Source organism: Pieris brassicae, chromosome 7 (genome assembly GCF_905147105.1).
Source record: "Pieris brassicae chromosome 7, ilPieBrab1.1, whole genome shotgun sequence".
Classification (NCBI taxonomy): Eukaryota; Metazoa; Arthropoda; class Insecta; order Lepidoptera; family Pieridae; genus Pieris; species Pieris brassicae.
This window is the reverse complement of record NC_059671.1, coordinates 26629-95589: the sequence shown is the minus strand read 5'-3', so window position 1 is coordinate 95589 and position 68961 is coordinate 26629. Positions and strand designations below refer to the sequence as shown.

Sequence of the window (68961 nt, the reverse complement as noted above, 5' to 3'; positions counted from 1 at the left end):
GCCGATGGATACACTTCGAGAGCATCGCTCTCGATGGGCACGCGTCGGAAGGATCCGGCCGCTTAGCAGCCGAGCAGAGTGTCGTCGGGCGAGCGGTGGGCGAGGGCGCGACGCACGTAGCGCAGGGCGGCGGCGTGGGCCTCCTTCGGGCCCTGCGCGGCCACCGCCACCTCCGGCGCGGACGGCGACACTCGCACCACGCTCAGGCCGCCGACCGTCTCGCTGGCCACGCCCAGCCCCAGCTTGGCGCACAGCGTCTGCAGCGCACTGTCGCACAAGTTTAAGACCGATTTCAGTTCGGGTCTAGTTAAATGTGACCGAACGACGCGAACGTGGAGCGAAAGCGATACCTGACAGGGTCCTCGTCCTCGGTGATGGCCGCCATCGCCTCTCGCCCCGAAGCCGCTTTGTCCGCGTCTGAAGTGAGAATACGATGAGACTTGGGATAAAAAGGATGCAAACTTTCCCGGCAGAGTGGTGGATCTCAAATTCGTGTATGAATTTTTCGTTTTAATATGAATTATGAATTGATTATACTCGATTCGCCTCGGCTCACTCCACACGAGCATCTCGAAACCGAAATAGTACCGTAAAACGTGTTTACCCATTTCTGAAAGTGCTATTCATAAATCTTGATTTCACATATTTGACGAGAGTTTCCGTTAATGGCAGTGTCAAATAAGCGTCCCTGTGGAGCCGATCTGGAAGAGCTACGCGATGAGGTCGAAGAATTAACAAAGAAACGAGTCGGAGTCACGCCCCGCTCTCTTCGGCTTTAAGTCACCAGGCGAGCGTACCTAAGCCGAGAGCAGCAATATCTCCAAAAGTTCTCTGGCAACTCGTCGACCTCGATCACCGAAGTCGAAACGTCGAGTTGCGTAAGTAGTGTAATAAATTCCGTTTACCTGCGCCTAATGCGTGTTGAGTGTGACACCATCGGAAATTGACTGACTTAAAGTTTATTAAAATTTGAATTAGATCCTCCGAAATAATCCTCTAGTCGATAGCTCCTACTACTACTTCCCTAAGAAAGAGAAAGAGCAATAGAAGCTGGCAATTCGCTCCGAGCCTTGACCCGATCTCTCACGTGAGAGATTGTCCTTAACAGTTACAACTAATTCGATAGCACGTCAAAACAATACCCACACCGATTAACCTACAGAAAAACCATTAAAAACATATATTTATATACTTACCTTAATCTTATAACTAACAACATAGCGAGCAACTCTCGTGAAGTCGGCCAGTGTACGAACGAATAGGTCTATCCTAGTAATTCTGTTGTGTTGTATTGGCATCCACGTTGTGGATTGTGCGCAATTTTGTCCAAAATTGTCCAAAAGTTTAGGCGGAAGCCTCAGGTTTCTACTCGGTGGATAATATCCAGATTATGGATCCACATCGTGCAGAGGCCTAACTACAATATCGACTAAGTGAAGAAACCCCGGTACCCGGCACCCGTGCGACCGGCCGGTACCCACCTAAGTGCCTCAACAGACCTAAGTGGTATTCGCTGATCTTCTGGTCGAGAGGCGGGCGAAACGTCGACGCCGTCTCCTCCACGTAGCGCTCCATGGCTCTCTCGTGCGCCCGATTGAGCGCGTCCTCCTGCGAACCGAGAATCACGTTCATTTGATCGGCAGATTTAGCGCACCGGACGCGCCCTCGGCTCCGCCGGTGGCGTGTACCTCCACGAAGTCCTCGGTGAGGCGGGCCAGATGCAGCCGCAGGTACTTGTAGAGGTGCTCGGCGGCGAGCTGCTTGGCCGCCTTCTTCGTGGAGGCGGCGGCGCGACGCTCGTGGCCTCCGAGCTTCACGGCCACCGTGAAGAGCCGACAGTGCGGAGGGCCCGCGTCGCCGACCACTTCGTAGGCGGGACATCCCGCGTGATACTGCTCGCACAGCTCCTTCAGCAGCGCGACGTAGCTGCGCGTGTCCACCGAGACTCCGCTCGCCGCCGCGCCGTCGCTCGAGGTGGAAGGCAGCGCTCGCGTGTGCGCGGGCTCGACGGGGTCGTCGGCGAGGCCGGGCGGATCGGGCGGGCGGGCGTAGGGCGGCGGCACGGCATCTCCGCGCGCGTACATCTCGGCCAGCATCCGCTTCGCCGCTTCCTGTTTCGCTTCTTTCTTGGAGCGAGCGCGAGCTGTCACCGTCAAGCCGCTGCTCTTGCACCTATATTCGAAAGTCGCTTGGTGTTGAGGTCCACACTGAAAAGTGGTTATTTCCAGTTTAAAACAAACTATATTGTTTTAGAACATTTTACAATCTCTTTATTAGTTTTGGAAAAAAACTGGAATCGTGATCTACCGTTCATAGTAGAGGAAAAACATCAGACGAGACAAACTTGATTTTCAAAATCAAATGAAAAGAAACTAAATTTGACGAGGTGAACAATGCTCTCTCTTCGAATGTCCATTGGTTTAGTATGAATAACCTTCCGCTTGATGCAAAAAAACCAATTAAAAATGATGAGGAATTGAACCTGGGATGATACCACTGTATTTCTTGGAATTACCACCATGTTTCAAAACTTCAGTGGTCCCCTCATATCAAAGGATTGGCGAAGACTTAGCTGTGCAGCTTATGCGGTTGTTCGGAATACATAATTTCAATTTAATAATTTTTGATGATGGAACACGCTTTCAAGCAAGACGTAATATTGCCAGACAGCGGACGCGGTGTTATGGTTGTTTAAGTGATCACCTGGCAGGCAGAACAGTGCCAAGTGTCACGACCATGCAAACAATGTAATGGCAATCATCACATTATACTTTGCGGCAATGTAAATGGTTCACCTCATCAGCTGCACCGACACGGGAGTTTGTTGAAGCCATTCACAATACAGGATCAGGGTGATCCCAAATATTTTTTCTCGGCTGATCGTCACATTTATTAGTTGAGTCAATGTTGAAATTTACTCGGGTTACGATAGACACATTTTTAATTTGATGTATACTTTTTGTTAATTATAATTGATAATAGCTACGTCCACTATTTAGAATTGTATAGTGAGTGTTTAGTGCGATTTTGAGAACTATCGTGTGGCAAGGTATTTGCATCAGTCTAACCTCTCGTTGATCCCAAACTAATAGAATTTCGCCAAATCCTTACGGCTGATAACATTGTGTGCCTTTCTTCCTGGTAAGAAGATATTGTAACGAGGTATGTACTCTGGACTTATTATTCTAGTATAAGATTGTGTATTGACGGCCACCGAACCGTTCTTTGTGGTACAGCGGTCAAAAAGATTCGCTTACTAACTGATGTTAATACAGCAACAGCAGCAACTATTTTCATTCTGCAGAAGAGAGCTATTCATGTAATCAATAATTTAAAAAGTTTCCTATGTCTCTGAGAGATAAGCTTCTTGAGAAAACAGATACTTTTCTTTCTTTCTGCCTTTAAATAAATTTAAGAAATGCATTAATTATTATTGTATCGTTGATAAAAAGGCCCAGGACTAGTGCTAGACTAGAATAAATTTGCGATATTTGTTTTAAAATAAGTGTTGTTTGCCATTTTGTATGATGATTTGCCATTTAATATGTATATATTTTTAAAGTGTAATGAGAGATTTTACCCTGGCTTTTTCTCTCAGCGTACACCCTGTGTCTCCTTTGGCGCTGAGAAGGGTGGTAGTATGTCTGCCATACAAATTTAATGACATGGAGTAATACCTATATCTTATATTCCATAATAAACATATTTTATTTTATTTATTTTAGACTTGTATGATTATCATAGGATATAAAAGTAAAAAAAATAAGTGCATTATAGCCTACTGAATTAACTTTCATTTATTTATACTAAAATTAATTTTGAGCTATTTTGTTTTGCTTTAAAAGTCAACTACAAAGTCACTGTGTAAATTAGAGGTGCTCTATACTGACTAGTGTGGAATGAACACACACATTTATTTACCTATAACACAGAGTATCTACTCACCTAAAACCAAAGAAAATTTCATTATTTCTGAACTCAAGTTAAGTTTAGGATTTAGTCTATTTCATAATAAAATATTGGTAATTGTTACCAACATGTGTACAATTAAATCAGTATCTTACTATACTATGGAGTCAAATCTGATTTCATATTTTGTAGATAAGATTGCATTTATAATTTGTAATTTCAATACATTTTAGAAAACAAATTCAGCATTTTCAAATGCTGATCTATATTTTTTATTTTTGAAGTAGTTACCGTTACGAGTGAAGATATATTAGATGCCTACCTGCCCTATACACTCATATTCAGGAACCTCTCCAGCCTTCATCATCATCTCCTGAAGTACTGAAATGGCTGTTTTCATCATTTTCTGTAAATTAATATGAAAATAAATAATAATTTCATATAATATTACCAAAACCTTTCAATGTAAGACATAAACAAATGATAACCTTTTAAACTCAATAGTAGGATCTCTTATTAATCGTCGAAAAGAAATTTCTTTATGACTAAATACCCAAAAGGTTTATTTTTATTTTAGTATATATTTATAGATGAGTAAAAGTATAATTATTATATATGTATTATTGTGGGATTAAGTATTAGCCATCCTAATTCCTAATTAACTCTATGTCAGTGATGCCAACTTGATCAGATTGTTTTCCCTAGGACCACCACCTATACCACTGAGTCTGAAATCGTTTAAAAACCCCTAAAGTATTTGTTATACACTTGGTTTGACTAGAAATTTCAAATTTGCATTAAAAATTTCAAATTTACATTTAAATACAATTTCGATCTTGGCATATTTTCATATTTCAGCTTTTTGATATTTTAGTTATATACGCTTGGAGTTTATATTTGGTATAATTTGTTGGTGGGGTTCTATATACATTTATACATTTTATATAATATAAATGCTTTTTTTAAGGAAAAGAGTGAGACGAGAAATGTATTTTGTTTGTTAACCACCTAAAAATCCCCCAGATATCTCGATTCTCCCTAAATTTTGGGGAATATCTATTTGCCCCAAGTTGGCATCTCTGTTTCAAATAAGCATTAAATCATCGGCCATGACACTAAAATCACAGGGTATATTTTAGTGTATTAACACTTCATACATGTGTAATTTTATTAAATTAATGTTATTAAGCACCGTTTGTACCGTTGATGGCAGCAATAGGAGGTTAAAAAAATTCTAAGTTTATATAATGCACTCTGTGGTTTTAACTGTCATTACCGATGGCATCATTCAGTCATTTACTTTCCCTGCTGTCCTTAACTAATTTAAATTTTCGTGTTCTCTTACTATTTCATAAATTTCGTATAATTTTACACTGGACTCGAGATCTCTTTTACGTTATACCTTGGACAAATTGGACTTGGAAAAAGAATACCACTAATAGTATAGGATCCCGATATAAAACGACCTTCACCGAGATGTTTATTTGATGAAACGTATTTTATATTCAATTTAATATGTCAATAAATATATTGCATATGGGTTATCTAACAAATTTCAGTCCATGATATGATTAATTAATAATAATAAAAAATTGTTTTTTTTTATTTATTTCAAACATTTCGCCGGATTGATTATAAGACAAATTCTATACCAATCGAAAGTCTGAGTATACGCTAGGAGTTCTGAAGAAGCTGGAAATAAAGTTCCGATGGTGCAACATGGACATCATCCATCATCAGTAATGGTCTAAGTTGGGTGTGTCCTATTACGGGCCAACTGATGTTCATTTTCAGAGATCATTTCGTATAATTTTCTATTTCTTAATTAATGTACTATTAATTGATATATTATTCATTAAAAACTGATCAGTAATTTTGTTTTAATCGTTATTTCCATTTATGACAGAACTTTGGAACCGACTACATATAAAAAAGTGCGTGCGTCAAAGTATACTTGTCAAAAGTGAAACTTCTTTGAAAATTAATTATTGCTAAGGTAAGGTAAAAGATTACTAGATTCGTAGAAAACTATCTCTCGTGAAAAATCTTGTATAAACTATTGGTTTTGAAATATTTGTTACAATCTAACATATCATCTGTTTTTTCTTATACTCGTTCTAATCTCTAACTATATAACATAACACCCGCCATCAAATTCCAAAAGGACGCTCCAATTGTCATTAACACGTCAATATCCATAATTAAATTTGAACGTTGCGATGCTGATTTTTAATTAAAGTTTCGTATAACTATTTAATACTGTAAAAAACAGTTTCTTAAACTATGATTTTATGTAGTATGTGTCTTGCGTTCTCATGACATACATGAATACGAACCAAATGGTAATATAATATTTACAACTAGAATATAGATGTTTTAGTTCAGGGACAGAATATAAGAGGGCGTGATATTTAATTTATCTTCAAATTTTAGTCAAGGGTTGCCTAATTCCTACTGTATTAGTAGTCTGTATTCTATTTCCCACAAGTCAAAATTTCACGCGTCAAGTTTCTAAGCATAACAGATTCCCGTTTTTTTTAAATTGTATCAAAATGTAATGAATAATCATTAGAATAATATGCGGCATTAACTTACGGATATGTGTCAGCATAAAACGATAGCAACAGATATCGGCGCTGTATCAGCATGCGCTGTATATCGCGTTTTATTCATTTACACATGCATCGTGTTAGTGCACTCAATCCTTTATTGGGGAAAACGCTTCTTGCGTAGACGCTTACACATTCACGAATAATGGTAAAAAAGCGCACTGTTCCTGGAGCCGAATTAACCAAGCAGATAGTTTTAGACGCCGCATGGCTCGCTTTTATATATATGCTGCTACTGACACTGTTTGAGCTTATCGAGCTGCTGCGCCCCAAGCCTCCTCGCTGTCTTTAATAAAAGATAGCAAGATTTGATTCACATATTAAGAGGAAGGTAGGTAAATTATATTAAAAGTGTTTTATGAGAAAATCAATTCTTAAAGAACCTCCGGGCAGCGCTAGTGTAGCTGCCCATGGAGACTTATGACTCACGCTGCCAGAAGGCTATCTAGTACTTTTTTGAAATAGTAGGAATTGATCTGAAATCCATACGTCGCTGGGCACCTAGTATGACAGTGGCGACACCACTAAGCAAAAGGTACTTGAAAATCTTTATCTTTCATCTATCCGCTATACAGCTACATTACCAAGGACACATTCAGTATATATAGTCCAGAGTTTGAAGGTTCACAATTTTTTTAACGGTGTGTCTTAACGGTAGCGTAGAATGAAGCCTAGCGGGAACGGGGTTGCGGTGTTAAGTCAAGAACTGGCGGCAGCTAGCTGGAGTGGAAGTTTTAGTCGAAAAAACCCAATTACAAAAAAAAAGGCCGCCATACTTGTTTGGCCAATCAATAAATTTTTATTAATTACGTGTATTCAATTTTTGCACTTGAAAATTAGTTCCAACTTCTGGTTTTTGTTTTCCATTTCAACGGCCCATGATAGATGCCGACAGGCCACCGTGATAGACGGAATGGCTATGTTGGTTTTCAAATTAATTAGAAAATTGTTGCGCTTCTTCGGGTGGTAAATTGTTTAAGGACTCAACAATAAAATATATATACTTTTACAGATTATCTTAATATGTTAAAGATTTGTAGTCAGTTCTGTACATTCCTTCCTTGACATTACCAAAACCGAAATATAAATTATTAAACTCAAACTCGAAATAATTTTATTCATATAGGTAAACAAGTACAGTTATGAACGTCAGAAAAGAAGTTAAATTAATTGTAAATTTACATTTACTACCAGTTCGCAACTCAAGGGCGTAGAGCGGGCAAGTAGAAACTTTCCGCCACTCTTTTTAATCGCTAAGTTTTGAGTCATACAAATTGTTTGAACTGGAGCAAATCAATCCCAAGGATTAGGATAATTTAAGAATTCGTCAAATTTAGAATATATTGGCCAGATAAGCCAGCCAGAGTCATAATATTTAATTCCTTAAACTTATTCCGTACCGACTCCCTTAGGGAAACAAACAAATACCCCGAACACCCCCAGCTTCTGCAGCACAAATATGGATTGAACCTCTACAGCATCACCCCACAGTAGAATACCGTACGACATAACGCTGTGAAAGTAGCTATGATACACAATTTTAGCAGTGTCCTTGTGTAAACTGTAAATAATTGTAAAATATTAATTTTACTATGACCTGCTCATTAAATTATTATTATTATTATGAAGGCAAATGCTGGTTTGTTCGTGCCTTCCTATTCCAAATCCTAAGTGAGCTTCCGGGGTTCAGATGTCCATATGCCGCGGCTTCTACTTTAGTGATTAGTATAACCCACCTCAAAAAAAAGTAAATAAAACACGAAAAGATTCAGGTACAACGTTTATCGGTGAGCTCCATTCGAAAGCAATTTAGAAAATTAAATTCTATATCAGTCCCGCGACGCAGGACGCGGTCCCGTCATGCAAGTTATTTATTTTAACAAGGCACACTAAAGAAACACACAAAAACTTACACTCAATATATTAGTCTTGTTACACCTTACTATATTATCCTTTTTTAATACATATATTTTAGTTTTATCGTTTTTACTATATTGTATTATTATAAAGTAATAATTTGAGTATTTTACGATATAGAAAATCAGTTAGTTTAGTCGCATATACAATTAAATTGTTATACCAAGGAAAGTAACGGTGGAAACGAATTAACAAATTCTGGTGAAATAAAGGTAGCACGATAATGACAGCCATTGCAGGAAAGGCTGGATTGAATCGCGACTCGTAGGGTGAACGACCGTGGCACGCGAGCTTTTTCACGTGCTACGATTAGCTTCCATGTAGGTTAGCGGAGCACAGGACCGTCCCGCCTCCTCCACCTCCTCCTCCGCCACCACACCACCTACGTACCGTCCTTTAGAAGCTCGTTACTCGCTTCGACGGCCATTTGGCCAACTCGCTCACAATTATATACTATAGTATTTATACCTACTGAAAGTACTGATTAGTCTACATGTATACTACATTGTGTTACCCAAATACACATTTATGTTTTAGAAGATCTGGCGTAAGGCTTAAAAAGTAGAGTAAGAGAGCAAGATCGCTATATCACCTGTTACGACATTGCTGAAGAACAGTTTTGAACCATTAAAAAAAAGAGGTCGGTTTTTGAGTGTTGCATGAGGTCACTGAAAGCAAGAAATAAACCCAAAGAACTGGACAATTGTTTGAATTTTAACGAACTGTCATATATTATATACTGTAATTAAATAAAAAAATAATTAAAAAATGTTGTTCCGAGTTTTTTCTATAGAATTCGAAAAATAGTTACCCAAAATGGTGAATGAGAAACTTCTTCCTCGCCACTTGGTAATGGTGGACGTTAATACGTCTTTTAATAGTTCAATATGAACTGAATTATTGTGTACCTGTAGCTTCATTTACTAAGTCTAAGTCATTGTGCTACAGAAATTGCGCTTAGTCCATTTCTGTCATTTTACTAAGAATGATAGCTGATTTTTTGAAAGCAGTCTGCCTGTGTCAGATATGTACTCGTTTTCAAGGCCAGCAGTGCGTTGCCTACTTACTCACTTTATTGTCTTTATATATATATATTAAAAGTAAACTCACAAATACAAAACATACATATGTTATACATATGTAATTATGTAAACATAACAGTTTGGACGAACATAACGTTTTAACGATAATAACAAATTTACGTAAAGTTGGGTGATGCGCATTTTATTATTCGTCACAAATATACGACGATTTTATCACCTATTTCAGAATGAGGTACCTACAGATAAACCATTGCCGTTAACAGCTGTAGGTGTCTGTTACTGACTCTATTCCATTAGAACAAGTCGACTGAGACGAGCATTATTGAAATGAATAGCTAGACAGCTCGTGACTATTTTGCGCAAGCCAGAAATCTGCGCTCTATCTGGATGACGGCGCCTTCTAGTAAACTTGAAATCAAAGAGAGCCATTAAATAACGCTGTTCAATTGTAATGTTTTAAACAACCGTTTATCTTTGTGCTCTGTTAGCACGGGGCACCTACAAATATGAAACGTAGTATAGTAAGTATTACGGATACAGCTTTTAGTAACGAACTTGGAAAATGCATGTTTTATAGTACAAAGGCGCAATTAACAATCTTATTTTAATTACGGATATAATTGAAGGCAAGATTGTAAAAAAATCCCGTTTTCAAATCTGGGTCATAATACCTTTGCACGCCACGCGCGCGTTGCCGACTGTGCATCGTTGTTTCAAGTTCATTAAAATAAAAATTGATCCGCAAAAGTTGAGTCGAAGGTTTGCGTAAGCTACCAAGTAACTGTAACCTAGTATGAAAAAATATCTCATGGAAATGTACATACCTCTGAGAACAAGCTGTGTAATTCCAGAAGTTGCATCAGGCGAGTCTAATCGCATATCAAAGTAAAATAAAAATCGTTCCTCTTTATGTTTGATAGGTATAGATAATCTTGTCTGTTAATCGTACGATATATAAAGGCGTGGTAGGCGATTGCGTTAGGTATGTTAGTGTAGAAGTACCTACATGCCGATATAATATATACATAACATTTTTGTATAATCGATACCTCAAGTGGTCATAGAGTCCAGTTGCCACAATTATTACTTAAGCAGACTAACTCATTACATGTTATATCAAATCTAAGCTTAATAATACATTTTTATTTATGTAAACAATTCGTTAGCCTAACGATTCGTCATATTATTAACGGACGTATTTTTAGTTGTTGACTCCTGTGTTTCCGGCGACATGTGCCGGCCCCGCTCGCTTGCCACTCACCACTTGCCATCGGGAGCCAGCTGCGTATCGTCCAGTTGTTATTCCAGCAGTGCTATCGCTTTCAACGAATTACATTAAACTGAAAAACATATGATGGACCATTTTAATATGCAAACCTTGTAGTCACGCGATTTGTTTCTAAGCATTATTTGTTCTCCTATAAAAGCATAGTTTTTCAAACATCTAACGAGTCGCCAACTAGTGCATATATAACCCAATCGATCCTCGAAAACATTGACACGTCTAAGCAGGGCAGAAATAGCTTCTGCAATACGACCCCGCCTTTCAATAACCTTTATTGACGTCTCTATTAGAAACTAAACGATATAACTGCTGTTTTATCTAAACGATATAGTAATGCTGTGCTTCCTTCAGTAATTACATATAAATTATTATTTTGTTCTTAAGTCTTAAGAATCTTTGGCCATTTACCCCTGCCGAAACACTAACATCATTACAGTAGACACGATTTCCTGAATGTGAAACAAGCACAGTATTATTGCTTATGATAGAGATTTCTTGGGAACGCCATAATTCAGCGAGTAGCAATGAAATAAGTGTAGAGGCGTATGGCTCGTCAGCTGCGCCATTTTCATGAGCGGTGTATCTCGCGCGGCCGATATCTATCGATACTCACTTGTTTGTAAAACTTTTCAGTTATTTTTATACCTATATACTGAGTCTTGTGTCAAAAGTCGGTTAAAATGTTAAATGAAAAGCGTTTCGTTTCTAAATAAATTAATGTTACATGTTTATAAAAAGAGTCGAATATATAAGGCATAGTGGAAATGGATGCAGAGTACAACACTTACCAAGTAACGTTAATAAATGTTTAAACCTAATGATAAATTTAAAAATTCGAGCAGCGTGCATTACGTTATCGATATCGTCACGCCGCCCTAGCATAGGGCGGCGGCGGAGGGCGGTAGAGCGCGGCGAGGGCGGCAGTGCGCGGCGAGCGCGGCGCGTTGTAGTCGTTGTTTGTGCGCCGCGCTTCAGCCAACAACCACGTGCACCGCGTCCACTTTTCCTACCGAGTCCACATATTATTTTGTACCACGCAAGTCCCCACCGATGTAATCTGCACTCGGTGAGTTAAGACGTCTTATTCCTATTCCTTAACGTGAGACCAAAAACAAGAAAAGGTTGACTGTTCAAATCTTTATGAAAATACGATACAAAAAATTCAATATTAAATTATCACAAATACGTATATAATGTGAAAGTAATGACCCGTATCTAAATCTGGGATCTCCGTGCGACAGTTTTGAAAATGATGAAATTACATTATAGCTAAGAAGTATCTGTTGTATGCACGTTTGTTTGGACTCTTGTGAGTCATTGAGTTCAATGCGATCGTAAGTCATAAAAAGTCTTGTTCCGCGCTGGGCATCTGCTTTTTACGAATTCTAGCACTTCCGTCTATTATCTAGTATAATATGAATTAGATATATAATAATAGGTAAGTAGTACTCAATAATTTCATTTTATTTACACTTTATTGCACAATAATTAAATAATAATATTAACGATGGAATAAAAAAATAATGGTGCATCGTCCGGCCTCACCGCCACTGAGCGATCTCGTCCAGGCAAGCCTAAGATATAATTAAGAAATTTGTTTACAATAAAAATTTGATGACTTAATAATTGTAATGTTACGTATCACATGGCTCGAGAGTTTATGTATGTGACGCAGATTCTTCGGCTGAAGGCGGAGACGGAGCGCTGTCGGACCAGATTCCACACACGCTGGAGGCGCTGCGCCGGCACTCGCGGCAAATCGCCGCGCGACGCGTGCGCCGCGTACAGGTTCACCGCTAGCTTTTTTTTAAAGAACCGGAACCGATCTCGATAATCGATTTAATTTATAAAAAAATAGTGTAAACATCCGAGTGACGATAGTACGCTTGGGCCGTTTCAGTTCTCGGACCGGTCGCAGGATGGCGCGCGCGGCGACGGGGTCGGTGAGTGCGGGGAGGGGCGCGCGAGGCTTGGGCGGGCGCAGCGCAGTGAGTGAGTGACGCTTTGTCTGTGCAGAGAGCGGCTCCGAGATGTCGGCCGGTAGCGGAGAGCGGCGGCCCTCCACGTGCCGCGTGGAACTGGGCACCTTGCTGGCGCCCGGGCCGCGTCCTCTTGACACCAAGGTCAAGGTAGGGTGTGATTGCAGATCCCGCTGTTGCCTAGTCGGAATCTGGCGAATTTAGAGCGGGCCTTGCACCTTCGCCGCCTTTCGCTGGCATTCAGAACTATATCTGTGTAATAAGTATATTCATGGATCGAATTCATCAAGTATGCAAAATACTATTTCAATCATTTTATCTAGTAATTTCGTAGGAGATTTGTATTTTATTATGTCATCTAAAATGCATTTCGCGCACTCGCCCAGGTTACCCATGAGAGCTGGACCACCGTCGGCCTAGCTGCATGTTGTCGGAATGCGTCTATTTTTGTAATATAAATAACGAAAAATAACAACAGGCCGGTTCATTACCGCCTCTTGTTTATCAAATCTATCGGGCATTATAAATAGAGCTTAAACTGCCCTATTAAATGTTGATATGTATCTCGATTTTAACGAGTTTCGGGCGTTCGTCGCGACAGAGGCACAGCATCCATGGCATGACGGAGGAGGACAACGTGGTGCGGCCGCACCAGGAGATGGCCGTGCTATCGTTGGAGGAGAAGAAGTACCTGCTTGGGGTGGAGCGCGGCGACGTGGCCGGGACTCGCCGCGTGCTACAGCGCGCGCGCGACACCGGACACATCAACGTGGACTGCGTCGATCCACTGGGCCGTAGTGCGCTGCTCATGGCCATCGACAACGAAAACCTCGAGATGGTCGAACTACTGCTCGAGTTCGGTGTAGAGACGCGCGACGCGTTGCTGCACGCAATCTCAGAGGAGTTCGTCGAGGCTGTCGAGGCGCTGCTCGATCACGAGGAACGTACACGCAAGGAAGGCGAGCCGCACGTGAGTTTTGTGTGTTCATAATCGAGAATCGAAGCCATTCATTTGGGCACTTATCTAGTACATCTGGGACACCAAAGGTGTCTTTTCCATAAAAACTAAGTCAGCCTAATTGCACTGATTCTACTATACCTACTTGAGTGAGAATGTCAAATTGTGTTTACGATTTGATACGACGAAAGAATGTATACTTTTCATGAAAAATTGATGAATTGGATGAATTTCGTCACTACACACCTACAGCACAGGAATGTCCTAGTTTGAGGACTAAAATCTGCACAAAATGCAATATTACATACATTTACAATCAAAATAAACATTTGTAAACAAGAATAAAGTTACAGTAATAATGAAAATTATAACGAAGTATATTTGATGTTATACATCTATTAAGCGACGAGTCAGAGGTCGACAGTCAGTTATCATCGAGAAATTGACACGGTAGCACCACTAGTACATATTCTACTTATTAATTTCGAAGTTTGGCATATGCTATCCATGTAATCAGCTTTTTGTTTACTATTATCGTTACGCACCACAGAGTTGGGAGGCCCTCCCGCCGGAGACGGCGACGTTCACGTCGGACATAACGCCACTGACGCTGGCGGCGCATCGCGACAGTTACGAGATCATCAAGCTGCTACTGGACCGCGGCGCGCGTCTTCCGGCGCCACACGACGTGCGCTGCGGATGCGATGAGTGCGTGCGATCGCGGCGCGAAGATTCGCTGCGCCATTCTCGCTCGCGGATCAACGCTTATCGCGCACTCGCTTCGCCGTCGCTCATCGCACTCTCGTCCAAGGACCCGATCCTCACCGCGTTCGAGCTCTCGTGGGAGCTGCGGCGGCTATCGGCGCTGGAGCACGAGTTCAAGACCGAATACCAGGAACTCCGCGGTCAGTGCCAGGAGTTCGCCACGGCCTTGTTGGACCACACGCGCACCTCACACGAACTCCAAGTGCTGTTAAACCACGAGAAGGGTTGCCCGCAGCCGCCGCCACTGCTCGAGCCAGGTGCTCCAGAGCGAATGCGACTGTCGCGGCTTAAACTCGCCATCAAACTGCGTCAGAAAAAGGTGAGATGTGTAAACGAACGAGCAATGTTAGCATAGTGGCCTAACCTAGTTGTATTATGGGGACTCTCATCCCTGGGGTCGTAGGCTAATAGATAGAGATCATGAAACAAATATAAAAATCTAGGGCCCGACCTAAAAGGTTGTAGCGCCAGTGGCTTGAATAACGAACCGTGCGTCGATTCGTCTTGAAAGCGATTCCTTACGCGAAGTGGTATTTTGCAGTTTGTGGCGCACCCTAACGTGCAGCAGCTGTTGGCTTCCATCTGGTACGAATCTGTGCCAGGTTTCCGCCGCAAAAACATGGTGCTGCAGGCCGCCGAGATGGTGCGCATCGGCGCCATGTTTCCGCTGTACTCGCTGGCCTACCTGGCTGCACCGCACTCCACGGCCGGCCGCATGCTACGCAAGCCCTTCATCAAGTTCCTTTGCCACTCCGCTAGCTACTTCATGTTTCTTTGTCAGTACTTCCACCATCATTACCTTTTTTTTCGACCACGTTAGGAACGGTAAGCAAAAAGCTAACTTATCGCGGTGGTTACAGTCTTACTGATTTTGGCGTCGCAGCGCATAGAGACGACAGCGGGCATCTTCGGAGGCGGGCCGGCGGAAACGCCCGTGTCCCGACGCGGCTCGCCGCCCACTCTCGTCGAGTGGCTCATCCTGGCCTGGGTTAGCGGTGAGCTTTACTTTCGAATCTAAACTATGATAACAAAAAGATTATATAATGTTCTAATTATATCAGTCAAGTGTTAAACCTAGACGTACAAGACATTAAAGAATGCAAGTAAATCGAGTTAAAGATCCACAGAAATAACCTTAATCTCTACACGTCAAGACGTCAAATATCTACACGAAATAAACTTTTTTAAGGATAAAAGCTTGCCGCTCGGGACACTGATAAAATTAGAAAAAATCGATTTTAATATGATAGATAAGAGTCACAGTAAATGAAATCATTGAATCACACGCACACATTACATTTTTCAACTCCATTCAGAGTAACAATTACATTATGAATTCAAATTGTATCTACCAGCTTACGAGAGCCGCACTTTTAAGTTAAGGTAGAATTGGCACCGAAACTAAAACATAATGAGAACTGTTCACCGAATTGCGTAATGGGCACTGTTACGGTGACTTAAAAGGTGAAAAGTGACTGGTTTCCCAAGACACATGTCTACTCGCTTAAGAACGCTCAAATTGGAGGCTGCTATTCGCAACTGGCTGTTTTCGGGCACCGCGATGCCAGGTGACACTCGACACCGCACTTGTAGCGAAGAACAGGGATTCGCGATATGCTATGTTAGGGCACCCAGACGACGAAATTATTTGCTGCTTCTCGAGCGAACGAAAAATTCAAGAGATTTATCGCCAAGTTTGTCAGCCAGGCCTGTCGTCAGTTTCAATCGGAACTACTTTTCAATAATATTCAATCAGAACTACCCTGCGTTCCAGGAGCGCATATTTAGTGCGTTAAAGTCAAGATGGCGCCTCGACGCCATTCGCTCGGCTCTGAATGGTTACAACCAAGAAGATTCGAATATTTATACTTTTATTCATTAAATAATGATACTAAATCCTGAAACAGTTAAAATAACAAACAAAATCGAATCGAAAATTAAATTATGATCCTTAGAAGTAATAGAAGGAATCTCAATTATTCACCAAGTAACAAAAATAATCAACGGTCAATTGACTCGCTTAGAACATTTCCTGATAATCCGAGCATTCCCCGACATATTACTTTATCTATCTCTTTGTTCATTCTTATCCTCCTCTATTCCTATATCCTCAATGGCCTCGCTGATAATCAGTGGTGTGGCTGGGCCGAGTGCCCATAATTTATTTAATCAATAACAAGTTACATTGTTTTAGCATGTCTGGGGAGACCTGTACTTCAGGGAACTCCGCTCTTCCAACGGTTTAATGAAATTGTTACCACAATATTAAAGAACTATAGAAAGCTGAGACGTATTCCTAAAATCAAGTCTATAACTGCGATAATGTTAGGGAAGGGATGGATGTGGAGAGTGCTAGTGTAAAAGAGTGTAAGTGCATTGAGAAAATTAAAAATGGTTGTATAATTCTAGAACAAGTACCTAAATCAGTTTCTTCATAGTTTTGGGCACAAAGCCACTTATAATAACTCAGGGTAAATAAACAGGATCCTATTAAGTTTCTTGTATAGCTGACTTGATAGGAAATAAAATGGGCGGTGTGAGAAGTTAGTTTTACATTGAGATATAATAAACACAAGGTCCTTCCTACGCCTTTTCAGTGTTCATGTTTTCTAAGGATACATACTGAGTGCAGCACTATTTTGAGAGCAAACTTATGGCGGCGCGAGGCGCCTAATGAAGCGCTTGTGCTAGATATAATATTGTTACGAGCTAGGGGATCGGATAGAAAATGCCGTATATTTATTCAAGGGTTTATTTCTTGATAAATCAATGAGGAATTTATGGGCACAAATTAATTGCAGAGATGCACTAATAACACACAAAAACACAGTCACTAATTACTTCACTTATGCACACTTCACACAGTACTTTATCACTTGTATTCACTTTATTCGCACTTAATCTTTTCGGTGTTCCTCTCGTGTTATCGCATTCAAAACTAAAGGTGACTCGCATTTCGGCTTCGCCCCCCCCCTGGGAATAATTCTAAACAATATTCGAGAACTCTCTAGGCGGGCAAGCCCGCCCTACTGAGTAGCGATTGCACAATTCTAGAACGTCCGCACTCTTTGTCTCTTTCGCACGTTGCTCCGTCCTTGTCGTACTGCGTTCTAGAGTGCTCAGTCTAGTTTCGAGAAAGTTCTGATCTTCTCTCTCTCTCTCGTATAATTTCGTCCTTGTCTCACACCTAGAAAGTTCGGTCTAGAATATTCCTTCATCAACGGGGTATACCTAGGCCTGAAAACGCCTGAAAACGGGTCTCCTGAAAACTGCACCAATCGACTACACATGTTCTGAAACTGACAGACTGAAAGGTTTCAGCTTCCTGAAAACTAGGGTAACATTATGGAAATTAAAATTTTCTAATATGTGATTGACCCTCTCCTGAAACGGTCAGAAATCAAATTACAGCCTGCTGAAAAGTTCTCTAAGTAGTGGAAAAACCTAGAAACATTGTAGTCGACCCGTCTTCGTAACAATATTATTATAATAAGACTTAACATTGTATATTTTTTATTATTCGAATAAAAGGCTATTATTATTATTATGCTTGATACCGGTCCGACGTCCGCGCAGGACTGATCTGGAGCGAAGTGAAGCAACTTTGGGACATGGGGCTGCGCGAGTACGTGCACGACATGTGGAACGTGATCGACTTCGTCACCAACTCACTGTACGTGGCCACCGTCGCACTGCGAGTCGTCTCACATTTCCAGGTGAGCGGAACGAAACGGAACCGGCTCCGATACCTGCGCCGACCGCTGATGTCCGTCTCATTTGTAGGTCCGGCGCGAGATGCACTTGGGCCTGCAGTGGAATCAGCCGCGTGAGAAGTGGGACGCGTGGGACCCGATGCTGCTATCTGAAGGCCTGTTTTCCGCCGCTAACATCTTCAGCAGCCTCAAGCTGGTGTACATCTTCAGCGTCAATCCCCATCTCGGCCCGCTCCAAGTTTCGCTCAGCCGGATGGTGCTCGATATACTCAAGTTCTTTGTGCTTGACATTCTCGTAATATTCGCCTTCTCATGTGGTTAGTGCTGACATTATCTTATATAATACCTTTGTTATACGTCCTTACTATAAACCACCAGGTCTGGGACCATTCACCATTGGAATCTGTAAGGAAATCTTTTCAGGCCTAAACCAACTGCTGTGGTATTACGCGGACATGGAGAAGAAGCGCTGTCCGTCGGCTGGCGCTCACGCTCCCACCAACTCGACTGCGCCTCAGGACCCCGATGCCTGCGTGGTTTGGAGAAGGTTCGCGAAGTAAGTGTGCGCGGGTACTGCGATACCGCAGTGTCTGCAGTGGTCTCATAAATGAGCGTGACGACAGCTTGTTCGAGACGATGCAGACGCTGTTCTGGGCGGCTTTCGGACTCGTGGACCTGGACTCGTTTGAGCTGGACGGTATCAAGATCTTCACGCGCTTCTGGGGCATGCTCATGTTCGGCACCTACGCTGTCATCAACGTTATCGTGCTGCTCAACCTGCTCATCGCCATGATGAATCACTCGTACCAGCTTATTTCCGTACGTAATTCTCGATGTGTTTTTGTATTATATTTCACCATTCTTACTGATAATAGAGTGGTGTATGTGAATTCAAGATGTCATGTGGAGTACATCCAAGTATAGTTTCAGATACTTACAAAAATTTCGTAGGTACTATATGCTACGCCTTCTTAGTGTACATTGTGCTACCTAAATGAGTGTTAGTAAATTGTTATTTAGTCTATCAAAATGCTCCCAAAACTAAAGTCAAAATATAAATTTATATTATTAGAACTAGCCACATTTTATACATATTGCCAATAACTACAGGAGCGTGCGGACGTAGAGTGGAAATTCGCTCGTAGCAAATTGTGGATCAGCTATTTTGAGGAAGGAGGCACCGCCCCTCCGCCTTTCAACGTCCTTCCGTCGCCCAAGTCCGCGCTGTACGCTTGGCGCTGGCTGCAGCGACGTCTCTGCGGCCACGCGCGGGCCAAGCGCGAGCACATGCGCACTATACGAGTACGTCACAATAATAATTTATTTACTAATATATGGTGGTAAAAATTTCGCATATTCATACACACGCCAGACACAAAGGCGTGGAAATGTAATTAAAAAATAGAATTTTACTTTATCAATCATATCATTATTATATACGTCATCACAAATTTAAAATATATTATCACATTATCAAATTAATATTCATTGTAACATTTTAATACAACGAATCATTATAACAATATTTGTGTATAAAGTGATTTTCCTATACAATTGCGGATCAATTAAATCTGTTACGCCGTTTTGTCACAATAATGTGTTTTCGTTATTTAGTACAAACAACATTTTGTATGTATTAAAAATACAATGGATAGTGCCCATTGACAATTTTCACAAGAGACGTTGACGTTTTGTCTTATGCTTTTGTGCGAAAAGTGAGGAAAATGTTTATGTATATCTATAGTAGTCTCAGTCGATTTGTAGCTGTGACTGAAATTGGTAATGTAATTTGTCCACGCGCAAGTGCCGATTCCTAAGAAGCTGTGATTTGAAAAAACCCAATATGAATTAATAAGTGATATGATAATAGTGACAGAAGCTTAAGAACCTAGGCGTAGCAACACTACTAAACGATGGGTATAAAAAAATATGAATTAATATTTGCTAACAACAAATTGAATTTTCTTACACATCACTTAAAGGTAATCGCGAAATGAATTAAGTAAGTTTCTTACCAAAACCTTATTATTGTATTTGTTCGAAAAGTGAATTTATTCGAGAGACGATTACGTTTAATCTAATAAGAACTCGTACGTCATAAAATAAGAATTTCTATACACAAAATAATCTTGCAACATAAAGTAAATTATGAAACAAATTTTGAACAATGCACAAAATTATTTGATATCGCCGCCAGATAAGCGTGTCGCGCGCAGTGCACCGCTTCGAGCTCGCATTTCACATCTAGGAATGAAAGATCACAAAATCAAATGATGCTTAATATACGTACGGTTTTTACAATAAGTTTAATAACGTTAGAAACCCCAACTTATTCCAACGAATGAATTTGTTACAAAGATACATTTATGCTATTTATGCATAGGCTACACTGCACACATTAGGTATAGTTGAGATTTATTGAAATATTTATAGGTCACCTCTAAACATCTAAAAAGTAAGTGATTTCGATGAGACCAATTTTATATCAATTTGTTTGTATCAGAAAGTCAGTGTTATTCACTAAAATACTCCCTCGTTCACCAGGTTTAGCTTAAAGTAAATTAATCAACCAAGCTTTTTCGAAATTTGCTCCGGTTCAAACAATTTGGTTTGAACAAATTATAGTTAATTAATATTTATTTATTTCTCAATTTGAGTGGTTAACTATATGAATAAAGTTATTTTGAGTTTGAGATACAATTAACAAAAATATTTAAATAAAAATCCCAGTGAAACAAAGCCGTGACTATCAAAAAGTTGACGAACGGTCGAGTTCCAATATTTTGGATCACCCTCATCAAAATTGATTAAACTAAAATTATGTGTTTCGATCATTCGTTGTAACCAATAAATTGCTGTAGATTTATTAAAATCATTATTTGTTTTCTTTTTGAATTTTTGTGTATCAGAATGTACTCACGAAGTTAGATTTTGATTCCATTATTAAATACAGTTGTGGTACATACTTACATGTAACAAATTCATGAACGTAACTTAACTGTCGCCGTAACTAAAACACTTAATATTTCAATATTATGACTTTGTAGTCTATAATATTTCCATGTGTTAAACGACACTTTCCTTCATATTAATCACTATTTCTAAGTAATAATCGATTTATCGTACTTTGTCCCCCCGCGACACCTGGTCTCTGGTCTTGTCTGCGCTTAATCCACCCTTTCGTTCCTTTCAGAGGAAAGCCAAGCAGACGACCGAACGCGAGTTCAGATACCAGGTGAGAAACTCTTCATAAAGCCTTCCTAGACGTTTGAATTCGATTGGATGCAGGACGCCGACCGGAAAATAAAAATTGTCTCGTCTGTAGGCGATCATGCGCAACTTGGTGCGGCGCTACGTGACGGTGCAGCAGCGGCGCGCCGAATGCGGCGGCGTCACCGAGGACGACGTCAACGAGATCAAGCAGGACGTGAGCGCCTTCCGCTGCGAGCTCGTCGAAATCCTGCGCAACTCCGGAATGAACACGTCCACCGCCAACGCCGGTGCGCCAGGTGCTCTTCGCTTCTCTTCCTCTTTCCGCTCCTCGACGCCTGTCGCCACAAAACTCTCCGATCTTCGCTCTTTCTCGACATCTTTTCTCGCCGACCGACCGCCGACGCGACCCGTCGCTGAACTTTGGCATCTATCGTTCGCAGGAGGCGGAGGCGGTAAAAAGAACCGGCAGAAGGAGCGTCGGCTGATGAAAGGTTTCAACATAGCTGGGGGTTCGCTAGCTCCGGTGGACGAGTTCTTCGCTTCGCTACACCACGACCACGGCGGGGCGCACGGTGGCGGTCATCACGGCTCGCTGTCGGCTCTGCTCGGCGGGCGCCTACGCACGAGCCAGTCCAGTCTGTCCGACGGCCCGGGAGGGCCCGCTCCGCGGAAGCCACCGCACCACAAACGCCGCTGGGGGACCATCATCGAGGCGGCGCGGGCCGCGCGAGTGTCTCGTCTCATCGGTCGGTCGCGTTCCGAGGACTCCGTCTGCGACCACGCCGGACCCTCACCGAGGTAACGCGCGGGCACTCGAAATCTACTTTTTCTTTCGATATTCTTGAAAGAAATATTTTGTTTACTGAAAAAGTTTCAGTACAACTCTCACATTCTGAATCATAAGAAAAAAACAACAATCATTATTATATAATTTTATTTCATCGATTTTGCATTAATTAACAATAAATCCCTGGATTAGAACCAGTAGATCTTTTGGCCCAGCACCGGCACCGAGCTGTGCCTTAGGGCTTTATAATTTGTTGCACTCTGAACTTGCCGAGCGATCACATTAGCAATTTCGAATATTTGTGTAGTTCACTATTGACAACCTACGCGGTATACGTATTTTTCTTACATCGTCCGACGACCAATTCCAGCGGCAGCGAGAGGTCCGACTCGGGCAGCGACTCGCAGCGAAGTCCCGAACGGGCGCCCCGCGGCAGGCCGTCGCATCCGTTGAGCGCTCTGGCGGCGCTGAAGTGCAAACGCAAAAAGTTCGGCGACTCGCGGCGCCAGGCCGACGGCGGGGCGGAGGCGCTCCAGCGCGCCAGCTCGGTCCCGGCGCGAGCGCCCCCCGCCCCTCGCGCCGCGCCTCCCGTTCCTCGCGCCCCGCGACCGGCCGCGCCCGACGAGGCCGCGACGAAGGGAGGCAGCCGGGAGCCGCTGCTCGCCAGCCTCGAGGACGACGCTCTCAAGGTGACGACGAAGATCCGCCGGCGGCGGCGCCACGCGATCGTTCCTCGTGACCGAAAGTCGACTCTTGCAGGAGAAGTGCGGGCAGTGCGGGTACGAGAGCGGCGGCGGCGAGTCGGCTAGGGCGAACGGAGCGAGCGAAGCGGAAGTGGGGACGGAAGCGTGCGGACGCTGCGCGGCGTTGGCTCGCCTCGCCGGCGTCACGCCGCTGCACGGCCACGCGCCGCATCACTCCGCCGGATGGCTCTGATCGCCGCCGCGCACGAGCACCTACAGTTGTATCTGCGCGTCGCGACGTCGACTTCGGGATACAATTCAGAGATGTGAAATCAAAGATCGGATTCGGTTTATTTTAAAGTGCCGAGAGTAGAAATGTCACATTTTAGACAATAAGGTTAAGCGTTCTCGAATTACGAGAAAAGTATGTGTTCCAGAGTGATTTCCGAAATATTTTAATTATAAAAGTAAGAATTGAAATTTGGAGTTTAACGTGCGCATGTTCGAGTTCGCGTTTCGCTGACAACTTTTCTAAGGAGCCGGTCGCATTCAGCCTCGTGCCTTCCGAGCAATCGCCGCCGTCGAAGCGACCGAACGTACGAATGCAACGGGAACGACTCGGGTGCGAGACGTTCAGTCGAGTAGAGTATTTAGGCACTTAGCGTTTAGCGTTTAGCACCTCTTGCGAACCTCGCAGCTGCGGATTCGTCGCTGGAGTCGAGTTATATTTTGTAAGACGTTGTTTATAGTTCCTTATACATTGTATTTGTAATAAAGCGAGCACCGCGAATCGGCCTTTCGTTCCGCTCCCGCGCCCCGTTCCCCGAGTCCCCTTTAGCGTTCAGAGGGCGTCCAGGTCGAGGCGGCGGTAGTCGCTGGCGGCCGGCGGACGCACGGCCAGCGCCAGGCGGCCGTCGGCCTCGAGCAGCAGCACGGCGGAGCCCTGCGCGAGAGCGCCGCGTTCCGCCGCCAGTGCGATCATGTTGACGACTCGGCGCTCCACCTCGTGCGTGATGGAGCGCGCGCCGTAGTGCACGTCGTAGCCGTCGGCCAGAGCGCCCAGCGCGCCGCCCTCCCATCGCAGCTCGAGCCCGTGGCGCACTCGCGCCTTGTCGGCCCACCGCGCCAGCTCGCGCTGCACCAGCGTGAGCAGCTCCTGGCGCGAGAAAGGCAGGAAGTACACGATCTCGTTGATGCGGCCGAGAAACTCGTCGCGGCCGAAGTGCCTCTTCAGGATGGGACGCACCACCTCGTCCTTGAACTGCCGCGACACCTCCGGGGAGCGCTCGGGGCCCTCGTCGGCCCGCACGGCTGCGAGAAAGCGTGAGATGAGAACTAACAATAAATGCTTGTCTGTGGGAAATGTGTGTGTGTTATTTCGCCTTTGTTTGTCGCACATTTGTATTAAAAAACTTAAAACAATTACGGGTGGTGGGCTCGCCCTGCGCGGCGCGGGCCCTCGTCCTCTGCGCGCGGAGCGCCTCCTGCTCGCGCCGCAGCTGCAGGCCGTACTGGGCGATCTCGTCCGCGGCCAGGTTCGACGTCATCACGAAGATGGCATTTTTGCACTCGATCAGCTTGCCCTTGCCGTCCGTGAGGCGACCCTCGTCGAAGAGCTGCAGCAGCACCGTGAGCACGTCGGGGTGGGCCTTGTCGACCTCGTCGAAGAGCACGACGGCGTCGGCGCGCCGAGCGAGCGCCCTCGTCAGCTGCCCGCCCTCCTCGTGGCCCACGTAGCCGGGCGGCGCGCCGATTAGCTTGGCCACCTCGTGCTTCTCTTGGTACTCCGACATGTCCAGCCGAATGAACGCCGCGGGGTCGTCCCTGTGCATATAACGCGCCAGCTGCTTGGCCAGCTCGGTCTTTCCGATGCCGGAGCTGCCGAGGAAAAGGAACACGAGAGGGTGGTCCTCGTCCGCCCAGCCGTTCTCCTTCCGCCGGACGGCGGCGGCGACCGTCTCGATGGCCGCCTGCTGACCCACGATGAACTGCTTGAGACGCTGCTCCAGCGGAAACCGGCGCCGCTCTTCGGCCGCGGCGGCGGCGGCGGCCTCCTCCCAGCGGCGCGCGTGCTCGACGATCACGTCGCGCGTCGGCGAAGGGTCTCGCGCGTAGTGCAGGGCGCGACGGCCGGCGTGGTCGCGCGCCGTGGGGTCGGCTCCGGCTTCTAACAGAGCCTCAGCGGACGCAGTAGAGTCCGACAGCGCGGCGTAGTGCAGGGCCGTCCACCCCAAAAAGGAGGCCCTCGCATTCATCGACCCGCAGAATTCGTCTTCTCTCCTCTGTAAGACCTCCAGAGGGTGCAGGCCCGTCGAAGCGGCGGTGGCCGATGCCCCGGCGTATTGTTCGCGTGAGTCGGGTTTGGCGCCCAGTTTCAGCAGCTCTTTGACGGCGGTCGAGTGGTCGTTGGCGGCGGCCACCATGAGCGCCGTCCAACCCAGTGAGTGCCGCCGATCCGCTGGACCTTCGTTACCTGCTCCGGCATTATATCCGCTGCCTTGTGCGGCCGCAACTTGCCTGTAAAGGATATATAGAGTTTTACTACTATGTTTGGCTTCTATGCGAATACGGTCCGCTAACTAAAGTAATTCTAGAAATTATAATGTGCCAGGACCGTACGGCGAGAAGCCAATTGAGAATAAAGCAAATAAAAGCAGACAAACATATCCTCAATGATGCCAGGATGTCCCGTTTTGCTCATTCAAGTTTTCTTAGTTCAACAATGCGATTGCCTATTCGTCAGAGTTATTTTCAGAGTGGCATACTTTACGTTAAATATACATTTAAAGCATTTCCCCGCACACGATTTTACGTCTTATGGGATTCTCGGAATAAGACACAATACCCTATCGTCTTAATATATATATATATATTTATTAATCATTTTAAACGTAAAGCTACTAGTGCTGTGATAATTGACACTCATTATTGTTAAACGTCTCCGTCAGGTTTTGATAGGAGCTTTCATTATGTCAGTTTTTAAACCCTTTGCAAAACAAAAGATACTACAAATCAACTTATAACTCGAAAATAATAAGTGACTATAGTAACAATTTATTCCTTCATATTGTACAAATTTAGTTTATACGTTAACTAGTTCATATAATACAAATGATTGCATTTTCTTTTCTTTAGAGACATGTCGGCAAAGAATGAAATATATGTTTTCCAATTGGACATTGCTTTATGGCGTCATCCTAACTAAATGAATACTGTTTTACTGCCTGAATTAGAATATTTTCAAATTATTCTTACATCTTATTATTTTAATATTATACATTTGAAAAATACCATTATTTTTATTGATTAGATTTCAGAAATCTTTTTGGCAACGTTTATTGGGTCATGGTTCGTACATGGCCTCAAAAATTTAAACAATGATAAGGTATCATGGAATATATCATTAGTTATATTTTACCTCTGTGCCTCTATTACATTATTTATATTATTTAAATTAGACTGAATCAATGAAAATAGACTGAAGACTGCAATAGTCAAGCAAAACAATATTGCAGGAACAAGAAACGCATACACCAATAACTTGCACATAACATAACATCAGCTAAATATACTTTAGTTACAAATTAATTGAACAAAGAAAACGCTTACGAAAGGGCGAAACGGCTTAATGTTATTAAACAACACAATGCAAAAGACTGGCGGAACAAAAAAGGCTTTAGAAGAACTAACATGCACTAAAGAATGGATGCCAAATCTACAATACAGTCTTACGTACAGGGAATACGCACAACGAAAAGAAAGGAGATTCTCGAAATAGCGACAGAATTCTACAAAAAATTATATATTATATATACCAGCGATCAAAGCATACCAACGAGCAAAGATCTTGACACTCTCACGAAACCATCCCGCCCATCATAGTTTCAGAATCAGAAAAAGCAATTATAACTCAAAAATATGGCAAAACACCAGGATCTGATCACATAACAAATGAAATGCTCAAAGAAACAATTACAGATACAGCCCCATAATTAACAGATTTATTCAATGAAATAATATCCACTGAAATTATACCTACAGATTGGACAAAATCAACAATAACCCTACTTTACAAAAAAGGTGACAAAGGTAAAATAAGCAACTACCCCACAGAATAACTATGAAGAAAACAAGCAAAAGAACAAGCAGGTTTCAGAAGCAAGTTCTCAACTGTAGACCACATCCATGTAGTGAAGCAAATTATACAGAAGTATCACGAATATAACAAATGGCATTCATTCACTATATAGTAAGGCATTTGGTACTCTAGAGCACTTTATTTGGTCACTAAAAAACCAAGGTGTCCACAAAAACTATATTACACTAATAAAAAAAGTGTACTCCGGCAGCACAGCAGAAATAAGACTAGAAAAATCTGGACCCATATTACAAATACATAGCTAGAGGTGTAAGGCAAGGAGATCCTATATCACCAAAACTTTTTACAGCAGTTCTTGGAATGATATTCAGAAACCTAGACTGGGAAAAAAAGGGAGTTTACATAAAACTGGAAACCATTAAGTCATTTGCGCTTCGCAGACGACGTATTTTCTAAAAACCCTAGGCAACTGGAAAGCATGTAACAAGCATTAGCGAAGGAGAGTGCTAAAGCAGGGCAATGAATATCTCAAAGACTAAAGTGATGACAAATTCAATTGAAGTGCCAATAACGTGAACAAAGATGAAGTTGAATATGTAAATGAGTATGTCTACTTAGGACATTTGATAGCTAATAAAGAATGCATGGGCAAAGAACTGGACCATTCTAGAAATAATGAAAAACCGGAACTTGAAATGTTTTACAAAAGAAAAGTATTTGATGCCTGTATATTACTGTGCCTGATATACGCATGTCAAACCTGGTCACTCACTGACAAACAAGAAAATAAACTAAGAGTATGTCAGAATAGTATCGAAAGGAGTGTTCTAGGTCTGAAATTGAAAGATAGGGTAAAACTAGAAGAAATAAAGGACATAACAAAGTTTAAAAATGCTGTTACTTCTAGTAAAAGATTGAAATGGACAGGACACATTATGAGAGAAGATAAAGATAAATGGACAAAGAAAGTGACGGTTTCTAGGTATAGATATCTTTCCATCATAAACACTAACATATTCTATATTGCTATATGTTTTAGATAAATTAAAGTGAGGATGAATAGTAATTGAAAATCTGACATTTGAATACTTTGGTAAAATCTCTTTGCTGTGTAGTGCCATTTCTATTTCTAGACTAGTATTGATTATATACTCATGTAAAAATACCTTTCTATCCATGAGGTACATTAATAAATTTATTTCATTAGAACTTTTCACTCACTTTTGAAGTTCAGGAATATTTCCAACTTGAGCCGCTTTAAAAAACTTTTTTTCTGAAAAAGTGCATGACATCAATATAATCATTGATTGGTTAAATAAATGATATTATCTTGAAAAAAAAATTCTCCTTTACCATTATATATGTGCGATCCAGCCAGTAAGGCTAAGCCAATGGAAGTAGCAGCATATGCATATTTCTTATGTTTGTTACATCTCTCATGTTTGCCGTTATGTAAAACGCTAGCAGTTATACTTCGCCGCAAAGGCACTGTCATTAATTTAAGAGGCCCTGGTGCTAGTCGCGTCAATTTTGCAGCTGAACATACTGTTATATGAGCCATTCTTAGAAGGTAATGGATTTTTTAAAAATCTAATAGGAATTACAGTCTTTGAAGTCCTGTACGAAACCTGAAAATTTTGAATCTAATGTGTAATTTAAACGCCATAATAATTTTACATTTTTGTAATTTTCTCTACTTTATTAGCATTTCACAAAGATATTTGTGTGAACACCATAATTAATTAAATTATTAGTAATTTGTACATATTGACTATTGCTATTATTTTCTATTCCTTCTTCTTTGAACTTCTTTATAGTTTGTACTTTACGTATTTTCTAATCACAGATTACTAAATAATAATAGGTTAGAATCCACTTTCAAGGTAGATAAGAATAAGATAGACACATCACTAAATATGAAACGAAGGTATATATCTCTCCCTCTTATTTATTTCCTAACGTCAGTTGGCTTAAAGGTCTCGTTACCAGGCCATAAAATTGTTTAAAAAAAAAACCTAACGTCAGTTCAGTTCATCTCTGAATAAAAAATGGTCACAAATTATCCATGCTTCATATTATGTTATCTTGAAGGAAATAATAATTAATAATAAAATTAAGCTTTTATTACTCCAATAGTGCGAACACGACGAAAACAGGTCACTGTCGAAATAATTAGTAACACCGTAAAATCGAAAAAAGCGAAACCTTTTAACATTATTTATTAGTGGCTATTAAACCTATACAAATTATTGTTTTTACATAGTTGTCTATTTGGTAAAGCCAGATTTGCTGCATAGCCTCGCTCAAGTCACCGATTTCACCATTCATAACTTAGCAAGGACTAAGCCCAAAATTGATTTGAGGGTCTAAATACAAATATATATGTATTTCTTAATTTAAGCATATTTTTTTCGTTATTCTGGTTGCGTGGAAAGCAAAGAGAAAATATCGTCTAAGCGTATTTCTTGCAACGTAGTGTAAATAAAAACATTTTTAAATAATAAAAATATAATTGTATGTAATCGATTTTGACATATGAAATTTTAAGTCTCGTTTCTGTATCTCTAACAAAGTCTTGAAAATACTAATCATTATTATTATTTACTTTTATAGTACAGTTTATCTTATTAATCTAACTTATAAAGTAAAACCACATAGATTGGGGCTAACTTTGATTGTTGACTCTTAACTATAAGAGTTATAATATTATCTATGTTTGAACTATGACATAAGAACCAATGTCTCAAAATGACAGGTCACAGAAGTACAAAAAGTAACTCGAAAATAGCAACAGATGTATTTTTTAATATTTTGTAATTTTGTTAGGAGTAATAGTGAGACATTTTCCATGCATTTGATGATGACGTGAGGTTGAAAAAGGGAGAACTATAAAAGGAGCCATGGTTTATTCACAAGAATCTGGAGACTGTGTAAAACTAAAAGAGAAAGTATCGTGTGAAATCAGAGTGTTGCCTTCAATGATGTGGAAGAGGTCGATTGTGCAAGTTATGTCTGTATGGCCTGACTATCGTGGGTGCACTCCCTTGATTGTAGTCCTGCCGTTTGTCTTCCTTATATTATTAGTAAGTTTTGTAACTAATCTACAATTATACAAACATGTCTTAGGTGGATATGAGTTACATTGACTGCATAATATATTAGAGTAATGAATTCTTGAAGATTATTTCAAGGCACAGCGGTAAAATAAATCCAAATAAGTATGTTGTTCATTACAACTATGGTTTAAATAAGACTCAACCAATGAAAATATACTGCTATTGTCAAGCAAAATAATATTGCAGGAATAAGAAACACATACACCGATACCTTGCCAATAATTTAATTTTTCTTTATGAACAGAATTCCACATTTTCTAAGTACCTCAAATGTTATAAAGAATTAAAGCATACAATTATCAATTTAGTTTATAAATTAATATAATTTTTTTTACTATAAATAATACGAAATTTTGACAATCTAGCGATAACGCTACGAGTATAATCTCTATGGAGTTATTTTTTAAATTAATGACATTTTCCTGCAAACTATGTAGTGATATTGTAGATCAGTTGATTTCGTTGTTGCGGCCTTCACCATAATACTAAACAGAGAAATTTAGTCTCTTAACAAAAGATAAAAGTAATTCAAAAGTCAGGATTTGAATTAACTTTTAGTAGTAATTTTAAAATTAATAGAGTTCAACATTTACCACAAATTTTGTTAAACAAATACTAATATCTAGATATAGATATCTTTCCATCATAAATACTAATAAAATCTCAATTGCTAAATGTTTAATGAATATAAATATCTATTGTGTAGTTAAAAAAATGGACACTGAAATATGATAAAAGTTTGTTTATAAATTGTTGTCTTGTAAATGTTTGTTTACTACACTATGTACATCTAATATAGCATAAGCAAGATAAGAGGACAATAAATAAAATTGTCACATTAAATAGTGCCTCCTATGCCTACTCAGTCATAATTACTTTGATCAAAGAAACAAAATTAAATATTTTATTACTTCTGTAGTTATCAACATGTACTATTAAAATTATCTTATAATTTATGTGGCTTACAGACGGCAGTAGGTGTAAGTTCTGCTGCAGACCTGGTGATAGAAATTCCAGGATGGGGTGGGGAAGATGGAGAGGAGGCACATTACCGACTTGATTATCGGCCACCTCATGGTTCACCTGCTCCCAATTTTACAGTACCTGCCCGGGCGTCAACAATAAATTTTCAGGGTTTACCAGGCACAAAATACCACTTCATGCTTTATTATTCGAATGCTACTTTTGCAGACCTCCTCACATGGAATCAAACTATAATTACAGGTACGATGATAGTTTTCAAATCATTTTGAATATCCAATCCTTGCTTGAATAGCTTTATTGACTGATGACTTTTTAAAGAATTTCATTTTGAGTTTATAAACATGTTTCTGAAGGTCCTAATAAAAAAAAGAAGGCAAAATTCTTCATTCATCTCTAACAATACAATGCAGCAATGACATCATTCAGTATGTGAGTTTTGGTGTCGTCTAGCGCCTGAGCCACCGCGCAACTTGACGGTGACTCTGGGACGCAACAAACAGGCGGCCATCTCGTGGGCCCCTCCGCTGCACGGCGATTTCACTGCTTTTCGGCTGCGCGTGGTGGCGCTGGCGGGCGAAACCGGCGCGCGCAACCTCAGCGTGCAAGTCGACGCGCCCGACAACGGCACCTGGAGTCACGTGCTACGCGACCTATCGCCTGGGGCCACCTACCAACTGCACGCCTTCACGCTGCTGCACGACAAGGAGAGCGCCGCCTACGCCTCCTTCAACTTCACCACCAGTTAGTCCCGTCCTTTTTACTTTACGGCTGTGACTGTGTAGATGTCCAGATGACTTCTATCTTTCACGGACCATGTATCATTTGTTCCGCAATTCAATAGTTCGTTGCGATAGCTTTGTGTGATTTCGAAATAATTAAAATCTACTAAAATTGGCTGCTGTCAAACTCATTTCTATAAACATGATATTTGATATTTATTATAAGTATTTCATCTTGAAAATGGCCCATGGATTTATTTGACTGTGACGAATATCTTAAATAAATAAGTCGTCCGCCTTTATGTGTAATGCTTGACATTATAAATTATAAAGGCGGTACCCCAATTTCGCTGATCAAACAGGAGTGCATTTGCCTCACGCGAGTTTCAAAGTGTTTCAACTCCCTCGATCCAGAACCCAACACGCCGGGAAAGTTCATCGTCTGGTTCCGAAACGAGACGACGCTGCTGGTGCTCTGGCAGCCGCCGTATCCGCCCGGGGCCTACACGCACTACAAGGTGTCCATCGAACCGCGCGACGCACGCGACTCGGAGCTGTACGTGGAGAAGGAGGGCGAGCCGCCGGGGCCGGCGCAGGCCGCCTTCAAGGGGCTGGTGCCCGGGCGCGCCTACAACATTTCCGTGCAGACCGTGTCCGACGCGCAGCTCTCGCCGCCCACCACCGCGCAGTACCGCACGGTGCCGCTGCGCCCCAGAAACCTCACGCTGGCGCCGCCGCCCGCCGCACTCACCGAGACGTCGTTCACCGTGGCCTGGCTACCGCCCGCCGACAGGAGCGAGTTCCAGAAGTACCAAATCGCGGTGTCGGCGGGCGGAGGCGGCGGCGGCGCGGGCGCGCGGCGTCTTCCGGCCGTGGTCCGGGGCCGCGACGAGCCGACGCTGTGCTCCTTCGACGGACTCGAGCCGGGCAAGCACTACGCCGTGGCCGTCAAGACCATGTCCGGCAAGGTCACCTCGTGGCCGGCCGCCACCGAGCTCACCCTCAGTGCGTATCTCGTCTCCCCGGCCCGTAACGGCGCCATGCAGTCGTGATACCGATCCGCTTCCTTCGCAGAGCCGCTACCGGTCCGCGAGCTGGGCTGGCGGCGTTCGGAGGAGCCCGAATCCGACCGTGGCGGTGAAACACGAGGCGGCGGAGTGCTGCTGTGGTGGACGCCGGCGCCCGAGAGCACCCAGGACGAGTACAAGGTACGCGAGATAGTCGTGCAAGGATTTTGTCCCTCACTGCCTGACTGATCACCAAAACTACGGCATTTCTAGCCGCAGTTTTCTCTTCTGTGAAATGATTTTCTTAAATGTTCTTCAAATAAAAGAAAATCTCAGTTTCCTTAAGTTAGTTAAAGCTACTCAAAAAAGCTTTCAAAAAGTTAGAAGTTTAGTTCTTAGCTGGATTTGCCCAAACATTCGACTACAGTTTAAAAATACAAAAAGAAGTTACCATAGCTTTTCTGTAAATGGTACTTAATTGGTATTTTTTGCTGTAATCGGCCTTCAAATCATCGAAGCATTACTTTTATTATTCCTATGGTAATTTAAACTTTAAGATATGATTTAATTAATTAATTTCACCCGTAAAATAAATGTAGCTCGTGTAATTCTTACATTAATTTTGGTCTTACCACTCAAAGTTCAAAATGTTATTCGAAATGATTACTGCTAGTGTGAACTTACCTGTTTTTTAATAACAAATAAAAGGCACAATTTACTGAAAAAATACTATTTATTATAATACATTTTCTAAACTCCTTTCTCCAACTTGAATACATAACTGACAACGTTTTAAAAAGTTATTCTTTAATCGTCTGAAGCTATTCGAATAATCTTTTTTTCAATTCTGTTCCATTGTTGTATTCCTTGGCGTAAACCAGCTCTTTGAAAAATACCCAAGCAAAAGAGTCATGAAAATGGATAAAGCAAGGAACGTATGTTGTCGTGTTAACCTCTTTTCGTGTGAACACTCGAGGTCTCGTGGGCCGAGGCGGGCGAAGACAGCAACTGGTTGAGCACGAACGTGGCCAACGCGACGCTGGCGTCACTGCTTCCTGGTCGCAACTACAGCGTGAGCGTGGTCGCCGTGTCGCGCGGCGTGGCCTCCAACGAGACCTCGGTGTCGGTCGCCACGCGGCCTATGGCGCCCGTCTTGCGGGCCGTTCTGCCCTCGCGCACGTCTTTGCGGCTCGAATGGAGCTCCGACGTGGACTCGCGCCAGGACGAGTACGAGCTGCGCTACCGCCGCGTCGACTCCGCCGAGCCTCCGAGGACGCTGCGAAGCGCCGAGCCGAGCGCCACGCTCGAGGGTCTCGAGCCGGGCGCCGTCTACGAGCTCGAGCTGGCGGCCCTCAGCCGCGGCCTCCGCGGGGAGCCGCTGCTCACGGAGCGCGCCACGCGGCCGCTGCCGCCCGAATGGCTGGCGGTGGAGCGGGCCACCTCGAACTCGGTGGTGGCGCGATGGCGAGGCCCCCTCGGCGGAGAGTCGGGCGCCTTCTCGCTGCGCTACCGCGCCGGCGCCGCTCCGTGGCGTCGGCTGCCGCCGCTGCCGGCCGACGCGACGCACGCCGAGATCGCCAACATGACTCACGGCGAGCGCTACTCCATCGCGCTGGACACGCTCAGTCGCAGTCCGGCGCACGGCGACCCCGTCGAGGGCGGGGAGCCGCGCCTGGCCCAGCACACCGTGCGTGAGTAGCCCTCTTGAATTTTACGAGTAGCCTAGTTCAAAAAAAGGGAACCCGTAAGGCATCCGACGTCTCCCGCAGGTCCCAACCCCGTGTCGAACGTGGCGCAGCTGGCGGACACGCGTAACATGACACTGGAGTGGCCACGGCCCGAGGGGCGCGTCGACGCCTACCGCGTGCGCTGGTGGCCCGCCGAAGACGAGGGCGGCGCGGCGCCGGAGGGCGGCGAGGGCGGCGGCGAGCGCAACGTCAGCGCCGGCGAGGGCCGCAGCGCCCGGGTGCTTCTCGCCGGCCTGCGTCCCGGCCGCGGATACTCGGTGGCCATCGAGGCGCTCTCTTACGAGCTGGCCAGCGACGTTTTCGCGATGCACACCCGCACGCGGCCCCTCGTCCAGTCGGAGATGACGATCGTGACGCAGGGCGGCGAGGACGCCGAGACCGAGGCGGCGCCCGCTTTCCTGGTGCTGTACACTCGCACGCCCGATACGGCCGCCCGATTCGACTCGTACCGCATCCGGCTGGAGGCGGGCGGCGAGGAGCCCCGCGAGGCGGTGCGCGCGGCCGACGCGACGCCGCAGCAGGTGCGCTTCGACGGCCTCACGCCGGGCCGTCTCTACAACATCACCATGTGGACGCTGTCGCGCAACGTCTCCTCTCACCCCGTGCAGCGCCAGGCGCGTCTGTGTGAGTCCTGAGCCTCCTCCTCTCTCTCGCTTGGGGTCCCGAAAGGGTTCGGGGGACGCTTTCGGTCGATTATAATTGAGTTTTTCGTTTAACAGAGGGAAAAGCAAGAGATCTCGCGGATGGGACGCGACTAACGTGGGTTTTGTCCGCTGCACTTAATAACCTCGCATGAAGTCTGGGTTGGTATTAACTGTCGGTTATGGTCTTGCACCTTCACGCTTCGCTTAGTGAGCACTCGCTATCGCTTTCGTGTCCACGCCGCTTCCGCTTCCTTTGGCTCGCGCGCATTCCTCGATCGCTCGGCTTCGAAGACGCGCGTCCGCTTTACGTCGGAAACGAATCGGTTCGCAGTCCCGCTGCCCGTGACGCAGTTGAACGCGACGGCCGTCGGAGCGCGAGAGATCACGCTGGCGTGGGACAGACCGGCCGGAGACTGGACCTCCTTCGAGGTGCAGTACCTCGCCGCCGCCGATCGCCTCGAGAGCGCCGGCGCGACGCGTCCCGGCGTAACCCTGGGTGCGCTGGCGCCGCACACTCTCTACACTTTCACCGTGGAGGTGCTCTCGGGCACGCCGGCCACCATCCTGACGCGCTCGCGCGCCCTCTCCGCCAGCTTCCGCACGTTGGCAGCGCCGCCGGCCGCGCCCGCCGCGTTCCATCCGACCGACGCGAAGCCGACCGAACTCGCCTTCGCCTGGCACCTCCCGCCGCGCGACGCTCACGGCGACCTGCTCGCCTTCCACCTGGCTTACTGGCCTCTCGGCGCTCCGGACCTGGCCCGCGAGATAGCGTTCCCGCCGGACGCCGAGGGCGGGGCCGTGCGCGGGCTGCGCGCCGGCGGAACCTACGAGTTCGAGCTGCGCGGCGAGACGAGCGCCGGACGCGGGGCGGCGGCGCGCTGGCGCCAGCACATGGCGATCGCGGCGCCGCCGCGGCCGCGCGCCCAGGCCCTGCCGACAGCCGTGCGGCGCACCTCGTCCACGCTGGTCGTCCGCTTCCGCGCCGACTACTTCTCGCCGGCCAACGGCAACGTCACGGCCTACACGCTGGTGCTCGGCGAGGAGCCGCGCAACGATACGCCGGCGCGGCTGCCGTCCTGGCGGGACGTGCAGCGGCTGCCCGTGTGGCCGCCCTACCAGGTCACGGAGCCCTACTATCCGTTCCACTCGAGCGCCGTGGAGGAGTTCACGGTCGGCTCGGAGCGCTGCGAGGGTGGAGGCCGCGCGTACTGCAACGGGCCTCTCAAGCCTAACACCAAGTACTTCGTGAAGCTGCGGGCCTTCACGGCGCCCGACAAGTTCACCGACACCGCCTACGCGCCCGTCTACACCGGTGAGTCGCGCTCGTCGGACGACTTCCACGTCGGGAGTAGGCGGAGGTAACCTTTCGAAACGTCCGCAGAGGCCGACAACACGGCGTGGATAGCGGGCGGGGCATCGGCGGCGCTGATCGCGCTCGGGGCCGGCGTGGCCGCGCTGGCGCTGCGCCGCCGCCGCCTGCGACGAGCCGCGCCGCGGCCCCGCGCGCCGGCGCCCGCCTCGCGGCCGGTGCGCGTCGCGGACTTCGTGGAGCACTACCGTCTCATGTCCGCCGACTCCGACTTTCGCTTCAGCGAGGAGTTCGAGGAGCTGAAGAGCGTCGGTCGCGAACAGCCGTGCACGGCCGCCGACCTGCCCGTCAACCGGCCCAAGAACCGCTTCACCAACATCCTGCCGTACGACCACTCGCGCTACAAGCTGCAGCCCGTGGACGACGAGGAGGGCTCCGACTACATCAACGCCAACTACGTGCCCGGCGACAGCTCGCCCCGCGAGTTCATCGTGACGCAGGGCCCGCTGCACTGCACCCGGGACGACTTCTGGCGCATGTGCTGGGAGTCGGGCTCCCGGGCCATCGTGATGCTCACGCGCTGCGTGGAGAAGGGCCGCGAGAAGTGCGACCGCTACTGGCCCTACGACACGCGGCCCGTCTACTACGGCGACATCGCCGTCACGGCGCTCAACGAGAGCCGCTACCCCGACTGGACGGTCACCGAGCTGGGCGTGTGCCGCGGCGCCGAGCAGCGCGTGCTGGTGCACTTCCACTTCACGACGTGGCCCGACTTCGGCGTGCCGGAGCCGCCGACCACGCTGGCGCGCTTCGTGCGCGCCTTTCGGGAGCGCTGCCCGCCCGACGGCCGGCCCGTGGTCGTGCACTGCAGCGCGGGCGTGGGCCGGTCGGGCACCTTCATCACGCTAGACCGCGCGCTGCAGCAGCTGGCGCGCCACGCCGACTCGCTCGACGTCTTCGGCATGGTGCACGCCATGCGGCGCGAGCGCGTGTGGATGGTGCAGACGGAGCAGCAGTACATCTGCATCCACCAGTGCGTCGTGGCGGCGCTCGAAGGCCGCGACCTGGCCCCGCCGCCGCCCAACAATCATCACCTCAACGCCGCCTTCGAAGGTGAGCCCCTCTCCCTCCCTCTTCCGACGACTCACGAGCGCGGCCCGTACTGTAAAGCCCGATCTCTCTTTTCAGACGATGAGGGCATCGCCGAGTCGGGCATGTGAGCGCTCGCCGAGGAGCCGCGCCGGCGCAGGTATATCTCAATAATCCAACCGCCTCCGTGTCACTCGCAGACATGACACCGATTCATTCCGATCGGGCAAAAAACATTTCAGACTTACGAGTTCATCGCACAACATACTCTCGCATATCTCTGTCTGCTCTAGGGTCTTCATCTTCATTGGATTCCAAAAGAAAGTTGAAAAATTAACCATAAATTGTTTTCCTGGAGAAGTCGCGGGCTCTCACCAGCTGACGTTTGATAAGTAGAATAATCGAAGTGACTCTGAACCCGAGTTCATTTTCTAGTTCTCCAGTTTTCTCCAAAAACGATTGGCTCAATTAAAGCCCGTATTTCTATATCAATTCTTCAAAGACCGTAGCTATGACAACCATACCGTACATAAACAGCTGAGCGATTTATGTCCAGAATTCTTCTTGGAATCTTCTTTTTGTGATATATTTCTACATTCTGCATTCATAGATATTTGTGTTTGAAATTCCGACATAACGATTTTATGCCTGAATTAGAACGCAAGAGTTGAACATTCATTCTTACCATTACAGAAGGTATAGGATGAGCAATAAATTGATTTAATCAATGAGCAAAGTGTGGCAGAGGCCTCCCTCTAAGAGTGAGGGTATATAAAGGGGCACCTGCGCCTGCTCATTCATATGAGGTTACCATAAAGCCGCTACTCGCATTCCGATTGAGGCGATGCGAACCTAGGCCAATTTAACTGAATTACAACCACCTACCAAGAGCTCTTATTGCGAGCCTATTGACAACCCTTGTGACAATCAGATTTCGTTCGTTCGATCGATTTGGATTAAAATTCGTACTATGACCGCTCGGCTGAACCAAAATATGATCGTCGCGTTGCGCCTTCCAACTATGACAGAATAAGCGATTCTAAAAAAGTTACTTTTTGTTCAACTTTTTTGTGTCGAACGTGTCCTAATATTAGTTTAGAACATAGATATGTATTTATATTTAAAATAAAACATGTTAATAAAGTTAAAATCATAAGATGTATCTACTATGGTACTACTACTCTAATATTGAAAAAAATAATATTTTTTAATACAGTTGCTCAAAAAGTGGCATTTTCCGAACTCGTGCCATATCTTTCCTAACTGTCAAAATAAGTCAAAAAGTAAAAAAAAAACTCCGCTTAAATTCTTTTACGATCGGCGCCATTTTCCAAAAGTGTTTTATGCGAGTTTAGTTGTTTGTTGCACAAAATATGTAATTTCGACGATATTTTATTTGAATTGACACCACCAGAACTCAGTATGATTGCCCAGATGGCTTCGGAAAGCATTTTACCGGAAAAGCCAAAAAGTCGCTACATATCTACATACGACGAAGTTATTGTTGTTCAAAAATAGTTGTTCAGTAGGTACGTGAAGGTAGGTAGGTATTCACGTGCGGAACCGTCATTGCAACTATATATATATACCTACAAATACTTGCAAAAACTATGTTCAATAATATTCACTTAATTAATTACAGTTGTACATGAACAAAAACATTCCCCAATATAATGTTTTATTTTAAGCCAGCTCACCCCGCGTTGATTTCGTGTATTTTACTCTCTCTCGTAGGCTCTTGCGACTTCTTCAACGATTTTTCCGTGTATTTAAAGTAAAGCACAACTAATTACACACCTAAACCGTCATTTGGAGTCTCTGTTATAGGTATTAACAGCAAAAATAGCCGCCGCCTGGTTCTTTACAACAAATAAGAATGCTATCACTAGTTATTACAATTAAACTCTTTCTCGTTATGTTCATGAATTGAATTATTCTCGTCTGCTTTTTTTGTAACGACAAATAAATTTAGTTAGGATGACGCCATAAAGCAATGTCCAATTGGATACAAACATATATTCATATATTTCATTCTTTGCCGACATGTCTCTAAAGAAAAGAAAATGCAATCATTTGTATTATATGAACTAGTTAACGTATAAACTAAATTTGTACAATATGAAGGAATAAATTGTTACTATAGTCACTAATTATTTTCGAGTTTTAAGTTGATTTGTAGTATCTTTTGTTTTGCAAAGGGTTTAAAAACTGACATATTTTTTGAAAACTCCTATCAAAACCTGACGGAGACGTTTAACAATAATGAGTGTCAACTATCACAGCATTAGTACAATAAATATATGTATACATATATATTAAGACATATTAGCTTATGTTGAATTATTTAAAATAATTATTTTTTTTATTTATTATTATAGAAACCTCAAACAATTATCGTTATTTCGTTCGGCCATCGCAGGCCATACATTTCAGCTTATGGGCGGTCATGGGACGAACAAATGCTATGATCCTAAACTCATGAGCACCTCGACTGGATCGTTTTAAGAAAGCTCACGGTAGGCCCCCAGGCCTGTCTGATGAGTGGCAAAAAGAGAGCTCCAACCGATCTCGGCTTTGACGTTTCATTCACTCGTAAGGGCCCGAGTGCGATAGTTCCGACACAACGCAGCGGCTTCTTAATCTTTGTCAAGCTCTTGGGAGAGCATATTGTGAGGCAGGACTAAGCTATAGGACGACGATTCACTCGTAGAATCTCAACTCTTTATACCTTGACCATCGTCGTTCAGTTGCCTGCCTTTTAGAGTGAATTACATTATAAAAGACTTTCTATAATGTAATTCACTCGTGCGCAGCTGCCGATCGCTTAAGGGCGCGGAGTAGTTAACAAAATTACGATTTGTATATACTCATTATAATTTATTGGTGATGTGCCTATAGTGAGTGTGTTAATGTTTGCTAGCGACAATTCGATTGAATCTGATGCACTCTTGGAGCAATTAAACTAAAGTTTTGAAATATTTGATGATTTTTCAGCCAGAGCCGATTCTGCGAGGACACGAGCGACGGCCGAGTCGCCGTTCGCTAGAACGTAGGTTTATTGCGAAGGCCGAGCTACTTAAGACTATCCGTCCCTATAAATATTATGTATCTGTGAAAATTAGGCGTATTGTAACACGAACCGAGGTTTGACTGTTGTAAATAAAATGTATTTTATGAAGTTGTTTTTTTTAAATACATCTTTAGGTCGTAAGATATAATATTCATTATGATTAATAATTATTTCCGGGGCCGAAGTGGGGTCAAAGATTAAAACATTCAAAAACATCAATAAAGCTTTCAGTTTATTAGTTAAACAAATATCACTTTTATTTACAACCAAAGCAATCACGAATTTATAAACTAATCATCTCCTAGAACTACTTAACAGAGCGAAATATTTACAATAGTTAACAATGAGTCACGCCGAGGCCGAGGGCTGCGTGACGACCGGCGAACGGCGTCTCGGCGAAGCCTCGTCGGGCTCGGTCAGGCGCAGGGCCACCTCCAGGTCGCGCAGCACCTGCCGGTCGAAGGGGTTAAAGCCGGTCGCTATCGGGAGGGGGAGAGGACGGGAGCGGGAGCTCACCTCGGTCTCCTTGTGATCGAGCAGCGCGTAGCGGCGGTCGAGCGCGGTGAGGTGCGCGAAGGTCAGGTGCAAGTGCTTGTGCAGGCGCAGCAGCGCCAGGTGGCGGAAGTGCGCGGCGTAGAGGTGCGCCAGCACGTGGTACAGCAGACGCAGAACTCGTCGCAGCACCGCGTCGAAGCCGGGCGGGAACTCGTTGGCGTACTTGGTGGGGAACACGGCCTCGTCGTGGATGGTCCGCTGCACGAACGTCATCACGCAGTCGACGTACTGCGGCGCCGCCAGCCGAGTCTTCTTGCCGCGCTCGTCGTACCAGGCGTAGACGCGGCCGCCGGGCCCGGCCATGTCGCCGCAGCCGGCCGCCGTGCAGAACTCGGACACGGTGCCGTACAGCAGGTTGACGTGCTCGAACAGCGGCAGCGTGTGCGAGGCCAGCCACTCGTTGAGGTCGAGGCCGCGCGGCAGCTCCACGAGCTGCCTCAGGTCCAGCTCGGGCAGCTGACGCTCGAGCAGCGCCTCCTGCAGGTACAGCTTCGGGTCGCCTTCGCCCTCGCGCTCTTTACGCCGCCCTTTCCTGCGGTGTCGATAAACATTCGTGTGTTAGATACGTTCTGAAGTGAAGCGACTCGTTTTCACGGTTTAAAGAAGATTAATTTCTTTGCTTTAGTACTATAGTTTTTAAAACGACTTTAATACCCGTACAAAAATGAACTATATATACAATCGACGATAGTGATCATAATGATAAGTTATCACACGAGTACAGTGTGAGTAAATAGTACATTTAAAAATGTCAAAGTGAAATGTATGAACCGATCAGACTACGCACAAAATATCTTCACGAGCATTCGTATTTGCATATATAGGTTAGAAGTAAAATATGAGTCTAACACTGACGTGAGATAGAACTTATTGAGCAGTGTGGAGAGCCAAGTGAACAGTATGTTCAAGTATCCGTCCATGGCGGCACATCTCGCATCGCACTACACACTCCACTTTCACCCCGAAATAGCCCCCTGCGGAGCGAGGGACGTGGCAGCGGACGACGACTGCCCACTCGCCTCACTGTGCAATCACTGACTGACTACTTGACTAGCGAACAGCGCTCGGCGACTGCGGCCCGTCGCCCGCGGCCCGCGCGCCGACCTCTTTCGATTTGCCCGTCCCTCTCGCACCGCTGCCGCTCCACTATTTCTATCTTATTTCGCAATTATTATTACTACAGCGCAAGCCACGCACTTGATATGTCACAACAGCGATTCATATCAATATCATGCATAATGGGTAATTAACAATCTTGAAATCTAGGATTCTGATGATTCGACCATCCGAAAGCCTCTCAAGGGGACTGACGTAGACCATGTTATTGAGTAATAGAAATAGACGGCGAGACTCTAGCCAATCGCAGTTCCCTTGCATCTCAGAGTGGATTTAGTTCAGAAATCCTTGACCATCTCCGACGACGTTCCTATAGTGGGAAGCTTGTTTTTGTGAATTTAGGTAGGTTGCAATGGAAAGCAGGAAGTTAGTATTCACCGAGCAACTACAAAGCCCGACTGGCCAGAACGAGCGAGTGAATCAGAGCATTACGAGTTGATATAGGTACCTACGGTATGTATATACCGATATATGTACCGCTCGCGAGACACGAAATAGAAAATACGATACTTAGACTCCGACTAAACTAACCCGAAGAGGCTATTCCGGTTTATTATTACTATCATTTACTATTTATGTAATTCGGATTAATACAGTGACCGGCTCGTTCAAGGTCTAAGGTAAAATCTCTTGGCTGACCTTTGTACTAAATAAATTGTTACAAGCTGTGACCTGCGTTTTCAACGGGAATAAATTCAGTATTTTTAAGTAAAAAATCGTAAATGTAGAAATGCGATATAACGATAACGATATATAGAAAATTAGCCTTACGTCATTCAAAGATTTCCGTCAGTGTGTCGCAAGTGGCAACAAACAATGTGTCATCGCGTACGGCGTAAATTACGCTAACACTTTAAAGTCAGAGGGCCGGGCGGCGGGAGGGGGAGGCACCCGGACTGTGCGCTCCGTGACGTCACTCAGGTGGAGGCCGCGGAGCGGTGATAACACGCGATGCGGTGATTGTACGACGATAGCGCGCCGGAGACTTCTACGCGGTCTGTGATATGACTCGATCGAGTAGTTTTCGAATCGGATTAAGCCTCTCGAATGAGTAAACATGTCAAAAGAATAATATAATGTAAATAGGGCGAACCTGCAAAAACACGATACCGTGTCGTCGACGTCGAGCGCCGAGACTCTGCGGTAGCGCAGGCGGACACCGCGCCGCACGCCCTCCGGCCAACTCATATCGCGAGCGGCTGCCGACTGGCCCAGCGCCTCTTGCCGCCCGCTCACTTCGCGCTTATCTCACCGCCGCCCATAAAGACCCAGTATCGAACAATACAAACACATACTGCCACTGTGCCATCAATTCGCCTTAAGGCATTTAGTGTAAACTCCATCTAACGTCCCTCGATTTAACCGCGAACACCCTAAAGCGTCGAAATCAATTGGCTTTCCGACTCAAACCCAAAATATAGGGTAGGCTTTATTCATATAGGTAAACAGGTACACTTACGTACGTCAGAAAAGAAGTTAAATTAATTGTAAATTTACTTTGGTTGGTTTAGCTCGTCTTCCATACAATGATACCCTATACATACCATTACACCCACTCTCAATAACGACAACAATGGAGTTATAAAGTAGTTTTTTAGTTGCTACAATTAGTCAAAACTGCCCAGCTGTGTACATTATTTTATCGCTTTATCCTAGCCCGCAATAAACTCGACTGACGGCATCATGCATACGAACTTTCTAAGAAAATCGTTCTTTTGTTTACAAATTGAGATTGCTTGCATGTGTAGACTGTTGTTGACCATGACTAATAAGTGAGAGTAATGGATTATCTATATGTTATCATATCCTTCAATCAAGATAAAGATGTAGAAGTTGAGATCGATGAGCCCGAGCCTCCTCTGAGCATTAAATCTCTAGCAGCTTAATTCCTTTTTCACCAAGATGCCTCAATATTGCAAGATAAAATAATTAAAACAACAAAATTACAGGTGCCGCAAAGGACATCAGACAATACTGAATAATATTCTTTTTTATTTACATATCAACTAACACTAGTCTGAAAATAAACTTTCTAATTCAGATTTTTCTTCTCTCCATTTAACAACAACTCTCTATAAGGCCATAAAATGCACAGTCCCTTCAGTGTCATTATATAGAGTTTACACGGTATCAGCAATTTTATCCAGATTAAAAATGCCAAATGAGAATCTTTGCTCAAAGCATAACCTACATATAACATGCATCACAGTACAGTAGTGGTAGCAGTTGCACCCATTCCAAAATGTTCTAAGTGGAATGTACAATTGACTATACTGTCTATGTATCTACACTGTCCCTTAAGATCAATTATGTAATAAAGTCCTTTAGGTATTTGTGAACCCTACTATTTAGTGGTCCAAACCAAATGAAGTCGTTTTCTTAAAACTCAAAACACAGCATGCTTGAAGTATTCCTTGAATTCTAACATATTAAACTTTTGACAAACCTACAAATTTTACTACTTTTATTTAAAGAATAATTAACTAATATATATTAAGAGAGCATATGTAAGGATATCTACTATCAATTGTTTCTTTGAATAGGTAGTACTCCCTACAATGTAGCTAAAATCAGAGAAATTTTAATAATTACTACACCTACTCCTATTATCTAATCCCTTAGCAGTGCAGTAAACAAATATGCCCAAGCTGTACATTTAAAATGCAGACATAGCCACAATTATAATCATCATTATAGTTCACTCAGCTGAGAGATTGAAACAGCCACCAATTATTAGCCTTTAAATTACTAATGTGATGTGAAATGTTCTTTAGTTGTATGTGTGTGGAAATTGAATCCACATTTTTAAAACATTTTATGCATGAGGTATGAACTATTACTTAAGAAAGCTTACATAAAACTTCATACAATGTTAGAAACTACATACATGTAAAAGTTACTAAACACCATTGTATCTTCCTAACAAAATAAAGTGGAATTACACTGGAATACAATACATTTGTTACACCCTATGTCTCCCAATGATTGGTATTAATTGTTTAATGTGTAACTTTTATTTGACAACAGTTTAATTTAAATTTCATCACATACACACAATAACAATGCAAACCATAAGCTTGAGGTAAGTTATTTATTTATCAGAGAAATTATTCAGAAGTTGTCTACAAAGCATATCACAAAGATTTGAAGAAGTTTGAAGTCAGCTTATCTATTTCCACTATTGATCAAATAATTAAAACCATCTCTTATATTATGTGTATTGATAATAATGCTTTTTCTACATGTAATAATTTTGAAATTAATTTATTAGTTTTGTAATGTATATATTACAAACTATTTTTTAGTTTGCTTATCATTTATAGTCATAAAAATTAGATAAATATCGAATATAAGTTTTCCGAACCTATAACCAGGTACAGACTTCAAAAAACATATTAAGGACAGATTTAATCTAATATCAAGTCATGTAAGCAGCATTTGTAAGTAATTAATATAATGGTGTAGAAATAGGTAATTGTGCATTATTTAAACTTATATAAAGAATGTCACAAAAAATAAACACCAATTATTTAAAAAAAATCGTTTATAAAAGTTAAAGTTATTTTCCTCATTATTGTTGTCTAACTGTATTCTATCACAATAAAGGTACTTACCCCATAAACCAGTCAACGGTATCCCGCAAGTATTCCGGGAGTCGCTCCAGTTTGACGAACTGTGTTTTAAATGGTAAACGGAACAAAATCAATGTATATTGCCCTTAACGGCCAGACCTTCCTTCAGTACAACTAACTAATCAGAATCGTTGCGCGTTCCATTACGTTACTTTGTCTACTTCAAGAATATAATAACTGTTCTCTCTAAATGTTGCCAATTGGAGCGTGTCACAATCACTAAGTTTAGTTTTTCACGAAAGCAGCTGAGCCGAAAGCGCCATATTGCGCAACTTTACCTACGGCTACGGCCTACGGTGGTAGTAACTAGCAGGCAGTAATCGCCACGGTATGCCAAACTCAAAGTATTATTGTAAATAAAACATATTATCATGTAATTATTGCGCTGACTATTTAAAGAAATTCATTTTCGTTTTGCGACTTGACTGTCGTACATATATTTTTTAATAAACTAAATATAATTAAAAAAATAAGCAATTCGAAACATTATTGTTAACACATTAATGTGATTACTGATTAGTTTTTTTTAATGACTGCAGGCACAGATGATTTAGAGACTAGTTCACAGATTAGTAGTCTATTTAGCTAAAGTATGGAATATAGAATATACCAAAATAAGCAGGAAAACTTGATGTCGCGCAACCTTTACGGCAGCCCTCCAAAAAAAGTTTTCTATGTTTTGTTAAGACCAAAGCTTAACATCAGCTTATGGCTGATAGTTTCAAGTAAGAAGTTTACATCATTTAAAAAGTCTGGTGTTTTACGGACGCGGTCAGATCTACGAAGTGTTGGCTCGTATTATTCGTATAGTAATAGATGAACGAATCTCTTAGTTTTGGTCTTCTGTTTCCGGAAGTGGTATATGGGGTATTCATTATCTATTCGCAGATCTACCCCCTCTGAACCCAATGGTGCTAGATGTCGATCCGACACCGTTTTTTCTCGGCCATCCTCTTTTGCGGTAAGGGCCAGTGAGTCATCCTCCCTATGCAGTGGTGGAATAGAGGGCTGACAAAAATTCCCTTGACAGCTTTAGCAAGCGACCAGAAGGCTCGAGTTCTCGAAGGGAGGTGGGCCAATTTCTCACCAAACATGGCAATATGCTCTGACTTTGCCTTAGTGATTTCCCGTTTGAAGGACCTAGAGGCTGAATTGTAAGCTTTTATACGTTCGCCGATAGCAAGATGTCGCCACTTCTACCCAGCCTTTAAAGCATTCACGCTTACGGCGCAAAGCCTCTTTGCAAGAACGCCTAAACTTAGGCTGGGATTTGCCACCGACTGGCACCGCCGTGAATGGAATAAAAAGTTCCATGCCCTGCAGGACCACATCGGCAACAGAGTCAGCAACGGCATCTGGAGTAGTCGACGAAAAGCAAATGGGCCCCCAAGGGTAGGACGCAAAAAAAGACCACATCCCATCCCAATCTGCTGACTTATAGTGCCACACATGGCGACAGCACGTGAAGCTAGGCCGTAATGGACGCATGAACGGCACAATGCTCCGGACCATACAATGATCTAAAGAACTCAGTGGTGGGTCAACAGAGACTTGGTAGTTCTCCGGATGTGAAGTCAGCAGAAGGTCCAACAAAGGTTTATGACCATCCGCATTTGGTATTCGTGTAATCACAGGGACGATTTTTGTCAAGTCGTAGGCTAAAGCAAAGTCGTGAAAGGATTTACCCGCGTGATCAGTGGTTTCAGAACCGAGCCAATCGGCATGGTGGGCGTTAAAATCGCCAAGTATCACGATTTCAGCGGTAGGAATCCTTTCGAGCAGGGAATTAGTAACCATTTGGATGTTCTCAATGAGTCGGTCAGTTTCGGTATTTCCGCTATGGGACCTATACAGGCATAGAATCGCGGATGGTCATCGAGGTTAGATAGGTCTCTTCCTTCAAGCGTACCGGGGGTGACGAGAACAGATATCCTCTCTGACGTACATGCATACTCCCGTCCGTGGCAGAAATGAATGTTCCAATTTGTACCCCGGGTAGGAGAGGTAGGAAGTATCAGCCGGGGTGGAACAAAAGTTGTTGCTCATGTTTTCAATGAATAAATTTAAATCGTACGTTAAAGTAAAACACAAGTACAAATAAATATTTAAACGATCCTAGTGCTTGGATATGAATTGCTCCAGCAAAAATAGGTAACGCGACTGAATCTCTCGGCTGCATTTCCAGACTCGGGGGCGATCGTCAACATCCACGACTGTTTAATGTAAAGTGGGAACAAATCGTGATCCAAGTGATATCGAATTATTTCAGTATAATTATTATTTTCTTATATAGGTAGGTAGGTATGTAGGTTCGCATTTCAAGGATCGTCATGCTCGTCATGCATTAATTATTTAAGATGTCTTGTGGAACATGGTGTAATAGTAGCAGCTCCTTACAAATGTTGTGTAAAACCAAAACTTGTCAATTAAAAAGAGTGGCGGAGACTTTATTGCCAGTTCTTATCTTCCGTTCTGCGACCTTGATTTGAGAACTGGTAGTAAATTTAAAATTAGAAGCATTTTATAAACATTTCTGTTTATGACGTTCACAAGAGTACATTGTGTTACCTATATATAAACGATTTTGAATTGAGTTGAATAAAGTACACATAAATCGTATAATGTTCTATATATCCTATAAGTAGTGCTTAATTCTGTCTATAATTTTATTGTGACTCGTGAATTCTTCATCACATCTTTATACAGTGCCACTTTCAAGATTATAGTATAGTCTATGCATTTCATGAATTTGGAATTTTCGCCTTATTCTGTGGACTGATTCGTGAATTATAATCTCGTTTCGTGGTCATTGATAAAAATGTTATTTAACGTTAACCTTTGAATACAGCTTTCTTTTGAAATCTTGACGTGACTTTACATGAGTATTTCATTAAATTAATTTAGTCCCCTACGCTGGTTATTTAATTTTTGCATAATAAATATGTTTCGTTTACCTTTTGGAGAAAGGGTTGATCCTATGGAAGAAAAACGTCAAGCAAGAGAAAATACAGTCAATAGTGTTATAAGTTTTTGTATCCTTTGTGCAGCCATACGTATTGGTAAGAATCATCAGAATAATAATAAAAAAAAAACATTGCCATCCGACACTACGAATCACTAATATGTGTTTTTCTTAATACATATTCAGTGATGCTGTTAAAGGTTGGGGGCATAAACTTATCGAAAAAGTCATTAAATTTTTTGCCACTAATCAGTATAGTGAGTTTTTAGGTTATTATGCGAGGGAAATTTACATCATTGTCACCTTAAACATTTTTTTTTTGCAGCACCAATTATTATTGAACAGAGTGGACTATGATTAGACAGCTGAAATGCAACACAAGGAACACTGTAATAACTAGGAAATTTAATAAAAAAGTAGTAAATTACACTGAAGTTTATTCTCATCCTGAATACATATTACTATATCATATTGATTATTTATTATTACTTAACTTGGTGACACTTCACAACTTTATAATTATTCACTCCTTGGACATACATCTATATTCTATTTGCCAGAAAACAATCAGTCCCTTTATCTAATAGTAAATTTTACCAATAAACAATTAATTTGAAGCATTACCATTAACTCACTACATCCATTTAGTATTCAAAGTAAACAATGAAACCCTATATAAAAAAATTGATTTAAGTCCTTCATATTAGACATTTTTTACAATTTTAACTAAACACGCTCAACACGGGGGAGTGGGTAAGAGCAGGCAGACGGGAGTGCAATCATACGTTCAAACGAACACTATACATTGTATACATTTGTAAAAGTATCAAAATCGAGTAAAAGGCCTAGAAAAAATTATCTCGAGATACTAATGTTTGTTACATAGTATAACCTAAACAATTGACCTATTCAAGAATGGAGCGACGCGGCTCAGGCTAACGAGGTGGCTGTTTAAACTATTGGGCTTAATAATATATTTATAGATGAGATGAAGTGATCTAGTCGTCCGGCTCGTCGTCGTCCGAGTCCTGCTGCTGCAGCCAGGTGAGCCACGCGTTGACCTGGAACAGCGCTTCGCCCTTCCCCGGGTACGCGTCCGTCACGTCTTCTCGCCAGCGCAAGAAGGCTTCCTCTTCACACACCTCCATGTTGTACAAGTACATGAACCATCGCAGTAGCATGCCTGTCGGTCGGGAAAGGTCATCTGTGTTTTAAACCTGAAGGATGTCTTTGATACGATCTCCAGATAATTCTGCTTCAAACAAAAGGTGAATCGGTCCACGGCAGTCACAAGTAAACACTTAACCTTCTAATACCATGACCATAACGTTTTACCGAGTTTTAAATATTATCGACACTGTCCAGGGCTGATCTCCGAACAAGTTTTAAATTTCTACTTTTCTTCAGAGCTGGCATCGACTTTATTTTATTTTAACGATGTAAAAGGTCGACATTACGTCGTCACTGGGGGAAAAAAAAAAAAAAAATTGCGAGCCTCACCCTTGGGGTAACGGTGCGCGTGCGCGTGAACCTGTACGGCGTAGACGGCCGCCAGCTGCAGATCGGGTCGGCGGTCGAGCAGCGCGCGCAGCAGAGGCGCATAGCCCTCCAGCAGCGCCTTCTCGCGCTCCACGGCCGCCTTGTCGCCGCCGGCCGCGTCGGCCGCGCCCGTGACTTGCTGCGCCAGCAACGCCACCAGAGCCGACACGAAGGCGCCCGTGCCTCGCACGCTCGCCTCCACGTGCGTCTTGATCCACCGATACAGCGCCGCCGGTGCCGGCTCGCCGGCCAGCTGACGCGCCAGCGCCGCCTGCACCCGCAGCTGCGGAACCAGCGCGCTCAACCCGCGGGCCTCGAGCGCCTCCACGCCGCCGCCGCCCGGCCCGCCCGCGTACGCGCACAGGTCGATTTTGCTCTCGGCGTACAACCGCGCCAACTCGTCCGCGCCGGAGGCCTCGCGCAGCGCGACGAGCACGTCCGGTAGCAGTGGATGATGGTGGCCGCCCTCGCACCACGCGCCCACCTCGGCCAGCGGGACGAGCCGGGCGAGCACGGCGGCCGCCAGCAGCGCGGCCGCCCGGTCGTCTCCTCCGTGGGCCACGACGAGCGCGCGGAGGGTCTCGCCTAGCGGAGCCCGCTTGACTGCGCGCACGACGCGGCACGCGGCCAGTGCGAGACGAGGCGCGGCGGGAGCGGTGAGCGCGTGCTCCAGCGCCGCGACGATGGCGCGTCGCAGCAGCTTGTCGGGCAGAGCGAGGTCGCGCAGGCGCCTCAGGGCCTCGGGCTCCCGCTCGGGGTCCTCCTCTTCCACCTCCGCCATCTCGCCCACCGCCTCCACGGCCAAGCGACACGCCTCCTCCTTGTTGGGACCCTGTCGCGATGTTTTTTTAAACAAATCAATTAAAGCCAAATGCTATTTGTATTTATTTCTGATCCCGGTTCACTGGTCTCCCTCCGTCGTATCATCCTCATGCTTATTCTGACTCAAGAATTATATAAAATTGAACCGGAATAAAATGGCGACTTACCTTATCTTTTTTGGGTTTGTCCTTCTTGTCTGCCGCTTTAATGGTGATGGGCGGCTCCTTGAGCAGAGGCGCGGCGCTCACGAAGGACGCCGGCACAACGCCTGGGAACGGACACGAATCTATCTTTTCAATTTATTTGGGCCACATGATTACACAAATATAAAATATAAATATATACAACACGTGATATACATTGACATACATACAAAAATATAAAAAGCGAAATCAAGTAGATACACTAAACGGCGTTAATACGAACAACCATAACATTATAAAAGAATTAAACTACTTGAACCAAGAAAATAAATTATCGGTACCGTGTCCTAATTCTACTCTTAGCTGAGGCCAGAGAACCATGAAAGATGTCAAAACTCTGTGCAATTTCATTGTTTCAATGTGGGATGTGAAAACGTCTTCAGTCGAAGGACACTTACTGGGCTGCGACGGCGTCAACGGCGGCGGCTGCGGTTTGTTGAGACGCGTCGAGGCCGTGAACATGAGCGAGTTGGCCGCCGGCCTCATCTGCACGTTTTCGAGGCCGCCCGGCGGCGCGGGGACTCGCGCGCGGCCTCGCTCCTTGCCGCTGGCCGCGCCCTCCTTGGGAGCTCGGTGCTGCTGCTGCGAGCGCGGAAAGTAGCCGGGAGCCGAACGCTGGCGGAAAGCGTCGCGGCCGAAGCCGTTGCCGAAGAGCTTGTCGGGCGACGGACCGAGCGAGGCGGGCTGCAGCGACAGCCCCGCCAACACGTCGTCGAGCGGCCGCGAACGAAGGCCGCCGCGGAACAGCGAGTCGCGCTCGCGGCGCGGCGGCGGTTCGTCATCGGCGCGGAGTTGCTGGATGGGTACGGGCCCTTCGGCGGCGGCGGCGCTGCGCGGCGTCCATCCGCTGCGCCGCAGCTCGAGAACGTCTCGCAGCATGAAGCGAATACGGGGCGCCAGCTCGGGCGAAGCGGAGAGCGAAGCGATTCGCGCGAAGTACTGGTCCATCAGACCGCGTCCGCGCTCCGAGTCGAGTACGCGGCCGCACGTACGCACGAGCTGCGCGAGACACTCGAGATCCTCGTGGTGGTCGGCAGCGGCCCGCCGCGCTAGCAGCTTCTGGATGCATCGATGCAGAATTGATTCGGCGAGAATCTCGAGTTTGCCGAGCTCGCCGATGAACTTGATGTTACCGAGCATCTTGCATTTGGCGAGGTGGCGTTTCTCCTCATCGTCGGGCCCAAGCGAGCGGTCCTCGTAGGCGGCGAAGGCCTGCGCGCGGTTCTCGAACTCAGTGCGGCATTTGTTAAGCAGAAGGAGCTTAAAAGTGCAAGGCAGCCCGGGCGGCTCGAAGTTGGGAGCCTCCTCGCTCAGTCTCTTGCACAGTTGAGCGTACATCGACGAATATTTTGGCTCATCGAGCGCCTTCTCGAAGATGAGTAAGATCACGCCTTTCAACACTTTGTCGGAGTCCAGCTCCAGGCCGAGCAGGTCATCGCTTAGCTTTTGGAACTTTTCTGGAGTCAGTTTGTTCAGGATGCCGCGCACCTGCAACGCCAAAATCCATCATCAGCGCCGGTTGCGGCTATGATAAGAGTCTCCCGGCGAAGGCGAACTCAATGGGCCTACCTTGCGAAATATGGCATCGTGCTTGGCGTCGCCGTCGGACACCTCGTGGTGCCGAAGCGAGGAGGGCGGGACCCAGCGCCGCCGCGGGCCGGCCGCGGGCCGCCCCACGGCGCGCAGCACGGGCCCCGGCTGCCGCGCACTCTCCGTCTTGCGGCCGGTGCTGTCGCTCGTCTGCCGCCGCTCTGCCGTGCCGCACCCCTCCCCACGCTGTGAACATATCTCATTGTACTACACACGAAACGTCCAACTAACTCTATTTTAACAAATAAATACCAGCCCGTTTTCTGTTCTCGTACACATATATATCGTCGGGCATATTTCAAATAAATTGAATAATAAATTCAATATGTGCAAGGAAAAGGGTGTGAGTAAACATCACAAAGTATTGTGATGTTCTATTTTTGCGTGTGCGGCGTGATAGATATCGAAACAAGAGTGAGCGACTGAGCGACCGAGGTCGTCGGCCGCTCACGCCTCACCTCGCCAAGGTCAAGAACTGCGTACGTCGATCGCTAAACTGTCACACAACCACAACCTTACTTATACCCTAAAACTGCTTCTGTTGTCCAAACTATTTCCAAAATTAACAAGACAATCCCTAATTATTAAAATAATTTCAAAGGGACGAAAACTTAAAAAAAAATTAAATCAAAACAATAAATGATGCCAGACTATTATGCTTATTTTAATAAATATATATATATATATATATTTCAAACCTAAAAGTCTTAGACAAAAACATCATTTTAATAAGCATTTTAATTCCAACATCTTATAGTCATCTTCTAATATTGTTGAATGGTGTAATAAAAGTGGAATACTCTAAGTAATATGGTGTGAATATCTCTATTAGTGAATTAAATCAACCATAATAAATAATAAACATAAAATTCTAATCTGTAGTTTACTATTAATCATATAAATATATTGTGATTTTTCTGCAATCTGACAATACAGATGTATTGGGAATCTAGTTTAGTTAGGTATATTTAATAATGAGAATAACAATTAATCTCTAAGTATCATATCTCATAAGTAAGTAAATATCTTATTATTGAAATATTAGAATTAAGTTTACAGTATCTATTAAAGTGCACACAGATATAGAGATAACATATGGTTTTAAGTTAAAACATGACAAAAGTCAGGCATTTGATCTAACCGGGATCTTTTCAACGTAACTCACTGATGCCAAACAAATTTGTATCACAATTACATTTGATCACTCATTTTCACAAAAATTTGTTTGGTAGACAACTGAAAGACACAATATTGGGAGACAACTGTTTAAAAGTGATTTTGTCTCAAGCCCTAACTTAATTACTATGCTCTATAGATGACTTATAACTAGTGCCAAGGTGTTTTGATTTTTTTGTCGTATGTATAATCATTATCCTCTCACTGTTTTATAATCTCCTATTAATCACTAGGAACTAAGATAATATATGGCCAAGTAGTGTAGAATAACACTCTCAAAAAAACAGGTCTTGATTATTAAAAAATATATATATCATTAAAATAATACAGATTTTCCTTCATAGGCCATAAAGACCTAGAAAATAGTTCAATAAATTCCTTTTTTTTTTCACTAATCACTATTATTATAATAATTTTGTTTGTTTGGGTTATAGCTTCTGATAATTCTTAGCAGTTGTTCTTAATCTTAAGGTTGTTTGGTATAATCTTGGTTTTATAATAGTTTACCATTATTAATTTATTCTGTATAAGTTTATTATGAGCTAGGATTGTTTGTCTTTGTACTGTGGGTGGTATTGTAAGTGGGTATATATTATATACTAAAATTGGGAAAAAAGACACCTGTTAAAACAGATCTACTTTTTTATGACAATTATTTATTGATGTCTGCCATATTTATGAGGTCTTTACATTTACTATAAGCTTAAATAAAGAACATAAGTAAACATCAGAAAAATAATAAACCATGCATCATAGCACTGAAGTTCAATGTAGATTCAATACAACAAAACAATTTTCATAAAATAGATTGAGGATTAACATCCTTCTCAGCTTTCCCTTTCACGATAGCGTCACTTTATAGACGTTCCCACCGTGTTTCATCTTCAATCAAAAGAAGTTTTGGTTATAATTTCGTAATTTCAGGACGGGGTTACTGAGGCTCCACATTGAAATGGAATATTGATTTTAATACAATATTATTGGACATATACGTGTTGACATTTATCAACAAAAAGAAAACCTTTTTAGTTTAAGAAGAACTTTTAAAATGGCTCACAAAGGTGACGCATCGACACGAACCGATCGAATGATCTTGAGCGGTCTTCGTCCTTTATCTAAGCAATATAAAAACCATTTACCTATCACAATCGTTCAAGGGATATTTGAGCCTGCATTATTCATTAAAATATAATTTACACAAACTTACGAGGCGATGAAGCTCAATAGTCGAAAGCACACGCACTGTAACGCACTAAAACGCGACAAGCGAACACTTGGAAACAACTTTGAAGTTTGAATGGTTATTGGTTTGAAGTCTGACTCCGAAATCCGAAAGAGAACGAATCAAGTCAATGAACTGGTGACCATAAACAGTAGTCTAGTTACTGAACTGATTATGACAAATGACAACTACATAACGAAGGCAATACTTTTGGCTGCTTTAAATTTGAATTAAAACATGACAATAATCATACAAATTTATTTTTCGACTTTCTACATACACAACTATTAAGGCATGTTGACTTTAAAGGAAGAGAGCACTTTATGAAAATCTACTTCACAACCATAGATAATGTTTATCTTTGTTGCGGTGGCCGGTTTTAATTGTTTATCACGATTGAAGTGTCTTTAAGTGTCGATTAATCTTTGGATTTTTGAGTGAAAGTTAAATTATTTTGTGAGATCAATACTCGGTGAATTTGGATAAAAAGACTATAACTGCGATGATGGGTTGCAGCGTAAAAGCAGCTGTAAAATCTATAGTAAAATAATGTTTCACTCGTCAGTAGATAAATTTCTTCCGTAAATGCGGTAGAAGATGCAGAGTGACCCCACCTTTAGTAACGTGGGGCATGATCGTCTCATGCGTAGACGCAACCCCAAGGGATTAAGCCTCTCAGAGAGGGATTGGTCTTCGACGATTCGAATCGCTGTGTGGCTGAATTTGCACTTTATACAGTTGCATGCGGTAGCCCGGAGTGAAGTACCGTCTAGCCCTGCTGAGTACACAAAGCTTTTTGTTTTTTTTTTAAATTTAGCCTTTCCATCCAAATGACCGCGAAACTGAATGTTGTTCGATATGTCAACGCCAAGTATTCCGACGACGACGAAAAGTTTTGGATTCATCGGGTTTTTAAAAAAATGGTCTCATAACCTAAGACTGTAAAAGATGTTGCCATTATTTTATTTAATATCCCGAGTCTCGTAATAAATTATGTTAGCTGTAATTATAGCATAGTTCAGTATCAAATGCCGCAGCGTATGCAGACGATATATATTTGTTTATTACAGAAACACATTAATTATCCTTACAGACTATGCCGATACGATAATATATACAGCAGCAGTCTTAGTGATTATTCAAGTGATAAAACAGTCTGGGGGCTTAGACAAGATGCTTTAACAGTGGTGTATGTAGAAAGTCTAAAACTTAATTTGTATGAGAATGACAGATCATGTCGGCAGTCGGTAGCCTAGGCGCAAACTGCGTGAGTTGGAATACAAAAAGCGACGCCATGACAGTGCTACGAAAAGACATTAACGCTCTTCAGTAGTCAATGGTCATTTAATTTTTTGGCAGTGTAGAAAAAACGGCGTTCATATAAGTATGGTTAATATAAGCATGCAAATTAGTTAGTATATAACACTTAAATTAATTCAAATCTAAGACTTTAATACAATTTGTCTGAATATTTATTATGATTGTTATTACTTTGATGAAATAGAAAACATACAAACTTGTGTAAAATCGCTCCAAGATTTATTCAGATACATTTAAAATTAAAACTATTTACTTTATTACATAAAGATATACTTAATTTGTCACTTTCCAGCTCAATTATCAATTAAATTAAAAAAAAACTATAGCTTAAAGGAAAGGTAAGAAATATATACCTGGACTAATTAACTGATAAAAACGCAGACGCATATAACTATGAAAATTCTTGAATTATTATCCTCGCATTGATTAATAAAAAAACTAAAATCATTATAATTTTACGAGAACGTTTAAAAATCACAAGATAAAATGAAAAATAAAGTTAGAATAAATGTTATAATGGCTTCATTCACTTGCATGCTAAGATAATTTTACTGGGTCCGTTGTTAGAAATGAAAAATATAGTAATTAAATGTTTTTGTAGTTATGAATTGTATTTATTTTTACCTTATTATTATTGTAGTAACCCATATCATCCTAAGAACCAAGTCGTGCCTTCTTCTTACTTCCACGAATTCCTACAAAAAAACCATTAAGTTTGTTCCACTGTATCTTCGCCTTAGTTTGTCGCGATATTATTAAAATATTAGCCAACAGACGTCCATAGCTGGACATAGAGATTTCCATAAAAAGGCAAATAGTAATAATTTTGCCTAATATTTGGATTTTTTTCTAACGTAGCAACACGGTAAAACGCTTTGGATAGCTATACATGATCAATACTCTATACTCTATAGGCACTTTATCTGAGAATTGATAATGCTACATTGGTCTGTGAATTGTGATTGTGGTGTTCTGTTTTTGTGCAGTTTGTGATTTAAGTTTTAACATAATAAAATAGTAGTCATTAAAATAACAAATTGGTAGTAATAATTAATTTTCACTACCTGAATACGGTATATGTATTTTCGATTTCACAATTTAGAAGGCATGTTGTTACTGTGTGATAAAGCACTTTGAAAGTTTTGGACTAATGTCTAATAATGTATTGATTTACCGAGTAGCTTTCTAAAAATGACATAATAATGGTTAATCTTCTATTCTATTGTAAGGGTTGAGGTATAATGTATGATAGTACTTGCGGTGCGGCTGCAAGCGGTCAGTGTGGTGCGCCACAGCACGATTGCGATGGAGTTACATCGCGGGATCCTCCCCCGGCCCCTGTTGAGCAGGACTACAGTGGTTTTGACATCGTTAAAGCCACCCAATACGGCGCCTATAATCGTGTCAAAGAGCTAGTTGAGGCTGGCTGGGATGTAAACCAGCCTGATTATGAGACTGTTACTCTTCTCCATTGGGCTGCCATCAACAACAGGTGCGCAACCAATTGATTCACAATATCACACTTATTTAGTTGTTTAAATTTCTTACATACATACTTATGTATGTAAAATGTTGATCTGTTGTTTTGAGTCTGAAAAGTTTTAAGTAACAAATCTGAATGCAAGAAATTATACTAATGTTGAATTTTTGCAATGAAGTGATGAAAATTTTAGAAGTTTACAAATTAGCATATAAATATTGAGAGTATTTACCTAATATATCCATATATTCTTGCATTGTAAAGCTGTTGGGAATTACTTAAATATTAAATGTATATTATGTTAATATATAAATGTTTTGGTTTTTTTGCAGACGAGAGATAATAGAATACCTTATCTCAAAAGGTGCAAAGGTCGATGCTATCGGTGGGGAGCTTCAATCGACACCCTTGCAGTGGGCCACACGACAGGGCCATCTTGAGGCGACGGTTCTTTTGGTGCGCGCAGGTGCGGACCCCACCCTGCGCGACGCCGAAGGCTGTGGAAGCCTGCATTTGGCGGCACAGTATGGCCACACAGCGGTCGTGGCCTACCTGGTGGCGCGCGGCGTGGAGCCCGACGCCCCCGACGCGGGAGGCATGACTCCTCTCATGTGGGCCGCCTGGAAGGTCACCTCAGTGGATCCCTGCCGTCTGTTGCTTTCGCTCGGCGCGTCGCCTAATCCTCAGGACCTCTCCCACGGCAACACCGCTCTGCACTGGGCCATTCTAGCGAGAAACACGACGGCCATATGTACTTTAATTCTTTACGTACGTCTTCTGATTTGTACTTATTTTTCTAGTTTTATTCTGTCCATCTACACCGCTTCAATTTATACAGGGAAATGCGAGCCTGGACATACCAAATCACCGAGGCGCCACCTCACTGAGTATGCTCCAGAGCGATCCCAAAGCCATTTGGATCGGCAGCAAAGTTTCAGAAAGGGTTCGAGAACTGTCTACCTCAAAGAGTAACTTTTTACGTAGGATAACGTACGACAGAGTGAGTATTTACTGTGGCGTCACTCGCCCTGACGCCGCGACTCGAGGTGAAATATCGAACTTTGCAGAAATTCCGATGGTGGTGCGTGGTCATCCTGCCTTTTCTGGCGTTCTACGTGACGGGCCTGGTGGTGGAAACGGACGCCCCGCGACCGGTAAAGGCGCTCATCCTGATCTTGTTCTACGCCTCGTTGCATTTCACCACCAATTCACTCTTCGACGAAGAGCTGAAGAACATATTTCCGCTGAGCGTGTACATGGCGACGAAGCTGTGGTTCTACGTGACGTGGATGGTGGTGATCGCACCGGCCGTGAGCGGCGTGGCCACCTTCGGCTTCCTGGCCAGTTCGGCGCTCCTGTGGTATACGTTCCTGCGCTCGTGGCGCTCCGACCCCGGCGTGATCTCGGCGTCGCGGGCCGACAAGCTGCGCACCATCGTGGAACTGTCGGAGCGCGGCGGCGGCGGCGCTTTCGAGGCGGCGCGTTTCTGCTCGGCCTGCCTCGTGCGGCGGCCGCTGCGCTCCAAGCACTGCTCCGTGTGCAACCGCTGCGTGGCGCGCTTCGACCATCACTGCCCGTGGGTGGGCAACTGCATCGGCGTCGGCAATCACCGCCACTTCGTGGGCTTCCTGCTGTGTCTTCTGGCCATGTGCGGCTGGATGGTGTGGGGCGGCGTGCGGTACTACCGCGCCTCGTGCGGCCCCGCGCCGCTGGCCTGGCCGCAGTGCGACGCCTGGCTGGCGTGGGTGTTGCTCAACGCGCTGTTTCACCTGTTCTGGGTTTCGGTGCTGAGCGGCTGCCAGCTTTACTTGGTGGTGTGCCTCGGCATGACCACCAACGAGCAGCTCAATCGCGGACGATACCCACACTTCCAGGCGCTGGGCGGGCGTTCGCCGTTCAGCCGCGGCCCGCTGCTCAACCTGGCCGAGTTCCTGCAGTGCGGCTCCGCATCGGCCGCGCGCGCGTACCATCACGTGTGACCGCGAGGCGCTTCCGTCGCGTTTCTTTTTATTTTCTTTTTTCTTGTCTCTCTCGTGCTACGTGTATATAAAATATCTTCTTCTAAAGGTTTCGTCAAAAAACGGGAAAATTGTCGAAATGTTTTATTAGAATCGTGTTAATCCCGAAATTAGCTTATGTAATTATTTCTAATGTCGGTACGGTCAGTACAAAAGGTGAGTCGGTTAGTTCTATCTACCACTGCGAGCGTTATATTCCATTCTGATAAGATGATAATAGATGCATTTGATCAAATAAATGATATTATTCATTGCAAATTATTCTCTTTATTTTTTACTCTCCGCCGCTCGTTGCGAACGATCTTAATAAATAAAACGAAATCACAACTCGAGAACGTCCGGACCTACTTTCATATGTATACAACGAAGCAAAAGCCTCGAATAAATATAGAGTAAAATAAAAAAATATTAAAAACATTGGAAATTTGAGTAAAACCCAATAACCTCCCCACAAACTAAAGAACGTATTTAAATATAAGTTCCTAATCGACAAGATTTTCACTATTCATAAATATGTCAGCTAAAGATCTAGTTTGGATTTTGAATATGTCGAATAATGTCAGCTGCCAATGTTTGGATTGTGTTGTTTATTTGTTGTTATTGTGTATTCATTGTATTACTTTTTAATAACTGTTTCTGGCGCGTGAAAGTGGTTGGGGGTTATTATTCTAAAACTTTAAAGTCTTAAATCTTTTTCTGTTTAAATTTTTCAGGATACTTAGTATTATTACTATTTTCTTATGTTGCCAAGTTCACACTTCAAGGTTCGTCAAGTTCGCTTACATGTCATTGTGGCGGCGTCCATGCGTTAGGTTGTCTCTCTCCCTAAGATATGGCGAGGGGGCCGATGGCTGCGTCATACTCATACTCGTGAATGGTTGCTACTTGTGGTGATTGGTCGGACAGAGGACAAATCTTGTTTTTATTAACTATTGATTACTTAAGATGTCATGTGGAACAATATATATAATGGTTGCAGCTCCTTACATATAAAATTAGAAGCATTTAATATGTATTTCTTTTTGACGTTCATCAGTCTACAATGTGTTACTTACATGCATAAATGCTTTGACTGAATTGGATTTGAATGCTGGCTCGTCGCTTTACCAGGAATGCCCGCGGCATTGCAGTGCACCCTGCATTTTTGGAGGGAAACCACGCAGTCAGTGAAGGCGATGCCGCATGACTGCAGTAGTGCTTCGGGGTGGCCGTGTATTTGTAACGCATCGTTAGGCTAAAGTACAATTTTTCAATGACACTCGATCCAATTTTTTTTTAATTATTAAATATTTCTTATTTAGAGAATTAGAAAATTTTGCTAAAGTCATAGTAAAACAAACAAATTGACGTACCAACAAAGATATTAAAATGATGCCGTCCCTACAACATTCAGAAACAACAACAATATATAACAAACTAAAAAGACACAAAATTTCCAACTCTAAAATAATTAAACTATTTCAAATCTTTGTCTGTGCAACGTCATTATGTTAGCGACATTTCGACAATTTTCAGAGATATCGCTTGAAACAGATATTTATATTCATTATTGAAAGCAATGGATTCGCTCTTGCTTAGTGTGATGTTCGATTCACACAATTATTAGTACAACTAGGGAATTGTAAAAAAATAGTAAACAACTAATACTACATAACGTATTATATGTAGTAAAGATGACGATATTAATGTAGATGTAGATGTCTACTGTACGGTTCCTGGGTCAAGGGGATGCTTTAAATAATAGAGATTTATTGATTTACTCTATATTTACCACTCGCGTGTTACAATAGAATATGAGCGAAATAATGACGTGCTAATTGCTATTTACCGAATGAATACAATTCAACAGTCAAAGAGAGTGCCTACGTCTGGCTATGCTCTCGGGGTGTAACTCCGACGATTTAGTTAATAGATAGGAAACGAATAACTGTATGTAGAAGAGAGTGCCTACGTCTGGCTATGCTCTCGGGGTGTAACTCCGACGATTTAGTTAATAGATAGGAAACGAATAACTGTATGTAGAAGAGAGTGCCTGCGTCAGGCTATACTCTCGGGACGTAACTCCGACGATTTGGGAAATCGTCACGCTTATAAGTGATCGAAATGTACATCCATGGCACGTACGAACATAGGAATTTGTCAAGCTTGTAAATGAGCAAGAATGTACGAACCTTGGCACGTACATAGGGATCATCACGCTTATAATTCTAAGATAGCCTGAGTGAGCAAAATGTACAGCTTTGGCTCGTACATCTACACTGTCAACGCTGTACAGAAGATATCATTAAGTATATGGTATAATTTAGTTACTGAACATGTTTATTAATATAAGATAAGGACACTTTAACTTACACAATAAGAACTTAAAAAAATATTTATTCAAGGAAATCAATCCCGCGTCGTTGTATGCACAGGGTGCCGCGTGGGAGTTGCCTTCTTTCGCACCTCACTAAGATGAGGTGGTGTCGGGGTTGGGCGGGGCCCGGGTTGAGCCGGTTGCTATATGTATGTTTTTATTTTTTTTATTCAACCGGTTGGGTGTGATAGGCGCTCATTTGGATGTTGGTTGCCTGCGGTACCGCGCTAAGGATCTCCCGCGGGAAACGGCGCTTGTGGTCGGGTGTGGTGTGGTGCGCCTCCTAGACTTTGCCCTAGATAAGGGGCACATTCCCGATGAGCAGTTTGGCTTCAGGCCGGCCCACTCGTGCGTTCATCAAGTCCATCGAATCACGGAGCACATCCTCTCCGGGATGAATAGCTCCCTGAAACCGAGAGCCACGGGTGGCCTTAAGGCCCATAGCCCAATGGATGAAGTTGGCGTCCACACACCACTTTGACAAGGCTAAACACCATCCCAATCCGCTGGTGCGTAATAGCATCAACTATTACCCCTTCCCGACAAAAAGGGCTCGTAGGAGGCCCCGACACATACTAACGGATCCGGATGATCCAATTACCAAACGATAAATTAAAAGCCGCCCGCGCGGCCAAAAATAATAAAAATAGCCAATCACAGATTAGGGTAAAAAACCGCCTTCACCGGGGAAGGCGAGGACCTTTACTTCGTACTTCGCTCACTCCAGTGAGCTTCCGTCCTGCCCATCAGGCGATTGACCACTCCGCGACGGCCCAAGCCGAGGTTCGAGTCTCACAGGAGACGCCCTTGCGCAAGCCGCGGGAAAACAAGCCATTCTGGCCGAGCTACGCTCGCCAAACCAGCCCGAGCTGAGCTGTAAAGGCCCTTAAGGCCAACAGCGAGATTCCATTAAAAAAATAAAATAAAAAAAATAACACATGTTTATATTTCATTGCACACAAAGATGCGCCAGTATCTACTAAAAATGAAAACGTTTTTACCTTTATTAAAAAGTTTGTGAAACAGTCGCTATCACATGATAAAATTGAATGATTTATTTCATTAGTCACGAAAAAATGTTTCTGGTTTTTCTAAATTTGGAATTTAATTTACAGTCTGATTTCGTCGTCAGTCGTTCATAACGTGAACATTCGGTTGTTGCCGTATCTTTTGATTTCCACTAAACGTACCTCTATGCTGCTGACCTCTGAACTGGTGAACTCGCATTGGAGTGCCTCGGGCGCTGAACTGATGATTCCATCCTCGCTGGTTGCCTCGAAAACCTCGTCCTCTCCCCTTATAGGTAGGGAACTGGTTATAGTTTACTCCTCCTCCTATATTTAGAATTAAAATAATGATTTTAATGCATACCCAAAATTTCTCCCGCACCAGATGCGCTGGTGACTTCTTCATCAAGAGCCGCTTGGATAGCGTCCTTCAGGGTACTAAAATTCCTAGCTGCTATGATAGTGCTGAGCCTACGATTTCGCAAACCATCAGCGAATTTTTTAACAGCAGTATTCCCCGACACATTCTAACGGATCCGGACGATCCAATTACTGTAGCAAACAATAAATTAAATGCCGCCCGCGCGGTCAACAATAAAAATAGAAATTCACAGATTAGGGTAAAAAACCGCCTTCACCGGGGAAGGCGAGGACCATTACTTCGCACAAACATGTGTTAGATTTAAATCTTACAATACATCGCGAAAATATAATTATCAATGGTCTTGGGGGCAAAGTCCAAGCAATAGGATACGTGTTTATACAATTGAGCTGCGACGATTTAATTATTACTCATAAGTTTTATGTGTTTAATACATTGCCGATTATGTGTAGTGGTATAATTGGTCGAATTTTTTTTAAGAAGGTTCAATTCCGTTTTAGATTTTGAGAAAAATATTTTGATAATGCGTGATGGGTTTAATAAAACAATTATTCTGCCCATTACAAATAAATGTAATAGTCAATTAGAAATTTCCCCTAGATGTGAATCGATGCATTATATTCAGATAGAATTCCAGGAAGACTGTGTTATTTGCTCAGCAGAGATACAAGACGGAGTTTATTTAGCGAGTTCAATCGCGACGCCTAAAAACGGTGTAATACCTATTAAAATATTAAATACAACGGAGAATCATATAGTCTTACCAAAAATTAATTATTATATTCACAAATTGAGTGAGTATAATCTTTGTTCTTTCAATAAAATAGAGAATAAATCAGAGAGGGTTAAACAATTATTTTCCTGGATAATTTTTTCTCATATGAGTGATGAGGAACAAACCTCTGTTGAAAACATTATGTGCTGCTAGTATGCTGACATTTTCTATTTACCGGGAGATAAGTTATAAACAACTAATACATATACTCACACCATACATTTGAAACCAGGCACTACACCGATTTTAAGTAGTATAGATTACCCCAAGCTCAGAAACATGAAATTAAGTGATTGGTTAAGCCCTGTATTAATAGTACCGAAAAAATTAGATTCAACAGGTGCTAAAAAATGGCGATTAGTTATTGATTACCGGAAATTGAATAATTGCATAGTAGATGATAAATATCCTTTACCAGATATAACTGAAATTTTAGAATCATTGTCTGGAAGTGTTTATTTCAGTCATTTAGACCTGTATCAAGGTTATTATAATGTGAAACTTGATAAAAATAGCCGAAAATTGACAGCATTTGGCTCTGGTCAGTTTCAAATGACTCGGATGCCTATGGGCTTGAAAACAAGTCCTAGTTCTGTCTCTCGAATGATCAATATAGCTTTAGCAGGTCTTAATTACGAAAAATGCTTAATATATTTAGACGATTTGATTTGTTTCGGGAGATCTTTAAGTATACATAATAAAAATCTGCAAGATATTTTCGAAAGGTTACGGAAAGTTAATTTGAAATTAAATCCTGCGATTTCTTAAAGAAAGAGATTTTATATTTAGGACACGTAATATCTAATGAAGGAATACAACCTGATCCAGGACAAACAGATACAGTAAAAAATTATCCCTGTCCAAAAAATTGTGACGAAGTTAGGAGATTTGTAGCTTTCGTAAATTATTATCGAAAATTTATTCAAAATTTTGCTGAAATTGCGCAACCTTTAAATGCACTTTGTAGAAAAAATGTGTCATTTAATTGGAATCATGAGTGTCAAAACGCATTTGAAACACTAAAACAAAAAATTATCTCACCTCCTATTTTACAATATCCCGATTTTGGAGAACAAAATGAATTTATTTTAGAAACTGATGCATCTTACTATGCAATAGGATCTGTTTTAGCTAATAAAGACGGACGTCCTGTTGCATTTGCAAGTAGAACAATAAACAAAGCCGAGAAGAATTATCCTGTAATTGAAAAAGAGTTATTGGCAATAGTGTGGGCGGTTAAATATTTTCCTCCATATTTGTATGGTAGATATTTCAAAATACGTACAGATCATAAACCTTTAATTTACCTTTTTAATTTGAAAGACCCATCAAGTAGGTTAACGAAATTCAGACTGGCTCTAGAAGAATATAATTTTGATGTAGAATATATAAAAGGTTGTAATAACAGCGTTGCGGACGCTTTATCTCGAATATCGTTAAATGAACTCAAAGAAATGAATGAGAATGTCATTAACGTTTTGACTCGTACACAAACCAGGAAGCTTAAAGATTATTCGGTTGATATACAAACCTCGGATATTTGGCCTGATCAACCAAATGTCGTAGGAACTCATATTAAACCGAAGGAATCAGTGGAATTAGTATTTATCGATTTAAAAAGATATGAATAAATGAAAAGTGAAGGTATCATAAATAATGAAACTGATTTGTTTTGTTTCGTAAGCAGTAAACGAACCATTTTTATAAAATATTTAGGATCTCAATCGCGGAGTACACGAGTTGAATTCGTGAGAGAACTAAATAAGTTATGTAAAGATATAAATGTTGAGGAAGTATGTATAGTGAAAAATAAGAATAATACAGAATTTATTTGTAAATTGTTAGAAGTAATAAAAAATAGTAAAGATAGGTCCGGACCACGTATTTGCATTATAAAGGATGTAGAGAGAATAAATAGCAAAGATGGCAGGCGAGTAATTTTGAACGACTTTCATCTCCTAGCTAGTAGTGGCCATGCTGGTATGAGACGAATGTTGACTAATATTACTATTGGCCTGGAATTGATAAAGATATAAAAGAATTTGTAAGACGTTGTGATAAATGCCAACAACAAAAATATTCAACTCCACATAAAGAGCCCATGATTATTACAACTACGGCTAATTCGGCATTTGAAAAAGTGTTTTTAGATCTGGTTGGCCCCTTAGAAACTGATAATAATAATTTTTCTTATATACTCACTTTACAATGTGAGCTTAGTAAATATGTTGAAGCTTATCCTTTACTTTCCAAAAATACTTATTATTCTTAGGTATGGAGTTCCCAAGGGGATTGCTACTGACCGAGGTAAGGAATTCATATCATCCATATTTCAAGAAATGTGTAAATTGTTGCAAATTAAACAATTAAATTCAACGGCATATCATCATCAAAGCATAGGAGCTTTAGAAGTATCTCACACACATTTAAATTCTTTTCTTAGAATTCATACTGTTAAACATCCAGAGACTTCGAGCCACTGGCTTCCCTTTTGGTGTTTTGCATACAACACTTCGGTGCATTCAGAAACAAAGTTTACACCTTATGAACTAGTGTTTGGTAAGAAATGTATTCTTCCAAGTAATTTGAAAGTAAAGACTTAGTGGAACCTGTATATAATAACGAAAGTTATCCATGTGTATTAAAATATTGTTACGAAGACGGGTCGACTGCAATGTTTCTAGATTTTTCCACTAGTTAGAGAACTTTTCAGCAAGCTGTAATATGATTTCTGACCGTTTCAGGAGAGGGTCAATCACATATTAGAAAATTGTAATTTACATAATGTTACCCTAGTTTTCAGGAAGCTGAAACCTTTTTTCAGTCGGTTTCAGAACATGTGTAGTCGAGTAATGCAGTTTTCAGGAGACCCGTTTTCAGGCGTTTTCAGGCCTAGTTACACCCCTTTGGTGAAGGAATATTCTAGACCGAACTTTCTAGGTGTGAGACAAGGACGAAATGATACGAGAGAGAGAGAGAGAAGATCAGAACTTTCTCGAAACTAGACGAGCACTCTAGAACGCCGTACGACAAGGACGGAGCAACGTGCGAAAGAGACAAAGAGTGCGAACGTTCTAGAATTGTGCAATCGCTACTCAGTAGCAAGCCCGCCTAGAAAGTTCTCGAATATTGTTTAGAATTATTCCCAGGGATATATAAGCGAGCCGAAACGCGACTAGTCACTTAGTTTTGAATGCGATAACAAGAGCGAAACACCGAAGCGATAAAGTGCGAATAAAGTGAATATAAGTGATAAAGTACCTATTAGGGTATCTATTAGGGCGACGACTCCGAAAAGACCGTCTATAGCCTCTGTGATTATGGTTTTTAGGTCGCCTTTGAGGTTCCGTGAGGCGGCTAGGGCGTTCAGGCCTTTCTGCCTGAAATCTCTAGCCATCTCCATATTTATTGATTCCTTGCTTCGGGCAAAGGATGGGCTCAGAGTGTCTACCAAAGCTCGCCTGGCTGTCGTTGTAGACGAGGAAGAACTGGTTGTTGCGACGTTAGATGTTTTAGGTGGGTCTGAATGGGATGGGAATCTCGCTGTTAATATCTGTGTCGCTCGCCGTGTCTCTCGGCCTTAAGGGCCTTTACAGCTCAGCTCGGGCTGTTTTGGCGAGCGTAGCTCGGCCAGAATGGCTTGTTTTCCCGCGGCTAGCGCAAGGGCGTCTCCTGTGAGACTCGAACCTCGGCTTGGGCCGTCGCGGAGTGGTCAATCGCCTGAAGGGCAGGACGGAAGCTCACTGGAGTGAGCGATATACGAAGTAAAGGTCCTCGCCTTCCCCGGTGAAGGCGGTTTTTTACCCTAATCTGTGTATTTTTATTTTTATTATTATTGGCCGCGCGGGCGGCTTTTAATTTATCGTTTGCTACGGTAATTGGATCATCCGGATCCGTTAGTATGTGTCGGGGCCTCCTACGAGCCCTTTTTGTCGGGAAGGGGTAATAGTTGATGCTATTACGCACCAGCGGATTGGGATGGTGTTTAGCCTTGTCAAAGTGGCGTGCGGACGCCAACTTCATCCATTGGCCTATGGTAGGGAGCTCCAGGTCGTGGTGGAGATCGACGTTTCTCACATAGAAGGGCGCACCGGTCATGATTGTCATGAATCGCGACTGAAGCACCTGTAGCCGGTGAACATGGGAGGGGGCACAATGCG

At 43.3% G+C, this 68961-nt stretch overlaps 7 protein-coding genes and 1 long non-coding RNA gene across 15 annotated transcripts in view; 4 read left to right on the top strand and 4 right to left on the bottom strand.

The window, feature by feature from the left end:
* Positions 1-4603, bottom strand: part of LOC123712384 — a 5494-nt gene extending 891 nt beyond the window's left edge. Inside the window, exons 1-6 of one of the 2 annotated variants that reach the window (XM_045665435.1) lie at positions 4398-4603; positions 4232-4315; positions 1689-2207; positions 1482-1608; positions 351-417; positions 1-267 (exon numbers count right to left, since the gene is read on the bottom strand). The exon at positions 1-267 is cut by the window's left edge and continues 891 nt beyond it. In XM_045665435.1, coding sequence (XP_045521391.1) covers positions 63-267; positions 351-417; positions 1482-1608; positions 1689-2207; positions 4232-4312 — 999 coding nt within the window. In that variant the 5' untranslated portion in view covers positions 4313-4315; positions 4398-4603 and the 3' untranslated portion in view covers positions 1-62. The remainder of the gene's footprint in view (positions 268-350; positions 418-1481; positions 1609-1688; positions 2208-4231; positions 4316-4397) is intronic. The other variant, XM_045665437.1, reaches the window with a different exon arrangement.
* A 7087-nt stretch (positions 4604-11690) lies between these two features.
* LOC123712612 (transient receptor potential-gamma protein-like) lies at positions 11691-24045 on the top strand. 4 transcript variants are annotated; one of them, XM_045665810.1, is made up of 18 exons: positions 11691-11829; positions 12439-12551; positions 12664-12706; positions 12780-12892; positions 13344-13712; positions 14251-14784; positions 15007-15241; positions 15326-15460; positions 18042-18181; positions 18249-18495; positions 18602-18734; positions 18802-18997; positions 19289-19480; positions 21372-21413; positions 21504-21678; positions 21832-22189; positions 22549-22867; positions 22938-24045. In XM_045665810.1, the coding sequence occupies exons 4-18, from the start codon at positions 12794-12796 to the stop codon at positions 23112-23114; spliced, it is 3351 nt and encodes a 1116-aa protein (XP_045521766.1). In that variant the 5' UTR covers positions 11691-11829; positions 12439-12551; positions 12664-12706; positions 12780-12793; the 3' UTR covers positions 23115-24045. The 4 variants fall into 4 exon arrangements, with proteins under 4 accessions (XP_045521766.1, XP_045521765.1, XP_045521768.1 ...); XM_045665809.1 differs by having other exon boundaries at positions 21504-21687; XM_045665811.1 differs by lacking the exons at positions 11691-11829; positions 12439-12551; positions 12664-12706; positions 12780-12892 and adding an exon at positions 13009-13031 and having other exon boundaries at positions 21504-21687.
* Positions 22311-28825, bottom strand: LOC123712614 (caseinolytic peptidase B protein homolog). Its single transcript, XM_045665813.1, has 5 exons — positions 28725-28825; positions 28314-28588; positions 28182-28233; positions 24288-25378; positions 22311-24172 (listed from the first exon to the last, which is right to left on the bottom strand). Exons 2-5 carry the CDS (start codon positions 28519-28521, stop codon positions 23703-23705), a joined length of 1821 nt encoding a protein of 606 aa, XP_045521769.1. The 5' UTR covers positions 28522-28588; positions 28725-28825; the 3' UTR covers positions 22311-23702.
* A 900-nt stretch (positions 28826-29725) lies between these two features.
* Positions 29726-40689, top strand: LOC123711724 (tyrosine-protein phosphatase 10D-like). The gene is made up of 11 exons (XM_045664444.1): positions 29726-30043; positions 31045-31300; positions 31511-31801; positions 32194-32784; positions 32854-32987; positions 33763-34477; positions 34556-35158; positions 35510-36490; positions 36560-37600; positions 37676-37736; positions 40571-40689. Exons 1-10 carry the CDS (start codon positions 29861-29863, stop codon positions 37705-37707), a joined length of 4827 nt encoding a protein of 1608 aa, XP_045520400.1. The 5' UTR covers positions 29726-29860; the 3' UTR covers positions 37708-37736; positions 40571-40689.
* Positions 40690-40857: 168 nt separating this feature from the next.
* On the bottom strand, positions 40858-46461 carry LOC123711858 (MOB kinase activator-like 2). 4 transcript variants are annotated; one of them, XM_045664701.1, is made up of 3 exons: positions 45932-46461; positions 41163-41733; positions 40858-41096 (listed from the first exon to the last, which is right to left on the bottom strand). In XM_045664701.1, the coding sequence occupies exons 1-3, from the start codon at positions 45934-45936 to the stop codon at positions 40995-40997; spliced, it is 678 nt and encodes a 225-aa protein (XP_045520657.1). In that variant the 5' UTR covers positions 45937-46461; the 3' UTR covers positions 40858-40994. The 4 variants fall into 4 exon arrangements, with proteins under 4 accessions (XP_045520657.1, XP_045520655.1, XP_045520658.1 ...); XM_045664699.1 differs by lacking the exon at positions 45932-46461 and adding an exon at positions 43411-43787; XM_045664702.1 differs by lacking the exon at positions 45932-46461 and adding an exon at positions 43089-43376.
* A 2225-nt stretch (positions 46462-48686) lies between these two features.
* LOC123711749 lies at positions 48687-49338 on the top strand. The gene is made up of 2 exons (XR_006754005.1): positions 48687-49008; positions 49237-49338. It is a non-coding gene; the product is annotated as an uncharacterized LOC123711749 (long non-coding RNA).
* On the bottom strand, positions 49332-53245 carry LOC123711748 (eukaryotic translation initiation factor 4 gamma 2). The gene is made up of 5 exons (XM_045664489.1): positions 53045-53245; positions 51874-52963; positions 51440-51540; positions 50412-51282; positions 49332-50094 (listed from the first exon to the last, which is right to left on the bottom strand). The coding sequence occupies exons 2-5, from the start codon at positions 52811-52813 to the stop codon at positions 49910-49912; spliced, it is 2097 nt and encodes a 698-aa protein (XP_045520445.1). The 5' UTR covers positions 52814-52963; positions 53045-53245; the 3' UTR covers positions 49332-49909.
* Positions 53246-57734: 4489 nt separating this feature from the next.
* Positions 57735-60539, top strand: LOC123712289 (palmitoyltransferase Hip14). The gene is made up of 4 exons (XM_045665301.1): positions 57735-58275; positions 58596-59031; positions 59102-59263; positions 59331-60539. Exons 1-4 carry the CDS (start codon positions 58025-58027, stop codon positions 60240-60242), a joined length of 1761 nt encoding a protein of 586 aa, XP_045521257.1. The 5' UTR covers positions 57735-58024; the 3' UTR covers positions 60243-60539.
* The last annotated feature ends 8422 nt before the right edge of the window (positions 60540-68961 follow it).

What these genes read in the sequence shown, in the direction of transcription:
- LOC123712612 (XM_045665809.1), top strand. Translation starts at nt 12,794, where the DNA reads ATGTCGGCCGGTAGCGGAGAGCGGCGGCCCTCCACGTGCCGCGTGGAA. An exon ending in AGCACATGCGCACTATACGA is followed by an intron (nt 19,481 to 21,371) that starts GTACGTCACAAT and finishes CGTTCCTTTCAG; the next exon opens with AGGAAAGCCAAGCAGACGAC. An exon ending in CGCCAACGCCGGTGCGCCAG is followed by an intron (nt 21,688 to 21,831) that starts GTGCTCTTCGCT and finishes TATCGTTCGCAG; the next exon opens with GAGGCGGAGGCGGTAAAAAG.
- LOC123712614 (XM_045665813.1), bottom strand. Translation starts at nt 28,521, where the DNA reads ATGGCTCATATAACAGTATGTTCAGCTGCAAAATTGACGCGACTAGCA. An exon ending in TGGATCGCACATATATAATG is followed by an intron (nt 28,234 to 28,313) that starts GTAAAGGAGAAT and finishes GCACTTTTTCAG; the next exon opens with AAAAAAAGTTTTTTAAAGCG. An exon ending in AATATTCCTGAACTTCAAAA is followed by an intron (nt 25,379 to 28,181) that starts GTGAGTGAAAAG and finishes TATCCTTTACAG; the next exon opens with GCAAGTTGCGGCCGCACAAG.
- LOC123711724 (XM_045664444.1), top strand. Translation starts at nt 29,861, where the DNA reads ATGGTTTATTCACAAGAATCTGGAGACTGTGTAAAACTAAAAGAGAAA. An exon ending in CCTGGCCCAGCACACCGTGC is followed by an intron (nt 34,478 to 34,555) that starts GTGAGTAGCCCT and finishes CGTCTCCCGCAG; the next exon opens with GTCCCAACCCCGTGTCGAAC. An exon ending in CTACGCGCCCGTCTACACCG is followed by an intron (nt 36,491 to 36,559) that starts GTGAGTCGCGCT and finishes AAACGTCCGCAG; the next exon opens with AGGCCGACAACACGGCGTGG.
- LOC123711858 (XM_045664699.1), bottom strand. Translation starts at nt 43,505, where the DNA reads ATGAGTTGGCCGGAGGGCGTGCGGCGCGGTGTCCGCCTGCGCTACCGC. An exon ending in ACGGTATCGTGTTTTTGCAG is followed by an intron (nt 41,734 to 43,410) that starts GTTCGCCCTATT and finishes TCGACACCGCAG; the next exon opens with GAAAGGGCGGCGTAAAGAGC. An exon ending in TCGATCACAAGGAGACCGAG is followed by an intron (nt 41,097 to 41,162) that starts GTGAGCTCCCGC and finishes TTCGACCGGCAG; the next exon opens with GTGCTGCGCGACCTGGAGGT.
- LOC123711748 (XM_045664489.1), bottom strand. Translation starts at nt 52,813, where the DNA reads ATGTACGCTCAACTGTGCAAGAGACTGAGCGAGGAGGCTCCCAACTTC. An exon ending in GTTGACGCCGTCGCAGCCCA is followed by an intron (nt 51,541 to 51,873) that starts GTAAGTGTCCTT and finishes GTCCGTTCCCAG; the next exon opens with GCGTTGTGCCGGCGTCCTTC. An exon ending in CGCGCACCGTTACCCCAAGG is followed by an intron (nt 50,095 to 50,411) that starts GTGAGGCTCGCA and finishes CCCGACCGACAG; the next exon opens with GCATGCTACTGCGATGGTTC.
- LOC123712289 (XM_045665301.1), top strand. Translation starts at nt 58,025, where the DNA reads ATGTATGATAGTACTTGCGGTGCGGCTGCAAGCGGTCAGTGTGGTGCG. An exon ending in TGGGCTGCCATCAACAACAG is followed by an intron (nt 58,276 to 58,595) that starts GTGCGCAACCAA and finishes GTTTTTTTGCAG; the next exon opens with ACGAGAGATAATAGAATACC. An exon ending in TATGTACTTTAATTCTTTAC is followed by an intron (nt 59,032 to 59,101) that starts GTACGTCTTCTG and finishes CAATTTATACAG; the next exon opens with GGAAATGCGAGCCTGGACAT.